Here is a 72,089-nt window from a genome sequence, read left to right on the forward strand (position 1 = left end):
CCTACTGTGTAAGACAACAAATCCCATACTTACCCGGCTCTCTGTATAGGACAAATACTTAGGTTTTCACTCTCTGCACAGGACAAACACCTAGGTTCACACTGCAAAAAAAAAAACAATAGTCCCCTCTGATACACATTACAAATTTATATTGATATTGATATTTTATTTATATCGCGCTCGTACACAAGTGTTTCGGAGCGCGACCAGACAAGGGAGGGCAAACAAGAGAAAAACAAAACAACAATCTTACTAGGCCTAGCAACATTGAGAACGTGCAAGTGCATGGGAGAGGAAGAGGGGGAAAAGTGCATGGGAGGGGGGATAATGTCATGAGATCTGAGGTCCACGTGGATTAGTATACCTCCGTCCCCAAGCACCAGTAAGAGAAATAGTAACCACTCGCTGACCGGTTATTGAGGCCACAGGTGGTGGCTGGAACAGAGAACACCAGATCCCGGATAGCTGCAAAGGAAAGCACGAGGTTAGGTTGCAATGCACAAGATTTAGTGACAATAGTGGGATATAAGGAGACAAATGGCCGGTAACTGTGTGTTACCTAAATGTTCCCCCTGTGGCTGATGGAAAAGGCAGAAGTAGAGGGGATGGAATTCCTCAATATACACAGGATCCACCTGAAGCACCACTTGGGTCCAAACAAGAAGGGACAGAAGACTTGGTTCCTGGTATCAGAATCGTGAGGAAAGGGCAATCCGTGTTCTACTTTGTAGGTGCTGCGCGAACGGTCACGTGAGTGCCCGGAATGCCACCTCGACAATAAGTGCCATGGCTGCCCTCAGGATGCACGAGGACATCAATGCAAAGGACGCTGCCAAACGGGTGAACCCATGGAGCCCCGCAGAGGCACGGGGAGTATGGGCATGCGCTTACTGGGGGCAGACGCGGGGCCCATTGGCATTCGTGTCCTCTGTGGATGACGGGCCGAATCCCCAGTAGGACGCCGGACCACAGGAGAGGTAGGGTAATGCGTGACATGGTGTATGACACAGCCCCCCCTTAAGTGCCCATGTCCACGTGGGCTGTGAGGATTTTCCCTGTGCAACTGAGATATCAAGAGTGGAGCATGAACCCCGCTAGCTGGCTCCCAGGACCACTCTTCCGGACCGTATCCCAACCAGTCCACTAGATAGTAAAGACGTCCCCTGCAGACACGGGACCCCATTATCCCACTAACCTCGTATTCCACAGAGGAACCCTTCATCACAGGTGAGGGGGGTAGGACGATACACATGGAGGGAGGGCAAGGTTTCAAGAGGGACGTGTGGAAGACAGGATGGATGCGCCATGCATGAGGTAGGGAGACACTATAGGTCACCGGATTGATGACCTTTGTCACTCGATATGGACCAACAAAGCGAGGCAGTAGTTTTTGGCAACCTGGCATGGGTAAGTGTCTTGTAGAGAGCCATAATCTATCTCCCACAGTGTATACAGGGGGCTGCAGCACGTTTCCTGTCCGCCATCTGGTGCATGGTTTCTTGTGCCTCTCTAAGGTGCATTAACGTCTGGTTGTGGATTTCTTTCATGTTCCTGATACAAGAGATAAGGGCGGGCAGATGAGTGGGTGTGTTTTACGGAAAGGGTAGGACACGGGGATGTTGACCATATAAGGAGTAGAATAGTGAAGAACCCTTGTAGGAATGAAGAGCTTTGTTATAAGCAAACTCAGCTATGTGTGATACTTGGTGCCATGACTGCTGATGTTGCAAAGAGAGACAGCGCAGATACTGTTCCATGGTCTGATTGACCCGTTCGGTCTGCCCATCTGTTTCAGGATGATATGATGAGGAATAGCGGGAGTGTCAAGGGTATTGACCAATGTTGAATTATTAGACGGGGTAGATGTGTGGATGAGCTGTCGCCGCCCATCATTCCATCCCAGAACCAGGAAAAACGCGCGGTTGTGCGCACACCAAAATGGTTGTCTAACCTGCCACCCACCAGTGCCAGCATGATGGACCGGAAGCGCCAGGGGTGAAAGGTGGTGTCAAAGGAAAAATAACAGTGTTGTTAGATCAAAAATGCCTTAAAATCACCTTTGTTTTCCTGAATGCAAGCTCAAAGTGCCTATTTCGAACATTGCAGGATATTCAAAAATCTTACTGAACACCAGCAGACATCTGGCAGAATGAAGTGTTGTGTGCATACAAAATCTGGGAAGATGAAGAGCCCAAAACAATGTTTATAATAAAACTGGCTGAGCTGTGGATGTCAGCAGCTTAATTGAAATTGGATTTAAAACCATTAAAATCTAAATGTTTAAATTAAATGAGTGACCTACTCTTGAGTGTCACATAGTTTGCAACTGTTGAATGTCATGGTTTTGAACTTAGAATCAGCATTCTAGCTGCATGTGTAAAAATTGTAAGTTTGATTTAAAATGGGAACAAACAGGACATTTAGCTGAAGCTTGACTTAAAGAAATTGAATTCTGCCTGACAACTTCCCCCGACGGGAGTTGAACTGGCTCAACAACTCTTCCCAGGCCTGGCTGCATCCTGCTGCCCCCACCAAAAGGAGATCACACCTCTCTGATTGAATTAAGGGAGCGGTACCTGCAGACTGCAGGAGGTTGAACAAAGCCCTGTCCTGGGCTCAGGCAAATGTTATATTGGGGGGGGGGGTCGTAAAATGGCTTCCTCTTGGGAGAAACTGGGAGGGGCAGTGCCTGTGAGAGCCAGCTGAGCTTGGGGGAAGTGGATAAATCAGTTATTCCACCATTTGATGTGGGAAGCCACACCCCTTTTTGACCAGGGCATAATTTTGAAAAGATAGATAACTCATAGTGCGGACTGGTCAAAATTATATAAATAGTACCATTATTCTTGTGATTTTTCGGTGCACATTTTAAGAGGTGTTAGGACCCTGTGGTATGTTCCTGGGGATAGTAGCGGAAAAAAGGTTGTTACTCCAAATGTCTGCATGTTAAAAATCTGACACTTCATCAATTAATGTCCATACTCCTTGCGCACATTTGTGTAATTTTTGGTAAATGTCAGATATTGGTAAACCGACCAAAAAGCGCAAAATGTTGTCATTTCTGAATCCCAGCTCGCAGGAACATGGGGCTTGAACAGAGACCTGTCTTCATTCATCTGTAATATGTACATGTAATGTCAACCACTTGTGTATCTGGGAAATATGTATTTGAATCAAATATAGATTTGTGGGCAAATTGACCTCTGACCCATAAACAGACCTCATCATGATGACAATCCATTTCCTTCCCCCAATCATGGGAGAGGGGAGAATTGGGCCAATGACAAGTAGAGAGGGGCAGGCTCAGTTATGCCACGCACACACCCACTTTCTAAACACATAAAAGCAGACAGTGCAGGACAGGTAGGGAGATTCACTTTCCACTTTCTTGCGGGACGCTTTGCCGGGAGACTCCAGACTTCAAATCCATCAACCTCCAGAGACAAGAGATCCAGAGAGACCAGAGATCCAGAGAGACCAGAACTGTGCAGTGCTGAGAGCAGAACCAGAGACCAGACCGCTGTTCAGAACCACCCGCCGGGAGTCCCGTCCAACCTGACCAGACCTTGACGGCTTATTTCAAAATATAGTGTGAGTACTCCCGGTGCCAAAACCAATCTCTTAGTTTAAAATAATCTAATCCAAACTATTTTAGCCTATTAGAACTGCCTCCTAGAATCGTGTCATTCTGTCATATTTAAAACTGAAAACTGTCATCTTTCATTCTGAGCCTTAAATTTTCAAATCCGAAAAACTACTATCACAAAATCGTCCTTATCTCCGGGACCGTTTGTGCAGAATTTAACTTTTATCTTAAAGCTAAGATTCTAGGCTTTCCAACGAACCTAGAACCGACTTCCTACTCCTTATAATGCCTCCGTAATTACGCTCGACGCACGCGATTAAATTTGCCGCGATTTGACATTTTGCACAATTTCAGCCACGTGTAAAAATCAGCAGCTTCTTGCTTTCCTTTGCTAAAATTCGTTTTAACCTGCTGGTTACTCATAGAGCATTGCTAAAGTGAGCCTGAACTAATATAAACTAGATATCACCCACCCTGAACCTCTAGAGGGAATTAAAAGCATTTTTAGCACATTTCTCACTTCATTGTCATCACATTCAAAGCATTTTGGGCCTGTGTTTCAAACTTCTACCTGTTTTCCTCTAAGCTTGCTGGGGGGAACTGCATTTCGCATTGCATTTTGTGGGGATTCTTGAAGACTGTGTGCTCTCTTTCCGTCTCTTTATATTGCATAAAGTGGGGGAGTGAATTGTCAAGGAAAAGTAATTACATTGGGCCTCATTACGACCCTGGCGGAGGACCATGGTGCAATTTGCACCATGGTCCATGGCGCTAAGCTGCCAACTCCGCCAGGGTGGTTGGCGGACTTACCGCCCCATGCCGACCTTGGCGGGGCGGTAAGTCCCCAATCCCCATTTTACCCTTCCCCATTCCCATTCTTGCCCCATAGGGTATAATGGGAGTGGGGAAGGCGTTAATTACGCCACCGTAAATTACGGTGGCGTAATTAACAACAAGTCCCGTAGCGCCATGGATTTCTCCGCCTGCAAAAAGCAGGCGTAAAAATCCTCCATGGCGCTACGGGAACTCGTAGTCTGGCGGAGAGGTACGCCATGCACTATGCCGGCGTAATACCCTCTCCGCCAGGGTCCTAATGAGGGCCATTGTCTTTTGTTGAAGCCATATCAAGTTATTTTCTGTACTGCATTTCATTCATCATTGCGTTTCCTTGAACCATATAAAGCATTCTTTCCCACCTTATTCTTCTGTTCCTATTCATAAGTAACCAAGACCTGTGCTACTGTAGGATTACCTCTTGCTGATTACTGCTCATATTCACAAGTGTACTATCCATTATCAATTTATTTATAGAAGTGTGATATATATATATATATATATATATATTGTTTAATTTTTCAAATAAACCCTGTAAATTTGCAAAACTAGCCTACTTCTTGGCTCAGTGGGGTCAAGGGGGATTCTAAGAGAGGGGTGTTATACAAGGGTTCATCATCCAAATTATAACTTGCCATAAAAATACATAAATAAGGGCTTCCCTTGGGCATCCCAGACAAGGCACTGACTTAGTGAATTGCTTGATTGGAGTCACTTACAGAGTGGGGGCTCAGAGCCGGGATATTCTGGGTTAGATTTACCACTTGTGCAGCTTAATACAGTGTGCCAACTGACCAGATACACATATCCGGTTAGATCACCACGCTGTTTCACACTGTGAAAGCACCCCTCAAAGGAACGCTCTAAGGAAACGGTCTGTTTTGCAAAATAAAATACAAACTTCTGTAAGTCAGGAAGGAACTCAAATTCCAGAATGACGACACTGGTAGACATCAAAATAGCCAGAGAGCACTTCTTACATAAGCTATTTGTGAGAGGTGAATGGATTGAGCAGGGCCAGGATGCGTGGTTGCAGGCAATCATGCAACAGGTCACTGCAACTGGGTTAGATATCTGAAGAGATCAGGGTCCCTTACATGTGGCCCTGAGTGAACTATACATGGCTCCTAAAGCTAAAGATGAACACGACAAGATGGTTAGGATAGCGGCATATTTGTATCTATATATGGGAGCCATGCAGGACAAATGTGCTGAAGGCCAAAATCTGGCAAATAGGCAACAGATCGCGTTAGAGAAGGCCCAATCTGACCTGGTCTCTTCTGAGCAGAGGATGCACAGAAGCCAGGAGTCAGAAAATGAGAGCAGACAGTATCTCATTAAAATCAAAGAGGACATGTGTATCCTGCAACAGGAAAAGTCTGACCAGGATACCAGATTTCTGGCCTTGCAGAAGGAGTACCAAGAAGGTTTGGACTCCCTACTGCAGAGCCAGAAAAAGCTGGAGCAACAATTAGATTTCAATAGGGCATGTGCTGAGCAGGTAGTCACCCTGCAAAGCCACCTAGATAGGGAAAAGGCAGAGAGCAATAAACTGATCCTGAAAGACCTGGATACCCAGGCAGAGTTTGATCAGGAGCGCAAGAAAGCTGGTGCCCTTCAAAGGCAAAGGGACGACCTGGCGGCACAGATGCAGACTCTTAGTCAGGAAAGGGACACCTTAGGCCAGGAAGTCTACCATTTAAAAAGAAAAACTGAAGAAAATCACTTGGCCCTCCAGGGGCTGGGTGACCTTCAAAAAGAGCATCAGAACCTGTTAGAGCACACCAGGAGGGTGGAAGAGGCTCTGGCAAGAAAGGAGCAGGCCAGTAGGGATGGGACGCAGGAGGTAACCCTCCTGCAGCAAAGACTGGCCCAATACTCCAGGACCAATCAGGAGGCACAGAGAGAGAATGAGGCTCTCTGCCAGCACAATGATAGGGTCCAGCAACAGGTAGCCAAGCAGGAGAGATTGATAGAGTCGAGTAAGGCCTTGGTTGAGGAGCTGAAAGACCAGGCTCTTGCATTGCAAAAGGTAGCAGGGGCTGATAGAGATGAAGTTCGCTGGGAAAGGGAAACGCCTGAGCATAACCTCAGGAGCCCTAGTACCAGAGGCCTTCATCTCTACCAGTCCCTGGACTCTGCCACCCCCATGTTCCCTGGCGCGCATGAGCACGGGGCCACAGGGATGGCAGATTACTATCCAGCTAAAAGTATGGGGCTCATAGGCCAGTACCACCTAGGAATTGAGGGGCGGGCATCCAGGTATGGGCACCCAAGCACAGTGCAATTTAGTGGGGAACCCCAGGAGAGTAGGCCCACTAAGGGCATCCTGAAAACTTCTGCCCAGTTAGGTCAGTGGGGGGGATACCCATCAAATCCTGGCAGCAAGGAGGGATCTGAAGACTCCGCTGAGCGCCACAGGACTCAGGAGACCAGGTCCCCACATTCTGCCAGCCATTCCCAGGCTCGCGGAATCCGGGAAAACCTGGAAGATCAGACGGGCACCTCTGGGAGCAGTGCTTCTGAGTCGGAGGATGAATGGACCAGGGTTACCCGAACCAAAAAGGCCAATAAGGCAAAAAGGGCCTTGCTTAAGGACCCATTGAAACAAATAAAGGCAATAAGGAGTGTCATCACGCCTTATCATAAGAACGCCAAGTATTCTGTTTGGGAACACTTGGAGCTCTATGAGCAAATGATGGAGACTTTCCATTTGAAGGACAGCAGTAGCTGCATACAGTACGTCAAATGGACATTCTCCCCAGAATACTCCAGTTTCTTTGCAGGGCTGGAGGACCAAAACCATTCAAGATGGTCCGCATATAGGGCGGCCATCTTGAAACATTTTTCTGTTCATAGAAATCCTCAAGAGGCTCGCAAGGCAGCCTACAATTTGCAATGTGGGGAGGATCAGGCCCCACAAGAATTTGTGCAAGAATTGAAGCGTGCCTTTGCGCAGACCACCAGAAGGGTGCGCACAGACAGCAGAGAATTTGTCAATACTTTTTTCCATGCCTTGCCCAAATACATCATGACCCAACTAGTGAGAGATTTTCACGAGAAGAGGTCACTAGACTGGGTCATTGAACAGGCTACTATGAGGTGCAGAAGCCCATGGAAAATAAAAGTAATGTGCAGAAAAACCCCAAAACCAACAGCACCCCTGCTGCTGCCAAGGTGGCGGAGGTAAAGGTTGCCCCTATTTTAGATTTGGAGATGGGGGGGCCTAAAAACCTGCCTGCACCAAATAATTAACAGCCCAGAAGGCCTTCGGGCCAGTCACAGACAGGGAGTCGAGGAGGTAGTCCCACAAATGGGGTCCCCTGCTCCCCTGATTATGTAAGTCCCCGTTACAAGGGAAACCAACCCATCCTGGGTTATGTGTGGACTCCTCCAGCCCAAGGGGGGGGGATCCAGTCAAGCACCTGACCCAGGGAACCTCCCTCCTAACTTCCCCCAGGAGGGCAGAAATTCACCAAATCCTGGGCAAAACTTTTTTCCCAGGTATCCACCCAATTTCCAGCCCCAAAATCATCCATCCTTCTTTCCCCAATTCCCTGAGCCCAGACAACCTAATCCGGGAGAGGGGAGGCCAAGGGTGGAGGGGTACCCAAATCTTCGCAATCCGGGGTATTACCAGAGAAGGGATAGCTACCCTTCCCGGGATCAGCCCAGGGGAGAAAATAGAGCCCCGTATCAGCCTGAGTGGGTTTCACAACTTGAGCGCCAGGTCCAAAACATGGCACGGGATCTGGGTCGCATGCTGAGGGCTCAGCAGAACCCCCAGATGAGCATGCCAGCGCAGAATGCACCCTACTCTGGATCTGGTGCTCCAGAACAATGACGGGGGCGGCACCCCGACAACCCACCGGTTCCCAGGGAGGAGGCACAAGGGGAAGGGGGGTGTAAGGCCTTGGAGGAAGCTTCCTTCCCCACTTGTAAACAGCCCCTGGAAGCCCAGGAACCAGAAACAAAATCTCCTGCCCCAAAGGTCTGCCTCCAAAGGAGCAGAGGGGGGGTAGGAGAAACAAAATACCCAAACAGGCCCAGTTTGTGGAGGAGGTACAGATCTTCCAATTTGAGGGAGAGGGATCCTCAGAGGATCCTGGGAAAAGGATCTTCTCCTTTAGAGATGGGGGAACTCCTCCCAAAGAAAAATGGGTCCCAAGGGATTCCAATCCAGACTGGAGAGATATGGAGACTGAGCTACCGCTGCCCATCATCTCATCCCAGAACCCACAATACCGAAATCCACTGGTTCAAACCCATCCTGGTGACTGCCTCCAAAAAGGGGGGGGCGGCCCAGAACCGGAACCAGGGGAACCCACAATGGCTCTGATCTCCAGGTGCCAACTTTTTCTTTTAGATTCCCAAGGCTCTCCACAGAATTCTGCCCAAATCTCTTTGCAATGTCCAAAACCAGAAAATTGGCCCACCAGTTGTCCAAAAATGTGCATTATCTGTGCCCCCTTGAGGAGAAGGAGGGAAGATATTATGCCCCGGTACAAGTACAGGGGCAGGGTACAATTTCAGCACTGGTGGACACTGGATCTCAAGCTACCCTTTTGTCCAGAAGGGCCTTTGATGAACTGAATTTAGGAAGGAGAGCGAATTATCGTATTCCTCTCACCTCTCTTCCTGGACAACTCCAGAACTTTGACGGGAAGGAAATTCCCGTCGAGGGGACGGCAGATTTGGACATTAAAATTGGGCGTCACAGGTTGAAACACCCGGTCATAGTAGTGACTCCAGAGGGCACCCCTTGTTTACTAGGGAACGACCTCCTGAGAAGGTTGTCACCCCTAATAGATTGTGTAAACAAGGTCCTCTGGACCCAGTCTAGCTGACCAATAAAATTAAAACAGAGTGTCAACCATGTTAGTTGAAATGGCACCTGCCACATGGTTGAACAAAAATCTGACCAAGTAGAATTTCACCTCCAGAACAACCAAATTCCAGACGTGACAGTAATAGCAGTAGGACAACAGACTGGTGATGGGGGGTCCTCTCTATTTCTGAAAATCAACCTTCCTTCCAGTTTAAGGTGGTATTCCACACTGGAAGGAAACACTCTGAAATTCTTTACCAATCCACAATCGGACACTCCCACTCCTATAGTCCAGACAGATGTGAAATCAGCTCAGAGCCTGGCTGATATTCAGCAAATTGGAGAGCAGTTGTTCATCCCTGTTCAGTTAAATGATGGGAAGGACTCTGTTCTCGCTCGAGTGTGTGTGAACAACGGTAAGAGCTTCATCAGCGAAGCCATGTTCCGCCAACTCCCAAAAGATCCAGCCATTCCCACATTCAAACTGATAGACAAATGGGAAATGGATCTGGAAACACCCAATTCCAAACATCTCCTGCCAGGCAGGTGTATGCTCAAAATCTCCATTGGCAACAACAGCATAGTCTATAATTGTTGGGTCGTGCGAGACGTCACTGCCGCCTTTTACTTAGGCAGTGACATTCTCTATCGCTTCGCCATTAGTTTGGACCTAATAAACTTCAAAGCTTGGTCCCGATTAGCGGATAATCCCATGGGCTTTGATGATTAAGAAAAAACATTTAGGTCAGCTGAATTGCTACCTATGCAGTTGAAATTCAGCTTAAAGAGGAAGTCACCATCACAGAAAGGACCCGACAATTGTCCCTGGAAGTGAAAGTTAAAAGAGGACAAAAATTGAAAAACCCTGATGCTTATACTCATCTAAATGCTTCTCTCCAACAGCAAGTGTTGGGGGTAAACCCAAAACCATTAGTCAACATAGAACATGACACCATTCAAATAGAGGTGGATAACAGCGACTTAAAGAGTATTACTCTAACCGCAGGCACCATTATTGGAATGGCGGTTGATGACCGACATTTCTCCATTGATTTAGGAAATGAACTGTTAGGACCAATCCCCAAGGACTGTTTTGACAGTGACAGTGATGACAATACAACATCAGACAGGATCTTTACCCGGCATGGGGGGAACTTCCTGGTGTACACTTCCTGCCCTTATGGTAAGGAAGATGTGACTTGTGACTTCAGGAGGGATGAGGTGATTTTCCAGGTCCATGAGGGCTGCCTTTCCCATCTGAAGCCTCCAGTCCAAATCAGCACTCTGACCAGGGACTTCTCCACCCAGCTCAAGGAGGCCGCTGAGATAGCCAAACCAGAAGTCTTTCCAGGCTTCAGGCAGATGGTGGAAGAGAGAGTCAACCCAGCTGATGCCTGTGTGACTCTGGAACAGAAGCAAAAGTTAAAACAAGTTTTCTTGGATTTCCAAGATCTCTTTGCGGTAGACTCATATGACTGTGGTCGCACCGACATCCACACAACAACAATTCCCACGGACCCTGGCATCACTCCAGTGTTTGTGAAGCAATATCGCTTGCCTCTCGCATCCATGGAGTCCCTTACTGAAATAATTAAGAACCTTGAGTCCCGGGGAATAATCCGTCCAGTACACAGCACCTTCAATAATCCGGTGCTGGGAATATTGAAGCCAAACGGCCAGTGGAGACTCTGCGCCGACCTTAGAGAGCTCAACAAACGGGTCCATACTTCCCGATGGCCTCTGCCCTACATTGACCAAGGGCTGGCCCAGATCCAGGGGTCACAGGTATTCACAGCAAAAGACCTGACCAATGGATACTGGACCATGCCTGTCAGTAGGGAGGACCAATACAAACTGGCTTTTACCTTTGGGGGCCAGCAGTACACATGAACCCGGACTCCCTTCGGATACCTCAACTCCGGCAATGAATTCAACATTTTCCTACATAAGGCCATGCCCGACCTGGGTGCGAGGGGTAACCTGGCTTATGTAGATGATGTCCTCATCAAAAGTTCATCTGTGGAAGAACACATAGCGGAGATCCGTCATGTTCTGACACAGTTGAGGGCCGCCAGAGCAAAACTTTCCTTTCAGAAAGCACAGTGGTGTAGAACCCGTGTTAATTTCTTGGGGCATGAGATTACTCGTCAGGGTCTCTGTCCCCAAGAAAAGAAAGTGGAAGTTTGATTTAAACTGGGAACAAACAGGACATTTAGCTGAAGCTTGACTTAAAGAAATTGAATTCTGCCTGACAACTACCCCCGACGGGAGTTGAACTGGCTCAACAACTCTTCCCAGGCCTGGCTGCATCCTGCTGCCCCCACCAAAAGGAGATCACACATCTCTGATTGAATTAAGGGAGGGGTACCTGCAGACTGCAGGAGGTTGAACAAAGCCCTGTCCTGGGCTCAGGCAAATGTTATATTGGGGGGGGGCCATAAAATGGCTTCCTCTTGGGAGAAACAGGGAGGGGAAGTGCCTGTGAGAGCCAGCTGAGCTTGGGGGAAGTGGATATATCAGTTATTCCACCATGTGATGTGGGAAGCCACACCCCTTTTTGACCAGGGCATAATTTTGAAAAGATAGATAACTCATAGTGCGGACTGGTCAAAATTATATAAATAATACCATTATTCTTGATTTTTCGGTGCACATTTTAAGAGGTGTTAGGACCCTGTGGTATGTTCCTGGGGATAGTAGCGGAAAAAAGGTTGTTACTCCAAATGTCTGCATGTTAAAAATCTGACATTTCATCAATTAATGTCCTTACTCCTTGCGCACATTTGTGTAATTTTTGGTAAATGTCCGATATTGGTAAACCGACCAAAAAGCGCAAAATGTTGTCATTTCTGAATCCCAGCTCGCAGGAACATGGGGCTTGAACAGAGACCTGTCTTAATTCATCTGTAATATGTACATGTAATGTCAACCACTTGTGTATCTGGGAAATATGTATTTGAATCAAATATAGATTTGTGGGCAAATTGACCAGGGGAGGATCCTCTGACCCATAAACAGACCTCATCATGATGACAATCCATTTCCTTTCCCCAATCATGGTAGAGGGGAAAATTGGGCCAATGACAAGTAGAGAGGGGCAGGCTCAGTTATGCCACGCACACACCCACTTTCTAAACACATAAAAGCAGACAGTGCAGGACAGGTAGGGAGATTCACTTTCCACTTTCTTGCGGGATGCTTTGCCGGGAGACTCCAGACTTCAAATCCATCAACCTCCAGAGACCAGAGATCCAGAGAGACCAGAGATCCAGAGAGACCAGAACTGTGCAGTGCTGAGAGCAGAACCAGAGACCAGACCGCTGTTCAGAACCACCCGCCGGGAGTCCCGTCCAACCTGACCAGACCTTGACGGCTTATTTCAAAATATAGTGGGAGTACTCACTGTGCCAAAACCAATCTCTTAGTTTAAAATAATCTAATTCAAACTAGTTTAGCCTATTAGAACTGCATCCTAGAATTGTGTCATTCTGTCATCTTTAAAACTGAAAACTATCATCTGTCATTCTGAGCTTTAAATTTTCAAATCCGAAAAACTACTTTCACAAAATCGTCCATATCTCTGGGACCGTTTGTGCTAGGAGTGAAATCTTAAAGCTAAGATTCTAGGCTTTCCAACGAACCTAGAACCGACTTCCTACTCCTTATAGTGCCTCCGTAATTACGCTAGACGCACGCGATTAAATTTGCCGCGATTTGACATTTTGCATAATTTCAGCCACGTGTAAAAATCAGCAGCTTCTTGCTTTCCTTTGCTAAAATTCGTTTTAACCTGCTAGTTACTCATAGAGCATTGCTAAAGTGAGCCTGAACTAATATAAACTAGATATCACCCACCCTGAACCTCTAGAGGGAATTAAAAGCATTTTTAGCACATTTCTCACTTCATTGGCCCTCATTACAAGTCAGGCGGTGGACCATGGTGCTATTAGCACCATGGTCCATGCCGGATTCCGCCATGGTGGATGGCGGAATTACCGCCCCATTCCAAGGTGAGTGGGGCGGTAATTCCCCATTCACCATTTGCCCATCCCCATAGGGCATAATGGGGAAGGCGCTAATTACGGCACCGCAAATTACGGTGCCGTAATTAGCACCAAGGTCGCTTAGCGCCTTGGACTTTAACGCCTGCAAAAAGCAGGCGTTAAAGTGTGAATCAGGCGTTAAGGGTTAAGGGCGCCGACGGCGCCGTTAAACCCTTAACGCCTGACTTGTAATGAGGGCCATTGTCATCACATTCAAAGCATTTTGGGCCTGTGTTTCAAACTTCTACCTGTTTTCCTCTAAGCTTGCTGGGGGGAACTGCATTTCGTATTGCATTTTGTGGGGATTCTTGAAGACTGTGTGCTCTCTTTCCATCTCCTTATATTGCATAAAGGGGGGGGGGTGAATTGTCAAGGAAAAGTGATTACATTGGCCCTCATTAGGACCCTGGCGGAGGACCATGGTGCAATTTGCACCATGGTCCATGGCGCTAAGCTGCCAACTCCGCCAAGGTGGTTGGCGGACTTACCGCCCCATGCCGACCTTGGCGGGGCGGTAAGTCCCCAATCCCCATTTTACCCTTCCCCATTCCCATTCTTGCCCCATAGGGTATAATGGGAGTGGGGAAGACGTTAATTACGCCACCGTAAATTACGGTGGCGTAATTAACAACAAGTCCCGTAGCGCCATGGATTTTTCCGCCTGCAAAAAGCAGGCGTAAAAATCATCCATGGCGCTACGGGAACTCGTAGTCTGGCGGAGAGGTACGCCATGCACTACGCCGGCGTAAAACCCTCTCCGCCAGGGTCCTAATGACGGCCATTGTCTTTTGTTGAAGCCATATCAAGTTATTTTCTGTACTGCATTTCATTCATCATTGCGTTTCCTTGAACCATATAAAGCATTCTTTCCCACCTTATTCTTCTGTTCCTATTCATAAGTAACCAAGAACTGTGCTACTGTAGGATTACCTCTTGCTGATTACTGCTCATATTCACAAGTGTACTATCCATTATCAATTTATTTATAGAAGTGTGATATATATATATATATATTGTTTAATTTTTCAAATAAACCTTGTAAATTTGCAAAACAAGCCTACTTCTTGGATCAGTGGGGTCAAGGGGGATTCTAAGAGAGGGGTGTTATACAAGGGTTCATCATCCAGATTATAACTTGCCATAAAAATACATAAATAAGGGCTTCCCTTGGGCATCCCAGACAAGGCACTGACTTAGTGGGATTGCTTGATTGGAGTCACTTACAGAGGTCAATGCCTAACACCTTAGTGAGTGATCGCCGGAAACGAGATGTAAACTGCGACCCCCGATCGGAAATCACAATAGATGGCAATCCGAAAAGACAAAACACATGGCGTAAAAACAGATCCGCCAAAACAGGTGCGGTGGGGATATGATATGATATGATATGGCATTTGTAACGCGCCTATACACAAGTGTTTCAAGGCACGACGAGGCGGGGGGGGACAAGGGGAGAACAGACACAACGATCCTACTAGGCCAGGTGTCATTCAGATCGCGCAAGTGCAAGGGTAGGGCGACTGGGAAAAGTGCAAGGGGAAGGGGAGAGGGGAAGTGCAGTACATGGTTAGTAGAATCTACCCCCAGCTCGTTGCTTGGAGAAGCGGCTGACCCTGAGGTAGTTGGAGGTGGATGAGCGAAGAGCTCGAGAAGGAAGATATTTAGGAAGAGAGAGTTGAAGGTATTTTGGCCCAAGGCCCCAGAAGGCCTTGTGGACAATACAGAGGGTTTTGAACTTACTCCTCGCGGCCACTGGGAGCCAGTGTAGCGATTTCAGTCCTGGAGAGATACGGTCCCTGGGCTTGAGGCCAAGGACAAGTCTCGCAGTCCTGTTCTGGATGAGTTGCAAAGGGCGGAGAGTAGAGGCAGGAAGATTTAGATAGAGGCTGTTACAGTAGTCCAGCTTCGAGAGAACCAGGGCTCTGGAGACAGTGAGCTTCTGCGGGAAGGAGAGGAAAGGAAGGATACCTCTGAGGAGGTGTAGCTGGTAGTGTGACTTCTTAGAGACGTCAGATTTGTGAGGAGAGAAAGAGAGTGTGGAGTCGAAGATGACCGCAAGGTTTTTTGCCTTGCAGGTAGGAGCAGGAAGAGGGCCAAGGGAGGCCGGCCAGAGAGCTGCAGGGAAGGAGGGAGTGGGTGTGCCGATAAGTAGAATCTCAGTCTTACTGGCATTAAGGCAGAGGTCGTTGGCGGCACACCATTCCTGGATAGCAGAAAGACAGTCTGAGATGAGGGAAGGGGAAGAGGAGGCCGAGGGTAGCCTGAAAATGAGCTGGGTATCATCCCCATAGCACTGGAAGTTGGGACAGAGAGTGGCGGTGCGGTGAGCAAGAAGTGCCAGGTACTGGTTGAACAGCCAGGGGTACCGGTACAAGGGACAAAACGTGCCATCTTAGTGAATGAGTCCACCACTACCCAGATAGTATCAAACCCTTTTACCCTGGGCATATCTGTTACAAAGTCCATGGATATGGTGTGCCATGGTCTGGTTGGGAGTGGTAGGGGTTGCAGTAAACCAAGGGGTCGGCCTTTCCTGTTCTTGCACTGTGCACACACGGAACAAGAGGCAACATAAGATGTTGTGTCCTTATACATGGAAGGCCACCAACACCAGCGACGAAGTAGAGCTATGGTCTGAGCCTGACCGGGATGCACATTGACAACTGCATCATGGGACCAATCTAGAGCTATGGCACGTGTATCGGGCGTGGGCAGATAGAGCTTGTTATGTATGAACGGTAAACCATCGTGTATATATATGTCCCAATCCCTTAATTGTTCAGGATGAGTGGTGACCCATTGGCGTAACAGGGACAGGAGGTCAAGAGATGGCGTACATAAACAGATCACGTGTTTGTACCCCAGTATAGTTTCAGGATAGACAGGAAGGGATAACCCTACGGGCTTATAGGAAAGGGCGTCCGCTTTTCCGTGTGTGGCGCCCGAAAGATGTTTTATGACAAAGTCGTAGGCTGAAAAAAACAGGTGCCATTGAACCTGTCGGCTGTTGGTACATTTGAACGTAGCCAAATCTTGAAGGTTACAATGGTCTGCATACACTACCAATTGATGTTTAGCCCCGAATAAATGATGCCTCCACACCTGAAAGGCATCCTTCACCGCCATGAGATCCTTTTCAGTGACAGTGTAATGTATCTCTGTTGAAGTGAATTTACGTGAATGGAAAGCCACCGGATGCAACAAACCCGTATATGGACATGACTGTGACAAAACGGCCCCGAGAGCGTACAACGACGCATCGGCCTCTACCACATAGGGAAGATCAGGATTTGGGTGTTGCAAGATTGGGGCAGTGGTGAATGCCGTCTTGAGAGCCACAAAGGCTTCTTGTTGTGATGTTGTCCAGACAAACGGAACATGGGGACTCGTTAGTTGTGTCAAGGGTGCTGTTATGGCAGAAAATCCTGCAATAAATCACCTGTAATAATTGGCGAATCCTAAAAAGGATTGTAGTTCCTTGATGGTTTTGGGAACAGGCCAATCTAAAACGGCACGTACCTTGGTGGTATTCATCGTGCGACCCCCAGGAGTGATGTTGAACCCTAGGAAGTCTACTTCCTGGGCATGGAATAGGCACTTCTCGGGCTTAGCAAAACGATGATGAGCATGAAGCCGAGTAAGGGCCTTCCGTACATGCGTGATATGTTCCTGTAGCGTTTGCGAGAATACCAAGATGTCATCCAAGTATACCAAAACAAAGGTATTTATGATATCATGGAAAATGTCATTCATGAACCTTTGGAAAGTAGGAGGGGCGTTGCATAAGCCGAATGGCATGACAGTATATTTATAGGGGCCATAATGGGTACAAAAGGCCGTTTTCCACTCATCACCCTTTCGAATGCGAATCAAATTATACGCATCTCTTAGATCAAGTTTGGTGAATATCGTGGCATGAGTTAGGCGATCCAGTAAAGGCGTGATGAGTGGAATAGGGTAGCGGTTCTTGATAGTAACCTGATTGAGCCAACGGTAATCTATGCAAGGACGGAGATCCCCTTCCCTCTTTGGCACAAAAAATATTGGACTGGCAGCGGGTGATTGAGATGATCTTATGTGACCCAACTGGAGAGAATGTTTCAGATATTCTTTTAATATCAAGTCTTCAGATGGGGATAAAGGGTATTTGCGCCCGCATGGTATTTCAGCCCCTGGGATTAAATCAATGGGGCAATCGTAGGGGTGGTGTAGGGGTAAGTGCTCTGCAGACCCCTTGTCAAAGACTTCCGCAAAAACGTGATATTCGGACGGTAACTCAGTAGTAATGAGACCCACCACATGTCCTTGGAGGTCTATGTCCATGGGTGGTGGTTCATGTATTGATAACCGAGCCAAGGACCCCATAGCTTGAGCCCGAGTACTAGCTATTTCAGGGGCTAACAGACAATGTTCCTGACAAAACAGCGAGTCAAGGAAGATGGACCCCTTAACCCAAACTACCACTGGATTGTGGGATCGTAACCATGGGATGCGGAGTATAAGGCCATATTGAGGGGTAGTGATCAAATCGAAGGAGATGGACTCATGATGCACGTCCTGGAGAATCATGGTTAAAGGGGTGGTTTGTTGTCTAATAGGACCAGAGACCAAAGGGGAACAATCAACGACCTGTACCGGTTCGGGATATCTCTTATTTTGTAATGGTAAGATCAGAGAGGCGGACAAGGATATGTCTACGTAATTTCCTGTTGCGCCGGAGTCAATAACAAGTTGTATCTGGTGTTTAATATTGTCGGTGGAAAACAAGAGTGCTTGTAAGTACAAAGGCCGGGTCATCTCAGGTAATGTAGCGAGATCGTGGGATTGTGCAGATTGGCTCATCCGTCCCCCCTGTTCTAGGGACGAGCCTTCTGAAAACCTGGGGACTTCAACTTGGGTCTTCTAGTAAATTCCTTAACAAAGTGACCTGATATCCCGCAGTAAAAACAAGCGTTTTCTTGTCTACAGCGTTCTCGTTCTGTGGGTGAGATGGGACTGCGGATGACCCCAATCTGCATGGGCTCGCTGGATGCAGTGGATGAGGAACCCATTGAAAACAATGGAGTTGCTTTCTTGTTTTCAGTCTTTCGTTCAGCGTGTCTGGCATCGACCTGGAGTGCTAAATCCACTAATTCAGGATACTGATTAGGTAGAGATGGGATAACGGCAAGGGCATCTTTCATTCGGTCATTGAGACCTCTGTAGAAAACTACGGATTTCTTTTCTTCAGGCCAAGAGGTTTCAACTGACAACTGATTAAAGCGTGTTATATATCGATTAACGTGGTTTTCCCTTGTGTTAACTCGAGGAGTTCTAAATCACGGCTTTGGGCCTTATGACGTGTGTCAAAAATCTTGGTCATCTCGTCTACCAGCCGATCAAAGTCGTAAAGAATGGGACTGTCTCCCTCTAACAATGGATTGGCCCAGGTAGCTGCGATACCACTTAGATGAGATAAGGTGAAGGCAGCCTTGGTGGTGGAATCAGGGAATGCCTGTGGACGGCACAAGAAATGTAACTTACATTGATTTAGATATGTACTAAATTTACGTGGGCCACCTTGGAACTTCTCTGGTGCCTCTAAAGGGAACTGAGTGGGTACATAAACAGGGGCAGGAGCTGCCGTCACAGCAGGAGGATCTGGTTGGCCAGGGACATTCCCAAATTCCTCATCAGGGGGCAAAGCATGCCTTTCACTTTGTATGGTATCTAGGCGTTGGTGAATGGCCGCTGTGGCGGCGGCCATGTCATCCCTAAGAACGGTTATTGCTTGTACCAGTGCAGCCACTGGGTCCCTGGCGGAGGTATCCCTAATCCCGTGGGAAGGCTTCTCAGTCTGTCACGAGATCTGAGGTCCACGTGGATTAGTATACCTCCATCCCCAAGCACCAGTCAGAGAAATATTAACCACTCGCTGACCGGTTATTGAGGCCAGAGGTGGTGGCTGGAACAGAGAACACCAGATCCCGAATAGCTGCAAAGGAAAGCACGAGGTTAGGTTGCAATGCACAAAATTTAGTGACAATAGTGGAATATATGGAGACAAAAGCACCTACCCGTAGGATGGCAGATGACTGTGTGTTACATAACTGTTCCCCCTGTGGCTGATGGAAAAGGCAGAAGTAGAGGGGATGGAATTCCTCAATATACACAGGGTCCACCTGAAGCACCACTTGGGTCCAAACAAGAAGGGACAGAAGACTTGGTTCCTGGTATCAAAATCGCGAGGAAAGGGCAATCCGTGTACACAAAGTCCAAAAGGTAGAATAGTTCCAAAAAGCAGTCCGATATCAACAAGTCCAAAAGGGTATCCAAAGACAATCCAAGGTCAGAAACAAGGTCTGAAAATCCAATGGTCAAAAACCGGAAAAATCAGGATGCAGGAGTAGCTTAGCACCGTCAGAACAGCTGAGAAGCAGTGAGTAAAGGATTCGGGCTTCTTTTATGTGTGACTTCCTGGTCATGTTATTGTTGTTTCGGGTCACGTGATCAGCCTGCTTGCAGCACGTGACCGATGCGCGAGCGCCTTCTACTTTGTAGGATTATGCGCGATCGGTCACGTGAGCGCCCGGAATGCCACCACGACAATAAGCGCCATGGCTCCCCCCAGGATGCACGAGGACAGCAATGCCACGGATGCTGCCAAACGGGTGAACCCATGAAGCGCCGCAGAGGCGCGGTGTGTATGGGCAAGCGCGTACTGCGGGCAGGGGTGTGGCCCATTGGCAGTCATGTCGAATCCCCAGTAGGACGTCGGACCACAGGAGAGGTAGGGGAATGCGTCACATGGTGTAGGACAGATAAGTGGAAAGTGTGGAACAAAGGAGAAAACAGATAAATAATAATAAATCAAATAAATAAAAGACAACAAACAGTGGAAGTGCAACCAGCAAGCGGCAAGTGCTAGGTTTAAGGCAGCAGACAGGGTATGTCTGATAAGTGCAGGAAGACAAAAGGGGGGTGTATGGGTACAGATACAGACCCCAGTGCAAGGGGGGGCCAGAGGCAGTGCGTGTGGGTGGTAGGGTGAGCAGGTACCTGGGCCCGGAAGAAGAGAGTGGCCAGGTGCACGGTGCTAAAGAGATAACAGATCAACAGGGGTGGGGGGGCCAAGGCAGAAGTAAAGAGGAAGGTGTTGAGGTGCTTCTGGAACTGGAGATAGTTCTCCGCAAGTTTCAGAGTGGCAGGGAGGCTGTTACAGAGGGAGGCCCCAGCTGAAGACAGAGATCTACCCCAACTCGTTTCTTTGAAAAATAACTGACCCCGAGGGAGTTAGAGGTAGAGGAGCAAAGAGCTTGAGAGGGAAGGTATTTGCAGAGGGAAAGCTGAAGGTAATTTGGACCCAGGCCCCAGAAAGCCTATGGACAATGCAGAGGGTTTTGAATGTAATCCTTGCATCCACTGGGAGCCAATGGAGAGATTTCAGAGCTGGAGAGATACGATCCCAGGGCTTGAGGCCAAGGACATGTCTCTCAGTCCTGTTCTGGATTAGTTGCAGAGGGCAGAGAGTAGAGGCAGGTAGATTTAGAAAGAGGCTGTTACAATAGTCCATCCTAGAGAGAACCAAAGCATGAGAGACAGTGAGCTTCTGGGGGAAGGAGAGGAAAGGTAGAATACCACTAAGGAGGTGCAGTAGGAAGTTTGACTTTTTAGAGAATGGCCAAATACACCCTCTGCATGGGTCAAATTGATCCTTCATAGTAGAGCAAAAGCAGCCCGATCTTCTTCACTACCCAAATGTATCCCTCAGCACACTATAAATGCTCAAGTACACCTGTGTTCATCAGCTCTCGACCACGACGCTGTCTGAAGCTCCTGCCTTCCCGCTTGTGCAATGCGGACATGGTGCTAATCTGAAGGCACTGCAATGCACAAGTATACACCACTACACAAAACACATCTCCCCCCTCTACTGCACATAGATCCTCAAAATAGCCCTCTTGGTTGACCCCCATCGTGAGAGTTTTAAAAGAAAATGAAATACTGTGTCCTGGTTTTAGGGAAAGGGAAGTTTACCATTGACAGTTCTAGCTTGAAAAGATTATTGGCCTGATTCACAGAAGAATTCTTTAATGGAGCAATCCCATAGGAAAACGTTCTGTGAATCAGGGCCTTAATATTGATAATTGCCAACACTTATAAATCAGACTAGCATCAGAATACTTTGGGTGCATCATATTACCCAAATCTTGACAACGCAGGGTGGGCTCAAACGCCTAACCTTACAAGTACCAATCTCAAGCATTACGTAATTGTGCCACAAAGCCTGGTTTCAAAATAAATACGTAGGAAGGCCTATAATATTAATTGGGGAAATCTCAGCAAAAGCTTGTTTATATATATAAAAGTGGAAAAAATGTTGTTTGTGGGTTTGTATGTTCCTCATACAATTGATATGATATGATGTGGCATTTGTAACGTGCCTATACACAAGTGTTTCAAGGCGCGACGAGGTTAGGAAGGGGGAACAGAGGGAGGACAGAGACAACGATCTTACTAGGCCAACTGACATTGAGATCACGCAAGTGCAGGGATGGGGAGGGGAAAAGTGCCAGGGGAAAGGGGAGGGGGCTGTGCTGTACATGGGAACAAAACAATAACAAGAAGTGCGGCCAGCAGGTGGCAGGTGCAAGGGAAAGTGAAGACAGCAGGTGCCAAAAGATACAGACCAAAGTGCAAGGGTTGTCGGGAGGCAGTGCAGGTGTGCAACTGGGCAGGAAGGGATCTGGGCCCGAAATCAAAGGGTAGCCACGTGACCAGTGTAGCATCAGACAGGAAATCAGCAGGGAGAGGAAGAGAGAAGGCAGAAGCAAAGAGGAAAGTCTTGAGGTGCTTCCGGAACTGGAGATGGTTCTCCTCAAGTTTCAGAGTGGCAGGGAGGCTGTTCCAGAGGGAGGCCCCAGCCGAAGAAAGAGATCTACCACCAACTTGTGGCTTGGAGAAGCGACTGACCCTGAGGGAGTTGGAGGTAGAGGAGCAAAGAGCTCGAATAGGAAGGTATTTATGAACAGAGAGTTGGAGGTATTGAGGCTACTGGCCCCAGACAAACTTGTGGACAATGCAGAGGGTCTTGAACTTAATCTTTGCAGCCACTGGGAGCCAATGCAGAGATTTCAGTGCTGGAGAGGTACGATCCCTGGACTTGTGGCCAAAGACAAGTCTTGCAGTACTGTTATGGATGAGTTGCAGAGGGCAGAGAGTAGAAACAGGCAGATTTAGAAAGAGGCTGTTGCAGTAGTCCAGCCTAGAGGGAACCAAAGCACCAGAGATAGTGAGCTTCTGGGGGAATGAGAGCAAAGGAAGAATACCTATGAGGAGGTGCAGTTGGTAGTTTGACTTCTTAGAGACGTCAGAGATGTGAGGAGAAAAGAAGAGTGTGGAGTCGAAGATGACCCCGAGGTTCTTAGATTCACAGGTGGGAGAAGGAAGAGTGCCAAGGGATGCCGGCCAGAGAGTGACAGGAAAGGAGGGTGCAGGTGTGCCGATGAGGAGAATCTCTGTCTTACTGGCATTAAGCCAGAGATCGTTGGCGGCACACCACTCCTGGCTAGCTGACAGACAATCAGAGATGAGAGAAGGAGAAGAGGTGGCAGAGGGGAGTCTGAAAATGAGCTGAGTGTCATCCACATAGCACTGAAAGTTGGAGCAGAGAGTGGCAATGCGGTAGGCGAGAGGTGCCAGGTACTGGTTGAACAGCCAGGGAGAGCGGTTAGACCCCTGGGGAACAACACAGGCAGAGAGTGAGATAGAGGAAAGGTAGGACCCAAGTTGGACTTGGCAGGGTCAATCAGAGAGGAACAAGGTCAGCCAGCCCAGGGCCTGAACGGTGATACCCAGGTTATCGCAGAGATGATGGAGCAGGATGGCACGGTTGACCATGTCAAAGGCAGAAGAGAGATTGAGTAAGATGAGGACAGAAGGGAGATTACAATCAAGGTTAGAGAGCAGGTCTTCACAGATGTTCAGGAAAGCAGTTTCTGCGCTTCTGGCTGCTCTGAAGCCAGACTGATGGTCATGGAGACAACCAACAGATTCAGTGTGAAGATTACGCTGGGAGATGGCCAGCTTTTCCAGGAGTTTGCCCAGGAAAGGAGTGATGGAGATCGGGAGAGAGTTAGCCAGGCAGATGGGGTCGGCTGAGGTTTTCTTGAGAAGAGGGTGCCCAAGAGAGTGCTTCAGGGAGGAAGGGAAGTGTCCAGTCACGAAGGAGTGGTTGCAGAAGTCAGCCAGGGCAGGAGCGAGGGTGTCAATGTGGTCCTTGATGGTTTTGGAAGAACAGGGAAGAACCTGTTTTGACGACACTTTCCTAGATCAGACGTGTCTAGAAACCTTGTAAGGGGAGAACAGAGGAAAGGAAGAGAAAGAGGGAGGAGAGGTGGCCACAGGGGGGCCGGAGGTAGAGGAAAGAGTAGAGGGATGAGGAGGAGAGGACAAGAGGGTGGACAGGATATCCTGTGTTTTAGAGATGAAATGAGAAGCCAGGGCCTGGGAAGGAACAGGAGAGGTAGAGACTGGAGCAGGATTGGCCAGCTCCTTGCAGATTTTAAAGAGTTCGGCCAAGTTGTTAGATGCCGCAGAGACGCAGGCTTGGTTGTGGGCTCTCTTCTTCTTTGGAATAGGCAGCAGGCCAGTTTGTCAAGAGGATACGCTAGCCATTTCCTCTCAGTCACCCTGCACTTGCGTTTAAGCGTGATGAGGTCAGAGTCATACCAGAAGTTGCACTTGGCTTTGGGCTTCAAGCAGATCCTCATGACAGGGGAAAGAACATCAAGAGTATCAGAGATAGAAGAGTGGAACATGGAAAGAGCTGTGTCAGGATGTGAGTCAGCCAGAGGAGGAGGAGGGGGAGAGAAAGTGGTGGCAAAGCCTCAACTGACACACGCTTCAGGGGTTGGATGACCGAGAAGGTAGATGGCAGTGCTGGAGTTGGCTTGGCCTGAGGGGTAGAAATTGAGGGATTGGAGAAAAGGAGAAAGTGATCACTCCAGGAGAACGGAGTGGTGAGGGAGATAGAAAAGGGAGGTTGAGGAGATCAGAACATCCAGAGTGTGCCCTGCAGAGTGAGTCGGGCCAGAGGGGAGAATAGAAAGAGAGAGAGTCGCAGAGGTTGCAAAAGAGTCCAGAGGAGGGACATGAAGCATCCAGGTGGATGTTAAAGTCTCTAAGAAGGAGGAGTTGAGTGGTCGAGGCCAGGAGGGAAGAGCAGAGGTCCGCCCACTCAGAGAGGAAGGAGGTGATCTGACCAGGTGGCCAATAGATAGTAGCCACGTTAAGAGAGTGGCCAGGAGAGAGAGTGAGCCTGCAGACAAGGCATTAGAAAGAGGAGTAGGCCTGCAAAGAAATGACAGAGGCAGGAATCTACTCAGGGAAGATCAAGGCTACATCCCCTTTGGAACGGGTGGATCATGGCGTGGAGAGGATTTTGTAGCCGTCAGGGAGGAGAGTGTCAAAGCTTGTGACAGAGCGGGCCGTGAACCATGTCTCAGTGAGACCGAGGACATCGAGATCAAGTTCTTCTAGGAGGCGGCTGATGTCAGAGGAGTGTTTGACAGATGAGCGAGAGTTGAGAGTGGCAATATGGACGTTGCCAACCTTGACAGACTTCCGAGGAGGGGTACAAATCAGAGGTACGCTCTGCGGAGATGTAGAAGGATCCCGAGGGAGGGGCAGAAGAGGAAGGAGGAGAGGGCAAGGTAGCCAAGGAGGAGGCAGAGGAGTGAGGCAAGGAAGCCGAGGAAGGCAGAGAAGGGGCAGAAGGAGAAGAAAGGAAATTGATACGGCGTGGGAAGCGTCTATCAAAGAGGAGAAGGTTGGCCTGAGGGCCTTGGACCAAGATGGTGCCATTCAGGTAAACATTAATGATGACCATAGAGGAGTGGAAGGGGGCCTGGAGGGCCTCCCACTGGGTGCCAGGTGCGTTGCTAGGTATGGAAAAAATCTGGGGCTACGCTAATTGTGGGACTGTCAGGACTGGGGACTAGCTAGTCTTTTGGGTTGTAACCCCTGAGCTTCTATCCGGGACTACAACCAAAAGACCTGAGGCTATAACCCCCTCAGGTCCACCCTAGCAATGCCTCTGCCGGGTGTCAACATTAATGGGAGAAGAAGAGAAAGGAGAGAGCATGGAGACAATATGAAGAGTCCATAGGTCTGGCGTGGGAGCGACAAAGAGGATGTCAGTGAGGGTTTGTCTGCACACTGTTCCAGAAACCTGCACCAGATTTTGCCTAGTGACCTGTTAGGACCCTCCGACCATTACTAGCTACATGACATTTGGACAACCCACCCATTTGTCTGGGTTTCAGACATTTCACCCATGTGACGGTTGCCTGAAATTGACACAACATCAATGTAGTCATAGAAGGACCGGTCTCGACACGAGAAATACAATTTGAAGTCTGAAAACCATGTTTCAAGACCCTTGGATGCACAGTTTCTGAGATATTTGCACTGCAACAAACTGCACCATGCCAGGATGAGGCGACAGGTGAAGAGAGAGCACATAAAGTCCCAACATTCAGAAGCACACCAACTCGTGCCTCCCTCAACGTCTGCCTGTGGTATGTAAGCCAGCCACACACACCCTTTCTCAGTGCATAGTACTTCAGAGTGCAAAGCACATCAAGTGACAATTGAATTGGAACAAGAATCATAGATTTTCAACTATTGATGAGAGTGTGATGTCTGTCTACAGAACCCGTTCACAGAACAGGTACTTTTTGCCAGTTAATTATTAATCAAAACTGCACAATAATTTAGCATTTATATAGCACTACGAACCCTCAGGTATTTGAGCGCTGCTTATTATTACCCATGGTGTGTGGTGCGATGTATATGCAGGATTAGCAGTCCATAGCTAGTAATCCTAGAGATACTATGTAATGGGCGTTTTGAGTGTCTGCCTTGGTAGTTCTTTTCTGTTTGCGGACATTCCTGTTTCTTTGTGTTATCCTACCCTCTGAACGACAAAACTATCCGAAAAATAACTCTGCCTCTCTGTAAACTGTTTATACTGGAAATGTGTACGCCTGCACAAGATCAATAGTCCAGTATGTCACACAGCACAAAACCCATCTTCTCACTCTGTTGCACATAACACATTCCCAAAAGACCTATTTCCGTCGAGGGGGATTATGGGGCAGCACGGAAAATGCTCTCTGCAGAAAACAAACTAAAAATAATTTCTGCATTAATGCAAACTGGTGTACCGGTGAATTCGGCTGCAAATACCTCAGTCACACCCAGTGCTTTAAGTGGGGTAAGAAATTGAGGGGGGGCCCTCATTTGGGGGCGTGGCATCCGCTGTGGGCGTGGCCTAAAAGTGCACAAAACATAGTAGGGTGCGCAAACAAATATATAAATGTAGTAGAGCATTTATATATTTGTATGCGTACTAGTATGGTTTGTGTATTTTTCAAGCCTTCTTTTATAAACATTGCAATGTTACATATTTCTATGTTTATAAAAGGTGGCTTGAAAGTGTACAAACCATAGTAAGTTGCGCACACTTGTGTGCTTACCTTACTACGGTTTGTGTACTTTTCAAGCCACCTTTTATAAACATAGACATTTGTAACATATTTCTGTGTTCATAAAAGATGGCTTGAAACGTACAAGCCATCTTTTATAAAGCTTTGAGGACGGACAAAACCCAAGGTGGTTTTGTCCGTCGACAAAGCTTTATAAAAGATGCAAGGCATCTTTTATAAAGATGTGCCAAAGGAGACAGGCACCTCGGGCTCAGTGATCGCTGCTCTGAGCAGAGATCACAGAGCCCAAGGCGTCTTTCACCCTCTGGGAACCCGCGGGCTCCGTGATTTAATCTACATATTAAATCATGGAGCCTGCGGGTTCACAGAGGGTCAGTGACCTGGCGATGGCCAACAAAGGAACTGTAACTTCCCTGATGACCCCTCAGATGGGGGGGGTCATCAGGGAAGTTACAGTGACTGACAGAAGTGCCAGCCAGCCTCAGCGACGCTGTGGCTGGCTGGCACTTCTGTCCACTTGCCTAACGTTACACTGGCGGGCGCATCTCCCGTTGCGGCTGCGGCCGTGGCGGGATAATGCGTCCTGCCATGGCGTGGTGCGATTGGGGGGCCCCGGCAGGGCCCTGGCTCAGCCCCACTTTTTGGAGACTGGCGGGGCCCGGCCCCGGCAGGCCCCGGCCCACTTAAAGCACTGGTCACACCGTATTAAAAAAAAAACTCCATGCACATAAATACACTCAGTATTGGAGGAACGGCGGTGGCTCTCAGCTGCCGGCCACGAGGTTGCACGAGTAACTTCCTGCGGTGATGGGAGTGCGCACGTGACTTCCCAGACGCGTCCCAACGTACACCTCACGTGATGAAGAGGAGGCGGGGCGTTCCTAAGGTGCCTTTCTCAGACGGGACCCAGACGAGCCCGCGGGCATAGCCCTCGTGACGCGCAGGAGGCGGGGCGCGGGTGGCTCCCTCGTGACGCGCAGGAGGCGGGGCGTTGCTAAGGTCCCTCTCTCTGACGGCACCCAGACTCACCCCTCGCCCCGCGGGTGCCGCCCACGTGACGCGCCGGAGGCGGGGCGTCGATAAGGTCCCTTTCTCGGACAGGATTCCAGGAAGCAGACACTGCTGGACGCACAGGGTCAGTGCACATCTTCGTCCTCTGGCTCTCCCGGTCACCGCTGTCACCGGGGCTGCCTCTGCCGGCACACAGGTGAGGGGGCCCGGGGAAGCGCGGCACAGACACGTTATAATGGGGGGCAGAGCTGCATGGCAGCTTCACTGGCAGGGGTGACATGCCAACAGCTGGGGCTTCCTGGGAGGGGGAGATCTGGGGAGATCTGGCACAGGTGGGGCTTCCTGGGAGGGGGAGATCTGGGTAGATCTGGCACAGCTGGGGCTTCCTGGGAGGGGGAGATCTGGTACAGGTGGGGCTTCCTGGGAGGGGGAGATCTGGTACAGGTGGGGCTTCCTGGGAGGGGGTGACATGCCAACAGCTGGGGCTTCCTGGGAGGGGGAGATCTGGCACAGCTGGGGATTCCTGGGAGGGGGAGATCTGGCACAGCTGGGGTTTCCTGGGAGGGGGAGATCTGGCACAGCTGGGGCTTCCTGGGAGGGGGAGATCTGGCACAGCTGGGGCTTCCTGGGAGGGGGAGATCTGCCACAGCTGGGGCTTCCTGGGAGGGGGAGATCTGGCACAGCTGGGGATTCCTGGGAGGGGGAGATCTGGCACAGCTGGGGCTTCCTGGGAGGGGGAGATCTGGCACAGCTGGGGCTTCCTGGGAGGGGGAGATCTGGCACAGGTGGGGATTCTTGGGAGGGGGAGATCTGGCACAGCTGGGGATTCTTGGGAGGGGGAGATCTGGCACAGCTGGGGCTTCCTGGGAGGGGGAGATCTGCCACAGCTGGGGCTTCCTGGGAGGGGGAGATCTGCCACAGCTGGGGCTTCCTGGGAGGGGGAGATCTGGCCCAGGTGGGGCTCGGACACACAGGTTTCTGGGGGTGATGAGGTACCAGGCTGGAACAGGCTCAGGTGGAGGTGCCAGGCTGGAGATCTCTCAGGTGGGGGTTCCTTGGAGGTGAGATCTGGCACAGTTGGAGGTGACAGGGGACATCAGGCACACAGAGATGTTTCTGGAGGAGATGAGGCGGAGGTGCTGGTGCCGGGCTGGAGCAGGCTCAGGTGATGATGTCAGGCTGGAGCAGGTTCTGGTGGAGGTTCCGTGGAAGGGGGGTCCAGCATAGTTGGAGGTGATGGGGAAATCGGGCACACAGAGGTTTCTAGAGATGCTGGTGCCAGGCGTGCTCAGGTGGAGGTTCTGTGGAGGGGAAATCTGGCACTAGTGGAGGTGACAGGGGGAAATCGGACACATACAGATGTTTCTGGAGGAGATGAGGTGCTGGAGATCTCTCAGGTGGCTGTGCCAGGCTGGAGCTGGCTCAGGTGGCCGTGCCAGGCTGGAGATCTCTCAGGTGGGGCTTTCTTAGGGAGGGGGGGAGATCTGGCACAGGGGACATCGGGAACAGAGGTTTCTGGAGGAGATGAGGTGTGGGTGATGGTGCCAGTCTGGAGCTGGTTCAGGTGGAGGTGCCAGGCTGGAGATCTCTCAGTTGGGGCTTTCTTGGGAGTGGGGGGAGATCTGGCACAGGTGGAGGTGACGGTGGACATAGGGCACACAGGTTTCTGGAGGAGGTGGGGTGATGGTGCCAGGCTGGAGCTGGCTCAGGTGGAGGTGCCAGGCTGCAGCAGGCTCAAGTGGGGGTTCCTTGGAGGGGAGATCTGGCACAGGAGGAAATCGGGCACAGAGAGGTGTCTAGAGATGCTGCTGCCAGGCTGGAGCTGGCTCAGGTGGCCGTGCCAGGCTGGAGATCTCTCAGGTGGTGCTTTCTTGGGGGGCAGATCTGGCACAGGTGGAGGCGATAGGGGCCATCAGGCACACAGAGAAGTTTCTGGAGGAGATGAGGTGGGGTGAGGGTGCCAGGCTGGAGCTGGCATGGGTGTAGGTGCCAGGCTGGAGATCTCTCAGGTGGGGTTCCTTGGAGGGGAGATCTGGCACAGGTGGAGGTGACAGGGGGAAATTGGGCACAAAGGTTTCTGGAGGTGATGAGTTGGAGGTGCTGGTGCCAGGCTGGCGATCTCTCAGGTGGGGGTTCATTGGATGGGAGACCTGGCACAGGTGGGGGTGCCAGGCTGGAGCAGGTTCAGGTGGGGGTTCCTTGGAGGGTAGATCTGGCACAGGCGGGGGGCAATTGGGCACACAGAGAGTTTCTGGAGGAGATGAAGTGGAGCTGCTCGTGCCAGGCTGGAGCAGGCTCGAGTGGGGGTTCCTTGAAGGGGAGATCTGGTACAGGTGTAGATTAAGCCCTCTTCCGCCCCAACCTTCCCTCCATCGCCTTCCTCTGTGTCAAATTCCAAAATGAATGTGCCTCGCGGTGACATCTGGAACAGGTAGAGGTGTCTGGTGGGGTGGTGCCAGGGAAAATGTGGCACGGGTAAAGGTGTCTGGTGTTGCATCTGGTACAGGTGGAAGCGCATGGTGGGGAGAAGATTGGTTCTTGCACAGGTGTCAGTACCCGGGGGGCGTTTTGGTAAAGTTCGAGTTGTCTGGTGAGGGACCCTGGCACAGGTGATGTTGTCTGGGGATGGGCTGCGGCACATGTGCAGGGACTTCATTACTCGAGGGGGTGGGTTGGCAAAGGGAGATGGGCATGAATGTGGGGTACGCTGACATAAGTGGAGAAGACTAGGTGAGATTTCACTGGATGGGGGATTAAGGGGTAGAGTGGCGGGGATAGGCATCGGATCGCAGGTAGTGTGCACATTGAAGGGGAAGCTGACCCTTACTCGTTACTCATCCTCTCTCCAGAATGGAAGCCTTTGCCCGCCGCTGCCCCTTCCTGTCAAGGGTGTCTCAGTCATTCCTGCAGAAGGCCGGTCAGTCACTGATCACCTATGCCCAGAGATGTCCAGTGATGATGGAGGGAACCACTGCCCGTGCCCTGCAGACTTCTGCTGCTCACAGCCAGGAAGCCAAGGAGAGCAACCTGGCAGGAAAGGAGGTCAATAAGCGCTGCCCTGGTAGCCAAGGTGAGTTATCAGACTACAATGTAAATACCACTAATGCAGAACCTGCTTTATACCCGACAAGATTCTACCTTGTTAAATCGACCTCTTAGTCAACCATAGTCGATCACTCCACTTTGTGTCTTTTATGGGGGTGCCCCTTCACCTTTTCCAGTCTCCCCCCCCCCCCCCCTTGCAAACAGACATCCATATATATATGTGTACCCGGTCGCGACGACAAAAAAAATGGTGACCAGATTAAATGGAGCATATAGAGGTCAATAATACAACGCGGCCACTACTTGGGGTTTAACCCCATATATTTTCCAAGATCGCTGGATGAGCTCCCTATGCTGGATGAGCGCCCTATGCTGCCAGTCTTCTCGTCTTCCACACAATTTCTAGTTTTGAAATTCACTCAAGAATTTCCCCCACACTTTTGGAATTATCGGAGCGGGGTGGCTATGCCCACAAATGCCAGTTGGTACAGAATTGGCCCGTGCCAGCTCATAAAAGATAAAGAATAATCGATAACAAGGGCCCATAGGCCTGGTCAAGGTGTGGCGGTTGCCATTACTATCCAAGGCACTTTAAGCATTTGAAACACGAGATTTCATAGTGCACCATAATGTGTTGTCGGTGCGCGCCCTTTCGTTTGTTTGCGGAGAACGTGGTGAGAATTCATTTGTTACGATTCCAATTGCGCCCAGTATGATGTCTTTTCTAGAAACAACATTTTGTAAACTTCCGGTTAGGGTGGGCTTCAAATGTTCAGCTGTGTCAAATGTTAAACCTGACCCATTGTTAGTAGAGAGTGTACCACTGGCCACTGAGAACGAGCACTTTGCAGGACAGTTTGGGTGGCTGCTCAGTGGGACCTCGAGCCTCCGTCTCCACTCATGAACCTCCTTGTTTACTTCACGCTCATGGAGCCGCTTTTTGGTGACCGCTGTGGTGTCTTTTCTGATAATGGACTTTGTAATGTGGCCTCTTATCGTCTGGGAAATGTGTGTCTCTGGTGATGTGTGCCTTTCACTAGTACAATTCATTTCTAAATGAGGGGCTCCTTGAGCGCCAACAGTTGGTGCGCTGTACGTTATCCTCAGATTCCTGGACGTACAGAAAAGCCTGTTAATTTAGGGTGATGCAGCCCAAAGGCAGACAGGAATGCTCGTGCCATTCGCTGGGTGACTGGATCATTGTGTTTCCTCAGGACGCTCTGCCGAAGGAAGGAAGTGCACAGGTTCTTGGCCCTCAGATCCGGTATCTTGTGGTGAAGCTGTAAGACCGCTTTTGGGTGGGAACACGTGCATAGCCCTGGGAAGCATCGTTGCTGAGTTTGAAAATTGTACAGGTTTTATGGGGTACAACTCTTTCCATTTGAAGACTCCTGTCTACTTAGCACAGTGGCGCACAATATTAAATGTGCCCATTTCACAACGGGGTGTACAACCTTCGGCACGCTAGATAATTTGGACTAGGATTGCCTGGACCACTTGCCACTGACCTTGCCTACTGGCGCTCAATGGAATTGTAGTCTAAAATATCTACAGAGCCAACAGTCTATGGCAGTGGATCGTGAGATGGGCAGTCGGAAACATCGGTGGGCCTCGTGTTGATCTATAAAGGGGCCGGAGCCCCCACCTGCACGTTCCCCTTGCAATGGGCCCCGTACTAGTACAAGCTAAACCCTTGAATGTATAGCGTGTTTACTCTGTTTCAAGGCACGTGTGCTTTGGATGTGTAGCCTGGGGATCGTTATTTTTGTTGCCATATTGTCTAACATATTCTTGCAGGTAGTGGCTTGTTTGGATAGCGTGGGACTCGCATTTACCCTTTGACCCCTCACTGGTGGTGAGTGCATGTGCTTCTGGTTCCTTCAATAGGTATCCTCCTCCCATTTGAGGGCGTTTCTTGTGTCACCCTGAAAGGTACTATCTGAGCCAGCTTTCTATTCGTTTTGTTGGTCACTTACAACTCAGACTTTGATAAAATGTCCTTCATAAAATGATTGTCTCTCGATTAACCAGGAATATTCACATTTCTATGTCCCCTTTAGCAAACTATGTCCACCAGTATCATTTCCCTATTACGGCTAGTGAGTTGCAGGATAATACATGTTTTTTCCTGCTGAACCTCCGATGTGGTGTCAAATTGACCTATCGAGGTGCTGGTCTTAGTAATGATCTCAGTGATTAGCGAGCACATTACTGCCCAAGAATGCCACCGCCTTTGGAATACAGGTAGGTTTTCTGAGATCTAATGTGTTTAACTATCGCAGGAGTCTGAAAACCCGCTTCTTCAAATGTTGCCCCTGCATCCGCTGATGTCCCGTGCTTTATGTTCTGGTGCCCGTTCGGTTTCCGGCGTGTAGTTAATAACATCAGTGTTGTACGGTAGTCGGGTAAGCATGCACCTGGGTCAGACCGCTGATCCCGGTCTTTCGCTGAATTCCCCTGCTGTTTATTGTGGCAAAGGTTTTGGAACCATTGATGGTGGCAAGTCTGAGCTCTACAGAGCCTTACGCATGATTTCTGTTACACGCATTTAGTAGGGTGAGAGTGGGGCAATAGTTTAATTTCGCTTTTAGAGACGGGCCACTTACCATGTGCTTTTGCATCTTCAATGAATGATTGACTCTTCAAAAGTTGCTTCTCTTACTGTTTTTTATATTCATATTTTTATTAGAGTGTATACATTCCAACAAGACAGGCCAAGAAAACAAGGTACATAGCTGGTTCTCTTCCTTAAGAACTTTGCTAGAAGAATCGGTTTTACTCTTTTGAAAAGGTTGGTTAAAAGCTAATCCTGTGTCCCTCTCTTGCTATTGAAGCAAATGTGATCCAGGTGCTAGTGCGGCAGGTTAGTATATAAACGCCTTTTACTGACAAGGAATGCATAAGTCTGGGACTTCTACGAGTCTGTGCAAAGGGACTGCAAGATCTTTGAGGATGCAAAGATTGAATGCTTTGTCAGGTTGAGGTTTATTGTAAGTCCTTAGCAGACAGAGCTTCTAGTGAGTTCTAGGCCTACAACATCAGGAGAGGCAAGGCTCGGAGGGAAGAAGGGCATTGTAATGGAATATTGTGTTTTTAAGTGGTGTCTCCCCACCTGTTTGCAAAGTCACATATTATTATCTTGAGTGGGTGCTCATCCCACTTGTTTATTTCAGTTTTACTGGTAGGAACCCACCATGTCCAGCAGTTGTTTTGCTGCTAGCTTTTCCCAATAACATCCCCATGGTCTACTTGAATACTGAATTTTGATTGTTTACTATTTTAAAATGGTATAGTCCTAGTTTACTCTTCGGATTCGACTTTAATTGCATATATTTAAACACCTATATGTACTTTCAGAGTAAATGAGATGGGAGTCTGCGGAGAGAATTAGTGGGTTCATTGGAATGATTGGACATGGCTGACCTCGAAATGGGGTCCCATATAAAATCAATCCGTCTTAATCTCAAATGTTAGCATTTCAGATGATGGGAAATTACCAGTCCCTCTTATTGTAATTATGGGGATTGTGTTCACGTGGGCAGTGACTCGAGTCTGGTGGTTGTTCTTTCCTGAGATCTATAGGGTGGAAAATTACAGACGTTTGGGGATTGGGGGCGGGGTGTAGGCAGGTGGCAGGCAAACTGGTAACCAAGCTTCCCAAGTGGCATGCATGTAGGAGTAGGGCTGGCACCTTGGAGTGAGTCCAGAATTCGCCAGCTTTATTTCATGAGCCCGGATGCCCACCTGCCCGTTTGCTTACTTTATTGGAGCCTCTGAACACCCCACTCCGGCTCAACGGGTGCAAAAGGAAGAGGGGATTCTATAATCGCCCTCCCCCTGTTCTCGTCTTATCCGGCTTGAACTCCCACTCCAGCATGGTACAGGGGCAAAGCATCTGCGTGTCCATGTGTGGAACCCTAAAGCCAGCATGCAGAGCTGCCACCCCCTCTGGTGGCACTCTTTTACCTGCACCACTGCGGGCATTGAGAGCTGGCATGTTTGTCCTGTTGGCTGCCAATGCTGAGCGTCGTTCTGCACAGTCGCTCCGTGTTCGCGCCTAGAAACACTTACAGTATACAGGCGCGTTATATTTATATAACGCGTAGGAGGAGGCTTCAGCTGGCCAGATCCCGGCGGTGCCATCCCCTGTACGCCGCAGTCTTTGGTGTTTGCGCACTCCTGCTCCCACGCCCGATGAGCTGCCCGCGATGGGCTCTTTACTTCTGAAGCCTCTGGAATCCATGCCAGCTTCGGAATGGGTGGGGAATCCCCCACCCACCCCAGTGTGACCTGCCGGCTCTCGCTTCACGATTCACCACTTCGCGACGGAGCCGGACACCAGAAGGAAAAAAAAAACGCAAGCTTACGTAAATAAAATTCCACCCAAAGGTGTGGGGTTTTTTTTTGTCTGTTTCTTCTTTTTCATTTCTTAGTGGTTTATTCTCCCTAACCATTTGATCCAAATGCTTTCTTTCGATTAAGCTTGGTAACCAAATGCTTATCCTACGGGCTCAAAAACACAAATGGCAAACCTATTGTGCATGTTTCAAAATGATGGAACAAAGCAATTTTTTTTTTATGTAACGCTCCAGTTGCAACATCTTGTTGAGTGCCCCAATGAACCTCCCCCCAATTTCCCCTCTTTTATCTTTCGTGCTCCCTGTATCCATGCCAGCACCCGTGTTATTCCGCGCCCTTACCTGTACCCCCATGGGAACATCCCGTACATGCAGATCTCCGTTGGCTCCCATCAGGCGTTCTGCTTTTTAAACCATATGAGGCATACAGGGTTCAAACTAAAGTATACTTGTGGTTTTTGTTTTGTATTTTTTTGGTTGGTGTTGCTTTACATTGGGTGTGGGTGATCCTTCTTGTGCCTGCTTTGGCAGCCGGTACAGCGCTTCCATGCAGGCTGACCGATTCCTGTGTGTAGCAGTCAGAAGATGCCTCCAGGGCTCTAACAGTGACATGCTCTGGTGTCCTTCCAGATCCCAGCAGTGCCGGATCCGTGGCCCAGCCTCCTGCTGCAGCATCCCACCTGCCACCGAGTCACTCTGCAACGACTGCCACCAAATGCCCCTTCCTGGCAGCGCAGATGAACCCGGACAACAGCAACGTGTTCCGTAAGGCGAGCCTGGAGCTGCAGGAGGATGTCCAGGAAATGCAGGCTGTGAGGACAGGTATGTGGTTTTTCAGGTCTTGACCTCCCTGTTGCCCTTTTTCAACACCTTTCTACACTGCTTAGTGATTTGGTAACCAGGGCGCTAGCCCGGATCCATTCACGTGGAACTACTAATCTGCTGGTGACTGGTTTGCTAGTGATGTGCTGCTTTATAAAAATCTAAAGAGTACACATTCTGCTTAAAAAATGCATGAGATTTCTTTTAACTTTTATATTTTGTTGTGTGTAGAATTGGCCAACTCCCCGATGAAACCAGATGTTATTAAGATCCAGACGGATGGGAAGGAGCAGCCGGGCTTGTTAAAGAAATTCCAGGATGTTGTGCTGAAGCAAAGACCTGAGACCGTGTCCCATCTCCTCCAGGACAATATGCCGAAATGTAATTCTGCTTGCCTTCTTCCTTCTGCCTTTGTGTGGGATTGGCCTGCTCCATTTATCAATACTACCTACCTGATGATTCCCGAGGCCCCCCTCTGCTCTCTTACCAGAACATGTCTCTGTGTAAATTCAACCCATATGGTTCATAGATGAAGGCATAGTCCCCGGTCCTGGCATGCTTTCAGCGAGGGATGTACATGTCCAAGAAATCCAATGGAGTTCTTGACCAGGAACAATACTAGGGAAAGGTTGTGGTGGGACATCGATGCGCCAGAGTAGAGCCTTTTGACAGTACTTAATATGTTAAACTGCTTTTGACTTCAAGGCAAGTCTGTAAGTGGGGGACCGGGAAGGGGGGGATCCTGGGGTAGTGGGGGGTAGTGTTATGACCTGTGAGAGTGATGTCCTGCAAACAAACCTCTTGCAAGCTGTGCAAGTGCATCCTGTGGTCTTGGTCCCATTATCCTTTGCATTCATAAGTGACCTCTGAGTAAGAGGCACTAACTAGGTCAGCGGTCTGCAACTTGCCATTCTCCACATGCTTTAGACGGCGACTCTCGAAATCCCTCACTATTGAATATGCTGACTAGGGCTGTTGGGAGTTGTAGTCTGTAACATCTGCACACCACCGCACTAGGTAAAGTGGGAATATATAGACACACTGCAAATGAGCGTTAAAGTGCCAAAGCAATGATGCCTGAGACTAGACCCGTTGCACTTTAATAGAAGCTTAACAGTGGACTGGAAGAAGTCTTCAGGTGGTTCCTGAAACTGCATGTGTGGGTTGTTTTTAAGTGAGCATCGGTTCCATAACTAAGCACTTTGTGCCCAAGTCCTTGCCCCTGCCATCATGAGATGACATCTTGGGACCTCCATACGGTAGAAGGCAATGCTACCAAATGTTATGAAGCGTGTTTATGATGCAAAAAAGTCGTACAGGATGGGGTAGTGAGGGCTTTGTCGTTATAGATTTTCTTAAGTTTCTTAAGAAGCTCCTAAAAGACAATGTTAAAAGGGGTACACCTTATAATGGGGGAGTGGTGAACACAACAGCAGAACTGAGATGCTTCATTTTTTTTCTGGTCATGTGACTGTAAAACCACGTTATTTAGTGACAAAATGAATGACCAACGAATGGAAGTGGGGTGAGGTTTTGAAAAGCAAACCCCGCTCTTTGGTACAGGTGGCTCCCTTTTTAGGTGGTCGCCTTCAGAGCGGAATGCTTCAATCTGCAGATTGCCCACCTGCTTTCTGCATAGGGTGAGGGACCACCACGTAGGCTGCAGAAGAACATGTCTCTTTTTTGAGGGAGGTGTTTGCAATCTGTGCTATTATACAGTCGTTCTCTTGGGCCCATCAGCTGATTGCGTTCCAATGGCTCACTGCATGAACCCGAGGCTCTTTCGTGCCAGCTGTTGTTGCAGTCGCGTGCGCAGCAGTCGCGTCACAAGTTCTCCAAGCTCCAGTCACTTGCTTGCTGCCCAGTAAACCTAGGAATGGCAAATCGAGAGCTTAGTTTTCTGCCGTTTCTTGGCTATGTTGTAAACCTGGCTTGTCTTCATTGACTCTGTTCTCTAATTTCCAGCTGTGAACACTTTCATGTATGACAAGTTTTTTGAGAAGAAAATTGATGACAAAAAGAAGGATCATACGTACCGCGTGTTTAAGACTGTGAATCGCCGGACTCGCGCCTTCCCTATGGCAGACGACTATTCTGACTCGCTGATCAGCAAGAAGGAGGTATCCGTCTGGTGCAGCAATGACTACCTGGGGATGAGCCGCCACCCGCGGGTCGTTGGGGCTGTTATGTGAGTATTCTTTGTGTAATAAAACCTGCATGTAGATAGTCTATGGATGGACACCTAGGATACCTACCGAATAGCCTTTGCCCTCGAGGCAGAGTAGTTTGGATTTTTGTGTTTGATTATGTAGGATTAACCTTCCGGTTATGTATACATAAATGGTGTCAGAAGTAGGCCCAGTAAAAGTAGAATCAGTCCTTTCAAAAGTAAGGACAGGTTTGCATTTCACAGCACTACCTGGGTCAGTTGGTGCAATGGCAATTCTACCTTGCGCTGGGGAAATCTGGCTCTAAAACATACGCGATCTTTCAAAGAAATGGCTCGTATACATTTCTTGTCTGTGCAGGGAAATTGATGTCGCGAGCGCTAGATTTCAGTATAAGACGAGCCTTTCTGCTGACCTCTCACATCTCCACCAAACACCTCAGACTTCGGGCCAGACTCAAGGGCCTCCTTCTTTGTCCGTCCAGTTACGCTTCTCTACGTTGCTAGGGCACGCCCCTCCGTTTGATGGTGGGATGGATTAGGAGATCACAGGTTTTAAAATTAACTGTGTGCCCAATTCGTGAAGGCCATTATGCTGCATGCCCAACTCAAGACTATGATTATAATTTTTTTACATTTCATATCCAGCAATCTCACAGAATTGTTTTTTTTGTTGTTTTTATTAATTTTTAGTGTTTTCTCTTGTATATTTGTTATATTTTAGTTCCAGAGCAGCCCCCTTAAATTGCGCCCCATAACATGGTTTCTTTCCCCTGCTGACCTCTTTATAGTTTGCCGTTTTCAGTAACTTTTTTTATCTATTTTTTATGCCCTCTTCTACCTTACTTTTATCTAAATATTTGCATTTTATTTTTAATTTGAAGATATATACATTGTTTTCCTGTTAAATTTCAGTGCTTTACATAACCCCTGCCTGTGCATTTCCGGTAAGATGGAGTTGGTTAGAAATTACTTTCAATGAAAAGGATTAGGTCAAATAGGGCAATACAGTCGGGCTTTGTGTACTCCTTTTGAATTGTGTAAACATTATTCTTATTCTCTTGTTGTTCTTTCTGCCTTGTTCTCCTGCATGCATGTTGGCTTGTGACTTCAGGTTTTTGGGCCCTTCTTTTTGGGGCGCCCTGACGGGATGGTGGCTGGCTTGATCAGGTCCTCTGCAAGTGGCTCCGTGCGGGATATTTGAAGATCCAGAATGACTGCGTGATAGGCTTGGGTGCAGTTGGATACTGTGTCTGTGTTGTGGTGTGTGTGAAGGAAAGCGGCAACATACGAAATCTAAGAATAGCAATAGCTATATGTCCACATGTCAGAGCACAGCCACCTGCACAGTCCACTCTTGCTTCATTCATTTATCTTTACAGTTAACCTGTTGGCTTTCCTGTCTATAAGTCACGCTTCGCATCCTCTCCCTGTCATTAGTAGCCACCAAAGGGCAAGGAACCGTAAGAACCTCGTTAGGAAGTGAAATGCTTTGTTCTGCTCTCGCTTTGTTGACTCTTTTTTTTCCTTCTATTTGAGGTGTTAGTTTAATGTTATCCTTCATGTAAGACATTGATGAATTCTTATGGCCTGTTATTGGCGAGTTTAAATATGGCGTGCAACAGTGCCTGTTTGCTAGTTTACCTGGACCGGCATGTCTGCGTGCGGAGGCAGCGGCTATGTTTTTACGTTTGTGTTTCCGCCTCTTTTACAGGGAAACCTTAAAGCATCATGGGGCTGGTGCCGGAGGGACCCGGAACATCTCCGGGACCAGTAAATTTCATGTTGAGCTGGAGCGAGAATTGGCCGATCTCCATGGCAAAGACGCTGCTTTGCTGTTTTCATCCTGTTTTGTGGCAAACGACTCTACCCTTTTCACCCTGGCTAAAATGTTACCAGGTAAGAAGACATTTTGAATTGAAAACCTCGGACTGTTTTGGTTGCTTATAGTTTGGCAGGTGTTAGGCACATCTTAGACAGCGACCGTCGCAATGAATCAAGCTGCTTAGGATGCTCCACTGAACCCGGCTTCATTTTCTAAACACTCCTCTTATGTTGGTTCCGGTTGTGGAATTTGGCATTGCTTGGAAGTGCTACGCCTCTATTTTGGTGTTTGTGGGCGATGGGGCCCCTTTGATTCTGTGCATGCTTTTATTAGCTTCTGTTCAGAGCTTCTCAAGACGCCTGTTTGTTGTTTTCGGCCACAGTAAACCTTGATTTCTTGTCCGTAGGCTGTGAGATCTATTCTGACGCTGGGAACCATGCCTCCATGATACAGGGGATTCGCAACAGCGGTGTCCCCAAATATATCTTCCGCCATAATGATGTTTCCCACCTCCGTGATATCCTGAAGAATTCTGATCCGTCCGTCCCGAAGATTGTTGCTTTTGAGACTGTGCACTCCATGGATGGTAAGGCATGGCTTCAGGTTATTGGGGCAGCTTCTCGGTGGTCTTTGCAGTGGGTTGACATTTCTAAAAGGTGGCACTGGTGGCTTGTGCTCCTTTTAGATTTACTATCTAATTCATAAATTGGAGTATAGTCATGGCCTCCACCCACTCCTCTAAAGATTAGGAGCCTGTAATGTTGCTGTGTTTTGGTTGTGAAGGGAATGAAGTGTTATGACTCGACTTGAGTATTTGATGATCTAAGTGTGTGCAGAGTGAATGATGTCGGTGTCTGAGTTGTGTCATGTGTGGAATATTGGATGAGGTGGAATGTTGCCTAGTGGAAGTGTTCCACCCAAAGGCAGTTGGAAACCATGGAGCCTGGGTGGTGGGAGCCAGTGGGCTTCCTTCTGGCTCCTGTCTTGTCCTGTCATCTTATGAGCCTAACTGCTGTAACTGAATAAAGTATCAAGTACTGCCTTACCTCATCTGACTGAAGAAGGTCCTATCTTAACAGAGCTCTGTTTCACTGCTCTACTGCGTGACCAATTGTGTGGCATGCAGAAGGGGAACGGTGCCTTCGCAACCTCTTTCGTGATTATCTGCATAACATTGTGGTACTAACCAAGTGAATGGAGAGCGTGGCTTTTAGAATATGCCACCATTTCGTATGTAACATGTTCTCTTTGGTCTTCTCATGATCCACTACTTATTTTGTGTACATTTCTTGCAGGTGCAGTCTGCCCTTTAGAAGAAATGTGCGACGTGGCTCACGAGTATGGCGCAATAACCTTTGTCGATGAAGTGCATGCAGTTGGACTGTACGGCGCACGTGGGGGTGGGATTGGAGACCGAGATGGAGTTATGCCCAAAATGGACATAATTTCGGGAACTCTTGGTATGCATTCTTTTGTTTAGCACATGTATGTAGCGGGAGCCTAGCCATGGATATCTTTGCTTTACGAAAGAAAGGAAGAACCATTAAAGTAAAATGCAAAAACCTGCAGTAAAAAGTATTCTAAAGCACAATCCAACAAAAGGAATGATGGTGTTGGCTTTTAGTTGCCTGAGACTGGAAGCGGAACAAGGTTTATCGAGCGCCAGTTTCATATTGCGCTCTCGGCCTCTGTAAAGGGTAGGGGGGGGGTCTATTTATCAAAATTGGGTTTCTCCAACTGCTGCCTTCTCCAGTGACTACCAATTTCTGAAATAGGTAGGTAAGCCTACCGAGATGAATTGCCTTGTAGGCACGATACGTTGCCTCAAAAAGCAACCTGTCCCAGGGAAGCCAAGCCAGTGAAGAACACGTAGATCAAACAATGGTGGAGAAACCTATTGGCTACTATAACTAGCGTGATCAGTGTTGGGGTTGTTGGCTGGTTTTGATGGTTTGGCATGAAGTATCATCCTACAGCCCATTCCTTTCCCCATTGTTAGACATGTCCTGAGGAAGTCGGGCAAGAGAACATTGGTGTGTTTTTAGGCAATGACTGGCCCTCCGGTCATCAATGGTGTGAAGACCACAATCCAGGCGCCTGATGTTGTGTACATTACTGTTTGGTATAATCTCTTGGAAAACGCGTACACGTTAGCCTGGATGTACATGATGCCGCAGATCAACCTTGATGTGGGTTAGAATCCTGTTTAAAGCAAGCCTCGTTCTCACCAGTTTCTTTGAAGTTGGGGATTGAGGGAGAGTGGGGGTAGACGTTGATGCAGATGTCTGCAGGAGATGTTTCCTTCTACAGAATATTTTGGTAGTTTTCATTGGACATCCTGCACATGTTCAGGGAAGGATTGAGCTCAGTTGTTGAAACAGTTGGGTGGTGGGTACGACATATATATATATATATATATATATATATATATATATATAGAGAGAGAGTCTTCCTCGACCATATCAGTTTATCTCCGTTCAGTTCTTTGCTGCCTCTTCCTCAGTCCAAGTTTATCGTTTTTACACTGAAATATAACTGGGAATGTTGGCGGGTTGAATTAGTTGTAAGACGCCTCTCCTATAACCTGACTGCTCCTGCTAAAGACACATGTGACTGCATGGGAAAATATGGAAAGTTCTTTGCTTGCATTTCAATGTTCTTGCTTTGCATTGGCACAGCGTGGCATTGGGATTCTGTGTACTGGCACATGCTGCAGGGAGAGTATTGTATTTTGCAGTTAGTCCAAGAGTTCATTTGAATGTGAATGTTTGTTTTGTTTTTTTAGGGGACCTAGCGGGAAAGGTCACTCTCTCTAGCAAGCAGGGCCCCTTTGTGCGGGGCCTTTCTATAATTACTGACTCGTTTAGTCCCTATTTTGAAGCTAGTTCAGCGAAGTTATGTGTTAGTGCCTTGTTGTTGCAGGTCTGATTGTAGTGAAGTGGGAACCAGACTTGATCTCTATTTCTCTTCTTTTAACCAACTGGGTATTTGGAAGCAGCAATTGCGAGTAATTCCGAACCTCACATTGGGCCTGGGACAGTATTTTAAATAAGGACAGTGGGCAGAGTTGATCCCTGAGACCAAATACATTTGTACTGATACAAATGTAAAAACAATTTAGAACCATGATTTGGTGCTCCTTATTGAGTACCCTATTCTGGTTAGCAGGGTGGGCTCTTGTACAGTGCTGCTTTGTAAGTGATCACCTGGGCGATGAACGACTCCTTGTGTTGAAGTTGCTCCACCGCCCCAGTCACGGTTACACTGTGCTCCTATGATGTACCTTCCTTTGGTCTCCAAGCCGAGTGCAGCGATATGTTTGGAGCAGTCTAGTGCTATGTGATGTGCTTTGAGGGTGAACCATCTTTCTGTTTGTTTTCAGGCAAAGCGTTTGGTTGTGTTGGTGGATACGTCGCTAGCACCAGCTCCCTGATAGACACTGTTCGCTCCTATGCGGCTGGCTTCATTTTTACCACCTCTCTGCCGCCCATGCTTTTGGCTGGTGCCATGGAATCTGTTAAAACTCTGAAGAGTGAGGAGGGCCAGGCGCTACGGCGCCAGCACCAACGCAACGTGAAACTCCTGCGACAGATGCTGATGGACGCTGGCTTCCCCGTTGTGCACTGTCCCAGTCACATCATTCCAATTCGGGTAACTAAACATTTTAATTGATATTCTTTTTAGTTGTTAATTTTCTGTTTTTGTGTGTACACTGGGTTAAAAGTGATTTTGCAGCATTTTAAAAAAAATCTCAACCTGACCACGAAGCAGTCGCTTTTCCCATATCTCCCACAAATGGGAGTTGCTGTTTTTATAAACTGAAAATACTGCCTTTTTTCAGTGCACCTATATATCAAGCGTGGACACTAAAAATGTATCCATGAAGCCCCTGTTGTATCTGCTATTAGCCCAAATGTGTTATTGCACAGCCTGGCCTCCAGAGCAGAGCAGCACTGAAGAGACGAATGTTGAGTACAACTGTGGGGGGTTCCTTTGCCAGACTCTGCCCATGCGCCTGAATCCTTACGGTTGCTGTCCCGTTTGTCGCTATGCCCGAGTAGAACGGATACAACCCGCTCAGTTAATCATAACTCCTATGTATTACTCTTAAGAACGTGCCAGACAAAATTAGGCGTGTGATCTTTTTTCTCTTTCAGTTTCCTTGTTTTTAGTGAGTATCCTTTAACCTCTTGATTAGTTTAGTTATATATTTCATAGCCCCCCCTTGGTTGACACGTGTTTCGGCTACTTCGCCTTTTTCAAAACCAGGCACGCATGTGTTTACACAGGTGGTGGCTCTCGTCCCTGCTACAGTATCTTTTAATTGTCCTGGGTTAATCTCTTCCCACTTTCGTTCGGGTGCTCTTTCTCGTGGACTAAAGAGAATCCAGATGAAACGCCTAAGTCTGTCTGGCTCTTTCTTAAGAGTAATACATGTGGGAGTTACTGACGAGAAGAGATGAATAGTAGTGCCTGATCCTGGGAGTAGGTCTTACCAAGAAGTGGGGGGGGGGCTGGGCGTGGGGCAATGGGGTGGTTTCCAACCCAGTGTACATTGTATAACGCCTTACAACGGATCTTGTACTTGATGCCAATTGTGGGTTTATTTTGCACCCCTTCCATAGACAATAAAAAAAGTAAATGGCATGCCTATTTCAGCTCTTTTTAAAAAATGTTGTTTGTGATTCTTCAGGTTGCAGATGCTGCTAAAAACACTGAAATCTGTGATAAACTGATGAGCCATCACAATATCTACGTCCAAGCAATTAACTATCCCACTGTCCCTCGTGGTGAAGAGCTCTTGCGGATCGCGCCCACCCCTCACCACACACCACAGATGATGAACTACTTCCTGGGTAAGTGAAGAAACATATGGTCTTGTAGTCAAGTGGGGAAACGTTTCTAAAGGAGCAATTTAGTTGCACTCTAATATTAAAAAGTGGAGAAGACACAAAGCAAGAAAAAACCCACACAGGCCGCATTTGTGTGTAATGCTAGGCGAGTGTCCGGAAAGCTGCCTTTTCAGTGGGAGGCCTTGCACTTTTCCAGCTTTTAATAGAATCTTGATACTTCGTACCCTCTTGATGCTTGGCTGTTGTGATGCGACTGCTGGAACAGATTGGGGTGCTGTGGAATGGAAGTGGTGGACAGAGGTGGTCATGCAGAGGCCTAGGAGGCGACTCGTTGTATGTGAGATTATTCATCTTTGTCAAGCGTGGCTTGTATAACCTATTCTTGCAGAAATACATGCTTTGCTTAGTGGACACCCAGTCTGGTTTTTGGGGTGATATGGCATTGACTGAAGAGGTGTTGGGCGTAGATTCAAAAGTTCAGGGGTTTAAACAGTGGGGTGAATCTGACATATACCAAAGGAATTGAAAGAAATTCGCATATTTCACTTTAGGTCTTTTCCCAACTCTCGAAGTGCGCAGGACACATGAGCATTTGCAAAGCGAAGAGACGCTCCTAAAACATTGCTGGCTAAGTAGGACAGGCGTGCACCTCTTATGTCTTAGAATGTGAAGCACAACAGATCCTGTACAGCAGGATGCAAACCTGAGATTAAAAGATGCATGAGTGCTTGTGGCTGAGTTTCCGGCTTTGCAGCCGCGCCCTGCGGGTTCCAGTCTCTTGTCTAGGGGTTTGGGGTCTGTCTCTTTGGATATCCTACTGGTTGGGCAGCGTAAGCAGCGCATGTGCTAACAGTTCCCTAACACCCAATGAACGAGCAAAAATGGAGTTAACCTTTCAAAAATGAGCAGTTGGCTTTGAACCCTTTTATTGACTTGGTGATGTAACCAATACATGGAAGAACGTGACTGTTGTACCAATTTTCTAAATTCTAGTAGCCTAAATGTACCACCCATTTTCACCACTTAACGCCTCAGCTAAATGGTGTGGCAAAGTGGTATTTGTTGGCCTGGCTCTTTGTACCCGATGCGATGGTCGACGCTTAGTTCAGCGCCCCGGGGGATCCGGAACTGTTCTTCCGTATATTGACTTGCACCTCAGTTTCTAGACATGTACTGGTCAGCTGACGCGTAATACCTCTTTCATGGCCTGTCTGAGATGCGAGGACAGACACAAGCTGTCCGTCTCTGTGGTCCATAAGATGCCAACCAAATTGAACGACACAGGGAAAATGCTGCCAAAGATCTGGGGGAAGAGACCATGATACCAGTGGGGTACGTTGGGGATGTGCGCTGGCGCCTTTGCTTTTCACATTACACCGCAGCTGCTTCACTACTACTTGGCAAGACACCGATCCTCTGCACGTGTTCCGCTGCCGTGATGCAAGCTCACATGACACTCTGCGGAAGTTGTTACGGCCCATATAGAGTACATGGAGGCCTGGTGTCTTTATTTTAGCCTGGGTAAATCGTCCACTCTGCACTATGTAACTTACAATCTGGCAGCAGACAGCTAGAAAAATGAGAACACTGTGGTTTACATTGGTGTAAGATTCTCAAAGGCACTTAGTATGTCATCTTCTCTGATACTCTCTCCTGGCAAAGGAGCCGTTCTAAGATTAAGCCGGTAGCATAAACACGTCTGTAGGATCATGTGAAAAGTCTTCACTGCAAATTCATAGCTTTGGTGACACATGAATGAGCTGTGGTGTGGGGCGTAATCCCTACAACGGAACATAACTTTCTGAAATACTTGTTCGGGACTTGGATCGCAACCTCTTGTGTTATAGTTCATTCAGAGCTGAATGACCATGTCAGCATCAAAGGGATTCATTCGAACCGTGGAGCTCAATATGGACGAATCCTTCTCTTTTGTTGACGAAAGCCATTTTAAATGAACTTCTACATCTCTGCCTCTCCTACATCATGTGAAGTCTGGTGAGGGCACACGGTAGAACCTTGAACGTAAATGGTGACGTGCGACTGTCAAGGCATGCCTAGCTATTGCTCCAGTAGAAACGGGTTGGTTCCATCTCAACCATATTGCCCTCTCCAAAGACCGCCTAATACTTTAGATTGGGTCCCTTTTTTCCTTCCCAAGACGTGTAGAACGTAAAAAAAATCATTACTTTTTTCTTTTGTTTTATAATTTGATACTTGAGTCAAACCTTAATAATTAAAAAAAAAGTTTTGTATACCGTGCAAAAGCAAAATTTCTGAAAAAGGCTGGAAAAAGCACCAATTGTTTTATTTCAGTTTAAAAAAAAAGTATTTGTACTGGTTTGTGACCCTTTTACGTACTTTGATATGAATTGATGTTCACACGCTGAAGAAACCCAGGTGATATCCGTTACTTATACTATGGAAAGTATGTTAATTATATCACCATTAGTACTTAAGAAGGGTACGAACTTCTCTGTGCAATATTTAAATTTCTTTTTACATAGTTATTTACTAGTTCCTATTCTTCGGCCAATATGTAGAGTCCGACCTGATTTGGATTTTATGAAAAGTTTACATTTTTATCTAGTTTACTTGACAAAATGTTTATTTTCCGTACTGTGTGGTGACGTTTTGTTAGAACTCCCACCCCCCCCAACTCCCCGACTCCACCATTTATTTGTCTTTTCTTTATTCCAGAAAAACTGCAGGTGACCTGGGACAGCGTCGGATTGCCCCTGAAGCCGCACTCTTCTGCCCAGTGTAACTTCTGCCAGAGGCCTCTACACTTCGAGGTGATGAGTGAGCGGGAGAAAGCCTACTTCAGCGGCATGAGCAAACTGGTCTCCGTCCGCAGCTGAAGGCGTGCAGCGTGCTCTGTGTTTGCACAATGAGCCTTTGTTAAAAAATATATTTTCGCTGTTTTATCGCAAAACCTTGAGCCAAATAAGAAACGCAGGAATAAATTCTCAGTCTGCCTGATATCGCGTTGTTTTCTGTTGGAAGCCTAATCAATAGCCTGCCTTTCAGGGCAGCTTGCTGGTGGCCTCTGGTCTGAGGAGAAATACATGTAGCGCTGGAACTAACTCTGGCCCTAGGTTCACTTTGTCCACTAACTCCAGCGACTGGCTTCACTGATACCGGGATGGTTCTCTGACGTGCTCCTGTTCACATCCTTCCTCATGGTCCTGTGCTCCAATTTCTGTTTGGAAAACTGCACAGCTCTGAAGCCTGTGGCTCTTCAGATGTTTTGCACTACAACTCCCTTGCTCCTTGACTATGGTGGCTAACGCTGATTGAGAGTTGCAGTCCAAAAAATCGTGAGATTTGGTGTTTGCAGGCCCCTGATGTATTGGTCAACACCTTTTAGACCAGATCTATAAAAGCCATCCACTGCTACTTGTAGTAACCTCCTAAATATTCGGAAAAGGTTGCATTTTCTTATCAACCACTCTACGAAAACTGTAATCTCAACTCTCATGCTCAGCAAACTGGATTCCTTGGCAGTCCTCTCTATTCCCTCCTCCACACAAAGACCACATTTGTGCTATACACCCTCTAAAACATATTCTGATCCTCCCTCCCCCACCTACAGAAAACATGTCTTGGGAGGATAGCTCAGCGGCAACGTGCTCGCCTTGAAAGCAAGACGACATGGAGGAACACAGGTTTGATCCCCAGGTCCACTCTTAGAAACCTCTAGGTATTAAGCACGTTATAAATAACCTATCATATATCGTGCTGGTTGGCACTTCATGCACAACTCTTCATTTTTTTTGCCCTTTCATTCTCAAATTTCTTCTACGCTACAGAGCGATCTGTCAAGACTGTGGGTTGGCCTCGCAGAGGTAATGTCCCACCTCCATTAAAACACGGACGTGGAGCATTCAAGTCAACATCTACTTTATTCAAACTTCCAGAAAACTCTGCCCTTGTCCCGCCCCCTCCCAGCCCGTCACTTCCCTTTCTCCTCATTATTTCCCTTATCCCAACTACCCCCCTCCCCGTGTCCATGGAGACATCAACATGACATCTCCCCCATTTTAAACAGTTACCAGACCTTCACAGCAGGTGGTCGTCTGGTAGGTTGGGCTAGCCCATTTCCTCGATCCAGCGGCGAGGCTTATGGGCCCAAAGAAATCGGCGGCCACCGCTTCCCATATACCCTGCAGGAGTTCAGACATATTTAGTGGTTCCGGGTGTCTGTTGGGAGTGATGAGGCTGCACATAGGACAGGCCTTCAGGGCTTCCTCGACCATAAAGTCCATGTGGGGGAACCAGATTTTCTGTGATTTTGTGGGCTGGCTCAATGATCTTCGCCCTCAGGGACAGTGGAATCACCAACTTGCAGTCCTTCAGGAGGAGGTGATCATCTGACCGCGCTAGTTCATCTTTCACCTGTATGAGGCGCTCTACCTCCTTGTGTATCAAGTCTCCTGCCGCTTTTCCTCTCTCCTTGGCCCTCCTCTGCATGCCAGAGTCGAGTCCCTTGCAGATGATTTGACAGGCCGGATCATTTTCTGTTTCCCGAGCTATTACTTCGGTGTCAATTCGTTCAGCGGTGGTTTGATGTATAAGGTATCGAAGGTACCTGTCCGCTACTGAGGTTTCTGGTGCACACCCCTCCCGGGGTTTTCTGGACAAAAAGTCTGCTAGGTTTTCCCCTTTTCCTGGCCAATGAATGATCTCAAAGGTGTAGTCCTGTAGCCATAGCCCCCATCTGGTACGCTCATACCACAGCGAGACCCTCCTTCTCGGCTTGTGAGTAAGCCTGTTCGGTGGCAGCGAGGCTCTGCTGGCATATGCAATTATGTACTTTTGGGAGGGGTGTCTCAGGTCTACCTGAGCCAGTTTGGCCCCCAACCCCACGGGACATGTGTCCACTGTCAGTTCGGCCTGGCACCCTGGGTCATATTAAGACATGTTTTCTGCCCTGGCGACTCTCTCTGATAGCTTCGAAGGCCTTTTGGCAGTCATCCGGCCAGTTAAATGTGGCATCATGTCGAGTAAGAAGCCTTAGCGGTTCACTCACAGAGGGAAAATCCTTGATGTATCGGTTGCAGTAGCTTGCAAACCCTAAGAAAGAGCGCAGCTCTGACACGTCTGCCGGGGGTGAAGTTTCTTTCAGTGCAGACACTTTTTCTGGATCTGGTGTCATGCCCGTCTCTGAAAAGATGTGTCCAAAAAATCTCAATGTGCTTTTTCGGAACTCGCACTTGTCGCGGTTTAAGGTGAGATTGGCGTCTTCCAGAGCTTTGCAAACCTTCATCAGTGCCTCGTCATGCTTGTTGACGTTTGTGCCGAAAATAAATATCGTTGCTGTATTTGAGGTAGTTTGGTATGTGTTTGATAACATTGTGCACCTCGAATTGAAATCTTTCCGCTGCCGAGGACACACCAAAACTCAACCTCTTGTAACAGAATAGGCCCAAGTGCGTGACGAAGCTGGCGATAATTCTGCTTTTCGGGCTCAGTACGAGTTGGTGGTATCCCTTTTGCAGGTCTAGTTTGGAGAACACTGGCTCCATTTATCAGGCGAATCATGACAGTGATGCGAGAAGCCAGGTGTCTCACCGTATGGCTTGATTGGGGCGCCTCATGTCCACACATAGCCGGATGACTTCTGACCCTTTCTTAGGAACGGGCACTATGGGGGATAGCCAGGTGATGGGGCCAGTGGCGGGTTCAATGATGTCCTGTTCGAGTAACTTGTGCAACTCGTCTTCTACCTTCTTCTCGATGTTGGCAGGGATCCCCCTGTAGTGTTGCGCTATGGGGCGTACAGATTCATTTATGTGAAGTTTTATCTGGCTGTTTTTTTAGTTTGCCAATGCCTCTAAATATGCGAGGACACAAGTTGATCATCTCAACCGGGTCGATATATTTGTGGACCATAATGGTATACAGAATGTGGATAAGCCCCATGTCAGCTGCTGCCTTGAAGCTTAGGACACAAATGCTGTCTCTGGCTCGGTCCATCCCTTTGTCTCGGAAGAGTTTACAGACCGATTTGAAGTGACCCTCCTTGCCACATGTTGCGCAGCATTGGCCATTTGCCGGGCAGGTGCCGTTGTGGGGGTATTCAAATCTGCATTTGTAGCAGAAAAGTTAATCCGATTTTTCTCTCTAGCTGGAGTCTGTGAATGCTTTCACCAGGTGTGGGGACACTGAAACTCTCCGCTTGCGAGTCAATGGCCCTCTCAACTCGGGCCAGTGCTAGTATCTCTTCCACCGTGCAGATTTTTGTAGTAGTTTCCTCCTAAATGTCTGTGACTCGCACCCTGCTATGATCTGAGATCGTAGGGCCTCGGTGTTGGAGTAGTTGGAAAAATCACAGTGCTTCATCTTTGTGCGTAGGCACATTACGTAGGCGTCCATGGTTTCACCCTTGATTTGCTTGGTGCTATGAAAGAGATGTCTCTCATAATCTACGTTGGTGTGTGGGGTGACGTATGCTATCAAAGCATCTTTCAGGTCCTGAATGGAGTTGGTGGAGTCGGGGGGCATCTCACCGACTATGTCGCAGGTGGCGGAGCCCAGTGAGGGCTTCAATAGGCATATTTGCCGTGCAACTGCGATAGGCCCGGTGGCCCCCCATGTATAAGTCGAACCTAGGTCCACGTAGGACCCATATTGCTAGTGTCTGTAACGCCAAATGCGCATGGCATTTGGGCTGCCAGCGTGTCCGGCAGTAGATATGGCACTTTGTCTGGCGCTTTTGGACCTGCTCCTGGTGGTCCATTGCCCTGGACCTGTGCCCCTTGATTGTTAGGATGCTGTGCGCGGCTGTCCGCAGTCACCGCCGCGGCCCAGGTGTACTCGGGACGGGGGGGTCCCCACCTCCTTAGGTTTGCTGTGTGCGGCTGCCTGCAATCACCGCCGCGGCCTAGGATGGAGGTGCAGCCACCCGCTACCTATGTCGTCTCCGTTGCGCAGCTTCACAGCAGCCTGCACTGCTCCTCATGCACTGCTGCGGCCCGGGGTTGACGATGCAGCCACCCGCGGTGACTGGGGCCGGCTCCACCCCCTCCCGAGGCTGATTACACAGCCTCCTTGGTGCTCCAGCACCGCTGCTGCTTATTCGCTTCGCCTGTGCGCGTCCCCTCCTGGCGACCGCCTTTGATTCTTTTTTTTCTTTGTCAGCCTCCAGGCTATCCGCCTCGTTGCCAGTGTCAAGACCGTGGGTTGGCCTGGCAGAGGTAATGTCGCACCTCCATTAAAACCCGGGCGCAGAGTATTCAAGTCAACATCTACTGTATTCAAACTTCCAGAAAACTCTGGCCTTGTCCCGCCCCCTCCTAGCCCGTCACTTCCCTTTCTCCCCGTCATTTCCCTTATCCCATCTACCCGCCTCCCTGTGTCCATGGAGACATCAACGTGACACTATCCATGTCTTTCTCCTCAGTATTTGTCTGATGGTATATGTTTACTCACTCAATCAACACTGTCCCATGCCCAGCCTGTTGTTCCTCGCGCTTCCTTGCCAGCTCCAGTGGAACCCACCGCGTACAACGATGAAAGACAACCCAACTGTGGGTCTCTTCAAAGCTTGGTTTAAACTTCACCTACTTGCTAAAGAGGGAGCTCTCATGCACTTTCTCCCGTCCCCCATCCTCCCTACTTGACCCCGCCACTGCATCCAGTGATGCTTATTAATGTAATGTTATATATATTTAAATAGTACTCCTTTTAATTTGCAGCGCTTGCCCTCTTAGGTTAAGTTTACTTTTTTGTAAGTCACCTGTTGTATGTGTTTTCTGTTTGTTTTGTCACTGGTATAAGATCCGCTTTTGTTTAACGCCTTCCTACGCTGCCTCACAACCTCTTGTCGTGTTCATGCTATTGAACAGGCACCCTTCATGGGAATGCCTTCACCATCTGCCAATGTGTCATTTCTGACCGAAATTCACATCACAGTTCTTCAAATAAATACAAATGCCGGCCGAGCGTGTAGGAGTCCTGCACATTTGCGAAAAAACAAACCTCGATGCGTATCAGAAATTAGTGTATTCATGTAGGGTGCATTCTCTAGAAGCCAGATGGTGTCACCATTACGTTCTGCATGTAGGGTGCATTCTCTAGAAGCCAGATGGTGTCACCATTACGTTCTGCAACTTGCTCCTCGGGTTTGACACCGGCCATGTGTACACTTAAGATGCAGCAACCAAACAGTATTGCTCGAGTTGCACAGGTGGTGAAGGGTGCACCCACCATTGGTGACCTTTTTATTCTAGTCCCATTTTTAAATAAATAAATAATAACATTAACAACACATGCAACAGTCACACTTAGTTCTGTATACAGCAGCAATTCGGTTATCTGGCATTTAAAGCAAAATAATCCAGATTACAGAATGTTCTCTTAATGAAGGCATTCCGGATGGTAGAGTGACTGGTAAAGCAACATTTATGACGGTCATGTCAATGCCTCCAGTAATGTGTGACCACTTCAAATGTCCTGAATCTCTGCGAGTATATCACTCCAGTGCTAGGCAGGTTGCTGCCCCGTAGTGTTGCGTGAGGTGTGCAACACTATCAATGGTTGAAAATTGTTTACGTTCTTGCTTAAAAAATGAATAAATCAATGGAAGCCACAAACCGTGACTGACTAATCGCTGGTGTGTGTTTTATTTTTCTGGGGAGGGGGGTGGTTTTTTATTTTACTTATTTTTTAAATTTATTTATTTTTTCTTCCTCTTCATCGGGCTTCATAAATAATTTCCTGAACGACCAACTGACAAAGATGTCTATCATGTTACAGATGAATTCATGCAAAAGCAATGATTTCTTGGGATAGAATTGCAAAAGGTGTATGCACTGGGACTCCTGAGATGACTTGAACTATAAAAGACTTCATCGGCAATGGTTCTAGTTTCCCATTGTTTGTCTCATCGCAAGGTATACAATAAGCAGTGTTGCACAGAAACTTACTATTTAATTTTGTCAATTTGCTTATTAAATCTACACTGGTGTAGCACAGCTGGTCCTTTTAAATGAATCATTTTGATAAAAACATGTCTCGCTCTGCATTGCTGCCCCCCCCCCACCTCCCTCCCTCAGGGCTCTCCCCAACTTCATTTATATATTCAGTGCAAGTTCAAAGGGTCTAATGGGGGTTTGGGGGGAGGGTAGAGAGTGCAGCAGTAATAATCTCTGCTCTTAAAATTGCCAAACACCTGTGTGGGAGTGCTAGCCAAGAAAACTGTTCTTTTTCAAAGAATTGTAATTCGGCTAATACTTTATTAAGCGAACTATAAACTGCTTCGCAAATACCAGTATGTTTTAACTTATTTTTAAGACGGTCCTGAAATTCCAGTCCTAAAAATGTAAGTTTCTACATGATGCATAATTACAGTATTGCTACTGTAAAACCCTGCATTGTCTCCGTGTTAGTCAAGTTTAGGAGGCTAGTGTGTCCAAATCCTACTGTGTCAACTATATTTATTTTGTAGGGGAAGATGCATCATATTGATGAGTGAAACTTTTGAAAATGTACACAACACGCTGAAATGCTTTTGATGGAAAACTAGTTCTGTGACCTGCTGGTTGCATGCATCTGAGCAATTGGTGATCCACCCATGAGCTGATCCCAAACTCCTTGACATTCTATCTGATCACCCTTTTGCTATACCACTTAGTCTGAAAGTGAAATGTCTGCACGCTACTATATTCCACTTAATTTGCCCAGTTCTGTGCCTGCTACGCAATCCACTCTGCTTAGTCTTACCTTCCTCTTACATAATGAATACACAAAGCTAATTAGATCTTCACGCAAAGTAGCAATAGTTCCATCCAGTCTGAACATCTACTGACCTATTGCAATATCCTCCTCACTGTTGTTGGTCTCCAGAGCTTGCTGTTCTCTGATTTTGATTGCATTTTGCACATTGGCACCTGGGGAAAGAGCTGGCCAATCAGGAGACGGAGAATGCAAGTGGAATCCACAAATAGCAACTTGCATGTCATGTCCGCCAGCTGCGACTATGCCCAGCCTTCACCTTGTTCTTGGAGGCGGCCCTCCATGCAGAGTTTCTGCTGGAGTGCCTCACATCGACTTACCTGCACACCACCGCCAAATCCTGGAAATAGTTAATGCCAATCTTGGAATAAATGTGTAATTTCTTAAGAGAAGCGTGAAATTGACGAAGCCTGGTTCCCTTAAAAACAAAGAAGAGTATCCGCACCCAGATGGCGGCTCAGAGTGTTAAAAGCAATACCGCCTGCTTTCGTGGGTATGCAGTGGTGGTATGCTGCTCTTGGGCCTACCTGGCTTGTGCTTGATGGCGTTTACTGGCCCTACCCTTCCCCCAAATAGAGGTATTTAAAGCTATATTGAAAACGGTTGATATCAATGACTTGCAAGGGCCATCTTGTCCGCCTGAAGTTGACAATTATTCTGCCACAGCAAAGTACTATGTGCTTACTATCCAGCCATGACTTTCCTTTAACATTTTGAACGTTTTGATTTATGAAACGTCTCCTTACATAGCAAATGATGGGGGAAAGCATACAGTATACGGTGCACTGCCCTGTGCAACACAAACTGCACACATCTGCACACTCTTGTACTAAAATTCTGCTTGAGTTTAGCACCAATGTGCAGCCCCCCCTACCTGGCAGCAAGAATAGTGAGAAAAACATCAATCCGCCCCACTAGAACCATCAATTCCTACTGCCTACAGGTACCCAAATTTAGACCAAAAAAACGGGCGGCAGCAGCTTCCCAGTCAAGGCAGCCCAATACTGGAATGCTCTCCCACTTAACATTAGGACAGACCAATCCTACTATAGCTTTAGGCGGAATACTCTCACATGGCTACGCTCTAACGACCCCCAAGATTAACCATGCCTCTATTCACACCAACAGATCCCGCTCAGTCTGACTGCATATATGTATATTCCTTAACTGATTTGCTGTAATGTTTTATATTTATATTGTGCCTGACCCTGTAACTTAGTTTTTAAGTACCCAGTTGCCCTTGGGTTTGGCGCACCATACAAAATCAATAAACAAACAAACCTCAAATGGTTTAATTGATGCCGCTCATGTTCAGAATGGCCATTGTCTACAAGTTACTAATGGAACGCACTACTAAGACTGAATTTGATTTAGATTTTTAAAATGTTTTATGCGCATTAAACAGACTTAACTGCATTCAGGCGCAGATGATAACTATCCATCGGAAGTAGAGAATATAAGTACTGCATGTGATCTGTGACTGATTAGTTTATTTGAACAGGAAGGTTTTTAGCATCCTTCTGAACAGTTCCATGGTCTGACGGGCTTGGAGATCCAGCGGTAACTGGTTCCACAACCCAAACTGAATGCACTGGTCGGAGCTGTAAATTTGTTCTCGCTCACCAAATCCCCTTTATCTCCCTTGAAGCTTCCAGAACATCTGCATCCTCACAAGAGATTTTCAAAAAAGTGATACATAGTCAAATAATTGAATCTGCATCCCTGTGTTTATGATCCTAGTCCTTGTATTGATATTGAAGCATTTTGGTCAGGATGACACAACACAGTCTATACATTCACCTCCAGTAGTACAGACACACAACCCCTTACATGGGAAACTCAAGCTCGTGAGGGGTTCTCCAACTCTTCCTGGCATCAGTGTGGGAGAAGCTTAAAAGCCCCAAAGGCTGTGTGGGGAGACAAAGCCTGTATGTCTACCTGATCACCGTGTCCACATGCGGAGGGCTGTGCCGTCTTCTTCCTTTAGTAAGATGAGCGGTCCAGCAGTCTCCTGGAGTTGAGCGCTAACTAAGGGGTGCCTCAAATGATCACGCATTTGCATAACCTAACGATTGAGGGGTGAAGGGCAGGTGGTAGATCTTCTACTTGTTGCAGTGATGCGCAGAAAGGCCTGCACCAGAAGCTGCACACGCGTGGAGGGCGTCTCTTCCACTGGTCCAGCCATGGATGCCATTGATACGTCCGCTGGCTACGCATGGCATCCTTGATATCCAGCGCTCCCTATGGAAAAAAGCCTAAAGGTAATACGCTTGTGGCCAGATTTATATTCAACGCCATAGTGCCGATATATAACCGTGTGAATATCTTTTATTCATTAATGTAAAAAAAACAAAGTAACCGTGCTTGGTCAGTTTTCGACACATTGTGACGAGCCAGGTAAGACTGTCGCTGTGTTTCCAGAACTAAGACCAGGCACGTTGAGTATGTTTTCAGGGTTTTATTAATTAATCAATAAATGGGGTGTTGGAATGATGGCAAAACTGAAGTGAAAATAAGATGTCGGGATGATAGCTCCGTCAGGGTCGAGCCTGAGGGGACAGACAGGGAGTCTTTACGAGAGATTAACTGAAATAGCGACTTCCCTTCTTGCTCCGAAGGAGTTCGTCAATGAACTGGCTAGTGTCCCAAAATTCAAAATGTAATGCCATGCATGTGGGCAGTGTAAAACTGCAAAATCTTTCCAAACTTGAAGAGTGCTAAACAAGCCCCCTGATCTTCCACCTTCAGGGAATATATCGTCTCTACTTAGTTTATTTGCATTTGTAAAGCGCCCAGCTGCCCTCGGGCATCGCAGTACTGTTAAGAAGGCTTACTTTAGTTACATAAGTGCAAGTGAGGAAACGGACATACATACATGTTGCCCAACCCCATGTTGAGGGCGGCAGCACAAACAATGAATAATACCAAATCCGGTGACATGGGCATGATGGCCAGCCCTATCTTGAGGGGCGGCGGCAGCAAGTAATGCAAAGAGTTACTGTAGGTGGGACAGACGCGCAGCATCACACAACATAAGAGCGACTATGGGGGTGGGGGAGACATCACGCAACATACGGGTTACTATGGGGTGGGGGAGACACCACGTAACATACGGGTGACTATGGGGGTGGGAGAGACATCACGCAACATACGGGTGACTATGGGGGTGGGGGTAGACAACGCAACATTGCGGCGACTGGGGTGACCTAACGTAAAATAGGGGTGACTATGGGGTGGGGTAGACATCACACACCATACAGGCAACTATGGGGGTGGGGGTAGACATAACGCAACATAGGGGCTACTGAGGGTGGGGGGAGACAACGCAACATAGGTGCGACTATGTAATGGGGGAGTGTAAAGACTGCTAGGGGTTGTCTGCACTTTCGCTCTCTATATGGTAGAGGAGAGGCATAGAGGACCCCAGCCAAGATTCTCTATTTGGTAGCAATGGATGAGCAATCAAGGCCTAGCTTCTCGGGAGGTGATGCGGGCTGGTTCAGTGTAGTCCCCGAACCCCCACAAAGGAATGGCCACACACTGTATTACTGAAAACACAGTCTTTATATAATTAATATTCAGAGGTATGTACACGATCACAATAACGCACTTTTTACTCGGATGTCAACAATGATAAATATATACAATTCTAAAGTGGTACCACCAATGTTATCGAATCTCATTTAAGTGCATCAACTGTACGGTTAAAATGTAACACAGATCAATAACGAGGAAACCAGCAATAGAGATAGGCAGGAACGTAAGATGGTTGAAACGGTAGTCTTATTTCCTCCTATTAAGGTTTTACCCCCCCCAATGTACCTGGTGGAGTAGAGTTCTCTGAAGATGCGTTGACCGATCCTTCTTGAGTGACTCCCTTTAAAGCAGGAGCCACGGATCGTCGAGAGGCATCGAGGAACTCGGCGTTCGGTGTCGGAGAATCGACGGCCCTTGTTGAGTGCCCTCCCTTTAAGGCAGGAGTCACGGGTTGTCAAACGTCCGACGGAGAACAGGTTGAACTACACCGGTGAAGTTGCAGCTTTGTTCCTAGCGGTGCTCGTCGACGACAGAGCTTTGGCGTCCTGCAAGGAAGAGGCATGCGGGGCACCTCGGTGACGATAGTTCTGGACTGCAAAGAGATGATGAAGAACTGTGGCCCAGCAAGGGCGTCGAGTCGTCGGCGTCTCTGTGGTCCTTAGGTGGCGGGAAACCCACCGGCGGATTATTCTCGGCGCGTCGACGGTCGGGCCTTCTCCAGCGATATAAAGCGGGCGACGATGAAGACGAGAGCATCCGATGATCAAATGAAGTTCTTAGGCAAACGGGAGAACGGCAGCTCCAGTCGGCGACGACAGACGTCGACAGTGGCGGACAACAGTCTGAGTGCTTCTCTTTGAGATTCTGCGGCAGTCCCCGTCTCGGGTCGGCAGCCAGTCGAAGGTCTGTCTACCAGGGAGCTTTGGCAAAGATCAGCTGTGCACAATGGTCCCTCGTGGCTCAGGAAGAGGGGCCTTGCCAGGTCCTCTCTGGGTCAGTCCTTGGAGGCACAGCAGCTTTCAGATTGTGAAGGAGAGCAACAGCAATTCTTCTCGTCCAGCAGGGCTTCAAGGTCAAGCTTCAGTTACTACAGTTACTTGTCGTAGTGGACCTCAGCTTCTGAACACGACTCCTAGCAGTGAGAGGTCCCCAGATATAGTGTTGATCTCCCATTCATTCCGCTGGGTCACACTCAAGCATCCAATCACGACTAAGGGCATTCATGCAGGCAGGCAGCCAATCAGGCCCACGAAGTATTCAGGCCATTCACTTCTCTCCAGACACTCACAACAAGTTATGTGTATTGGGACAAGTACCGAGCCTTTCAACACTCCAAGTTGCATTCATACCGGTTTCGGGCAGGGCTGTCTCAGTCATTGGGCCTCATTACGACCCAGGCGGTAAGTTACCGCCTGGGCCGTGACTTTACCACCATGGCGTAAACTACGTTTACGCCATGGTGGTAGGCGGACTTACCGCCCCATTCCGAGGTCGGCGGGGCGGTAAGTCCCCAATCCCCATTTACCCTTCCCCATTCCCATTTTTGCCCCATAGGGCATAATGGGAGTGGGGAAGGCGTTAATTACGCCACCGTAAATTACGGTGGCGTAATTAACAACATGGTCCCTTAGCGCCATGGATTTTAACACCTGCTAAAAGCAGGTGTTAAATCCGCCATGGCGCTAAGGGACCTCGTACTCAGGCGGTAAGGGTCGGCGCTGTTTACGGCGCCGTAAACCCCTTACCGCCTGAGTTGTAATGAGGCCCCTTGTGTCAACCACCAGATACTAGACATCCACATCACAGAAAGCATATTCGTCACACACTCCATTCACCCAGGGCCCACCCACATGAGGTACCCACATCATACATCACCGGGAAGGCTCCAGCTAGTCTGGCTGGGCCTTCACAACAACAGCATATATGGCACTTCCATCCAACAGCCAGTCAGGGGGAAGGGACAGAGTCAGGGCTTCCCAGGACTTTGGGAAAACAAGGTAATGGGTAATAGAAAGCAAGAGGCCGCAGGGGCCATTTTGTTTTCCATCCGTAATCAACTGATCCCAATGGCTGGGCCGGGGTATCCCAAAATGGAGGATACTCTGCGCACCTGTCAAATTTAGCATGGAGCTGCCACCAGCCCATTCCCTGCTCTGCGGGCCACCCACAGGTGCCCAAAAACATACACTAGGGGCACAGGGTTGTACCCCCACCCATGGATGCTATAAGGGTATCCCACGGGTCCGTTCACCAAACCAAAAGAGAGAGAGCTGCACCGCCAGGAGTCTCACATGAACTCCTGTGCGGAAAACACGACAGTACACATGATAAACAGCAGTAAAGGACAAGGATACGGAGGCCCTGTCCCTCCGATGCATTTCCAGCATCACAGTCGCCCCCCCCAGACTGAGGTGGAGGGTGCCTAATCTCCGACGGGATAGGCACCCTCATCCTGACGGTCCACATACCTTCTGGAAAGGTGTTACTCATCACTCCGAAATAGGCCGAAGATGCAGAGAAGTGACCTTGGAGATGATGGTGGTACAAGAATCGATATTCAGCCTTCCATCCCAGCTCCCCTGAGTACAAGACTCAGGCTTCCTCAAAGAGGGGCTCTTTTCCACAATGTACCTCTCTGCTGTTTCAGTTGGGACAGACACAGGTGTCAATTGAATAAAAGAGCGGGGAGAACACACACCGCCAATACCAATGCTGCAAAGAAATACAAAGATATTAGACAGGGTTGAGGTTAATGCAAGTGTTTAGAACAGTTGAATTAAATGGACAACTACCTAGATAGATATTGGAGTGGAGCTTCCCCGGGTGGATCTACAAGGAATAACACAAAATGAGTGGAAATGGCCTAATTCAATATCGGTCCCAAATATATATATATAGAATCGATAACAACTAACCTGAATAAGGATATAATGAGGAAAGGGATCCTGGAACAGAAGACAACGACAGGTGAAAATAACAAACAGGGATGTTAGTATAGGGAAGTAGCCCCGGACGGCACGAGGGTCGCACTAGTGCCGGGTTGGTGCAGTTTTCAGGAGAGCGTTTATATGCACTTGAGCGCAATATCACATGAAAGTCGCTCAATGTCCCAGAATCCAACAGAAGACAAATATCCAGAGAAGTTGTGAGAATTAACAGTTGCGGAAATGGGGATAGCCAATTAAGTCTGTACCTGAGCACACATGTATCCCGAGTAGCTATAGATGAGATCCGGATAGTAGACAGTAGTTTGGTTCCGAGTGCAGAGGCGGCAACCAGGAATGAAGTGCCGCAAAAGGGAGCCGGATCCAGTAACGTTCCGAGTCAAAACAACCAGGCGAGCACGACAGGAATTAGGGAAGAGACGAGGCAATCCAGTAGTCAGGAAAAAGATCAACAACAGGAGTTCAGATGAGGAATCGTGTGTAGGAAAACACGAAGAGGAAACGAACGAAACCGCGAGTAGCTGATAACGCTAATTAGCAGCAACGAGCCCCTTGGAAGACGGTGATTTTATAGTTGTAAGAGGGGCGTGTCTTGCCGTACGTCTTCCACGTACAAGAGTCAGCTGACCCGGAGTCCGTCGAAGTTTGTACAGACGCCATGGTAGCCTGTATCTGGTCCATAGAGGAGCTTGTAAAGAAGTCGTACCCTGCAAGGAGGCCCGCGAGGAAGCCTGAAGTGTAACGGCATCCTCCCTCAAAGACTCCGGCAACCCCTTGGCAGAATGGAAACTCCTCAGAAGATCCGGACAATGCAAATTGGAGAGAGGCTCCCAAGTACGGTCCTCAGGCCCATACCCCTTCCAATCCACGAGGTAGAATAACGTACCTCTAGACACCCTGCAGTCCAGGATACGCGAGACCTCATATTCCTCCTCACCATCCACCAAGATCGGCGAAGGACGAGTAGGCAGACGGGTCCCTTGGATGAAAGACTTAATCAGGGAGACGTGAAAGACCGAATGTATGCGCCATGATCGCGACAGAGAAAGCTTAACTGCCACAGGATTGATAACATCAGTAATGACATAGGGTCCCACATATTTGGGCAGAAGTGAGCGTTTGCCTGCAATTCGCAAATTACGGGACGACAACCACACCTTCATGCCACTGCGATAGACTAGAGCAGGTGATCGATGCACATCAGCATACTTCTTGGCACGATCTTGAGCTCGGAGTAAATGACAGCGTACATCCCGATGAATCTTATCGAGATCTCTCATGCAATCTCTCGCTGCAGGATTGCTGGCCGGTAACACCAGATCAAGTGGGAGTGCCCTAGGATGACCACCATACAGGGCAAAAAAGTTGTTATATGCAAATTCTGCATAAGGCAGAGAAGTAAACCATGACTGTTGGAACTGAAGGCATAAACAGCGTAGATATTGTTCGATAGTAGCGTTAGTTCTCTCAGTCTGCCCATCCGTTTGAGGATGGTAAGCAGAGGAGTACCTGTCCTCAATACCCAGAGTAGCTGTAAGAGCCTTCCAGAATCGTGACGTAAATTGTGTGCCACGATCGGAAAACAATAACCGAGGGTAATCCCCAGAAACGAAACACATTCGTCAAGAACAGTCTCGCCAATTCTGGAGCCCCGGGTAAACCAGAGCAAGGTATGAACAATGCACATTTTGTGAAATAATCAACGATTACCCAAATGGTGTCATGACCCTGAACGTCAGGAAGTTCCACAATGAAATCCATTGACAGCATCTGCCAAGGTTTGTACGGAACAGGAAGAGGTTGTAACATACCGACTGGTTTGGCTCTAGAGGTTTTACACTGGGTGCATATGGAACAAGTCAAAATGTAGTCTTTTACATCACGAACCATGGAAGGCCACCAAGCCCAACGTCGTAAGGCCGGATGTGCAGCAATCAAAGGATCGTGAGACGGCTGGAGCGCTAAAAATGCTAGCTTGACCTGAGGGTATAAAGACGCGCCCTTGAATGAATGGCATGCCTTGTACTATTTCCAGGTTGAGGTCTGTGATCTCTTTTGGATGGGTTGAGACCCAATCAAGGATGATTGAACGCAAAGAGGGCTGAAGCGAACAAGCACAAACAACTTTGTTCGGTAGAAGAGGAAGTGCTTCGATCTGTTGAGAATGGCCATCCGCATGTAAGCGAGAGAGAGTATCAGCAGAAACCTGAGCTTTAGCAGGACGGTATGTGATAACAAATTGATATTGTGAAAAGAACAAATGCCACCGCGCCTGTCTAGCTGTAAGACATTTCATAGATTTGAAGGCTAACAGACTGCGGTGATCTGAGTACACTGTTACAAGGTGTTTGGCCCCCAGAAAGTGATGTCTCCATTCCAAGAATGCGTCTCTGATAGCTAGAAGTTTGCGTTCTGTGATGGAATAATTTCTTTCGTAAGCTGTCAATTTACGCGAGAAGTAGGCAACAGGATGAATCTCTCCCGAATGAGGACAGGTTTGAGACAACACCGCCCCAAGAGCATACCCTGAAGCATCGGCTTCAACAAAAAAAGGAAGCTCGGGATCAGGATGTTTGAGGACAGGGGCAGAAGTGAAGGCTAATTTTAATTGGTCAAAAGCTTTCTGAGCTTCTGAAGACCATACAAACGGCACCTTGGCACTTGTCAGCGAAGTAAGAGGTGCAGAGATTTCAGAAAATCCATTGATGAAGCGTCTATAAAAGTTTGCAAATCCCAGGAATGATTGTAAAGATTTGACTGATTTGGGCACAGGCCATTCCATGATTGCACTAATTTTAGACTGACTCATGCGCACTCCATTGTTAGTAAGATCATATCCCAAAAATTCCACCTCTGAGACATGAAATATGCACTTTTCTGCTTTTACAAACAATCTATGTTCCTCAGGCGTTGAAGTACTGTTTTAACATGTTTTTCAAGGTCTTCCTGGTTTTGTGAGTAAATCAAAATGTCATCCAGGTAGACAACAACAAATTGATCAAGAATGTCATAAAACAGATCGTTCATGAATGCCTGAAAAGTGGCCGGGGCATTAATTAAGCCAAAGGGCATGACAAGATACTCAAATAGACCGTAACGTGTTTTGAATGTGGTCTTCCATTCGTCCCCCTCTCTCATGCGGACGAGATTGTAAGCACCTCTGAGATCAAGCTTAGTAAATATTTTGGAAGAACCCAATTGATGAAGGAGGACAGAAATCAAAGGAAGAGGGTACTGTTTTTTTATGGTTGCTGCGTTCAAAGCATGATAATCAATGCAAGGACGTAGATCCCCTTCCTTCTTAGGAACAAAGAAAAGTGGTGATGAAATTGGTGATTTAGAAGGACGAATGAATCCCATGGCCAAGGTCTTGTCTATGTAATCCTTAAAGACTTCATCTTCTTTGAGAGTGAGAGAGTACACTCTGCCGGATGGTATCTCTACCCCCGGTATTAGGTCTATTGGGCAATCATAGGCTCTATGTGGGGGTAGAGTCTCCGCCATCCCTTTGTCAAAAACATCTGTGTAATCTGCATATTGAGAAGGTATCACAGAGACAACATTTTTAGATACAGCTCCAATATGCATAGTAGGAGAAACCAACGCCCTGACCGGACTATCCTGGGTAATACCGAGTAATGTACTACATCGAGTATTGCATATATTGGAAGGAAACTGAATCTGAGATGTCGACCAGTCGATGGCAGGATTATGAAGCTTCAACCATGGAATGCCCAGAATGACTTTGTAGGCTGGTGCTTTAATGATATCGAATGATATGTCTTCAGTATGGCCTTCGTCAGTACTCGTATGCAGTGGAACCGTTTGGTGAGTTGCCATTCCTGAGACAAGAATTAAACCATCCACTGCATTCACTGTTTCAGGTATAGTTTTGCGAACCGGTGCTATTCTTGACATGGAGGCAAAGAATTGATCAACATAATTACCTGTTGCACCTGAATCGATCACGGCTGTTGTCTGGAATGATACACTGTGACCTAAGGAAAATGTAACAGGTAGGCGGACTAAATGACTCGGATTCTGTAATGTAGAGTCCAAAGGTGAATTCCCAACATAGGGACTCTGTCTACTGTCGGGATTTGGCGTTTCCCGCCTTTCTTTTGGGCTTTTTGGAACATTCAGGCAATAACTGATAAGAGGCCCCACAGTACATGCAGAGATTGTGTGATCTACGATATTCTCGTTGAGCAGGGGTAAGTGGTCCCCTAACCACACCAATCTGCATAGGTTCTGGCACAGGAAGTGAGGAAGACGAGGCCTCTGCTGAAACCGTGCTGAACAAAGCTGGTTTCTTTTCGCCACGTCTTTCAGATTTACGAGCATCAATCTGAAGGACTAAATCTAGCAGTTCCCCGAATGCCGTGGGGACTACAGGAACAGTGGAGATGATGTCCTTTAATTCCTCTGAGAGTCCTTGATAGAAGACGGCTGTCTTCTTTTCCTCAGGACAGTCAGTTTCTGCTGCCAACTGATTGAACCGGGCAAAATAGACCAATAAAGAATTGTTCCCTTGTCGATGTTTTAAGAGTTCCAGGTCAGTAGCTTCAGTAGTATAACGAGTATCAAAAACTTTACTCATCATAGCAAGAAGGGCATCACAGTTGTAAAGAACATGACTATTGGATTCCAACAATGGGTTAGCCCATGTGGCTGCTGTGCCTCCTAAATGAGACAAAACAAAATCTGCTTTAGTTGTAGAGGTGGGAAATGAAGCGGGCCGACACAAAAAATGCAGTTTGCATTGATTAATGAATGTTCGATATTGTTTAGGGTTGCCTAGGAAGCGTTCAGGAGGAGCTAGAGGGCACTTGGTTGTAAGCATGATCGGGTTTGATTCCTGCTGTGGAGGTGGAAACCCTGAACCTGATGCTGTAGCACCAGCACCGGTCATCTGTGGCGCTGGTGTGGTAACCAAAGCCTGAATGGCATCCATACGTTGGTGCAGTGCCTCTTGTGCATTGGTCAAGTCGGTACGTAAATCTGGGACCATTTGCACGATTTGATTTAAAGCATCACTGGCCTCCGTGGACATTTTCGTGGCTGCTAATTCTGTTACTCACCACTCCGAAATAGGCCGAAGATGCAGAGAAGTGACCTTGGAGATGATGGTGGTACAAGAATCGATATTCAGCCTTCCATCCCAGCTCCCCTGAGTACAAGACTCAGGCTTCCTCAAAGAGGGGCTCTTTTCCACAATGTACCTCTCTGCTGTTTCAGTTGGGACAGACAGAGGTGTCAATTGAATAAAAGAGCGGGGAGAACACACACCGCCAATACCAATGCTGCAAAGAAATACAAAGATATTAGACAAGGTTGAGGTTAATGCAAGTGTTTAGAACAGTTGAATTAAATGGACAACTACGTAGATAGATATTGGAGTGGAGCTTCCCCGGGTGGATCTACAAGGAATAACACAAAATGAGTGGAAATGGTCTAATTCAATATCGGTCCCAACTATATATATAGAATCGATAACAACTAAGCTGAATAAGGATATAATGAGGAAAGGGATCCTGGAACAGAAGACAACGACAGGAGAAAATAACAAACAGGGATGTTAGTATAGGGAAGTAGCCCCGGACGGCACAAGGGTCGCACTAGTACCGGGTTGGTGCAGTTTTCAGGAGAGCGTTTATATGCACTTGAGGGCAATATCACACGAAAGTCACTCAATGTCCCAGAATCCAACAAAAGACAAATATCCAGACAAGTTGTGGAGATAAACAGTTGCGGAAATGGGGATAGCCAATTAAGTCTGTACCTGAGCACACATGTATCCCGAGTAGCTGTAGATGAGATCTGGATAGTAGACAGTAGTTTGGTTCCAAGTGCAGAGGTGGCAACCAGGAATGAAGTGCCGCAGAAGGGAGCCAGATCCAGTAACGTTCCGAGTCAAAACAACCGGACGAGCACAACAGGAATAAGGGAAGAGACGAGGCAATCCAGTAGTCAGGCAAAAGGTCAACACCAGGAGTTCAGATGAGGAATCGTGTGTAGGAAAACACGAAGAGGAAACGGACAAAACCGCGAGTAGCTGATAACGCTAATTAGCAGCAACGAGCCCCTTGGAAGACGGTGGTTTTATAGTCGTAAGAGGGGCGTGTCTTGCCGTACGTCTTCCACGTACAAGAGTCAGCTGACGCGGGGTCCGTCGAAGTTTGTACAGACGCCATGGTAGCCTGTATCTGGTCCATAGAGGAGCTTGTAAAGAAGTCGTACCCTGCAAGGAGGCCCGCGAGGAAGCCTGAAGTGTAACAAAAGGCCATCTGCATTATCGTGACTCTTCCCTGGTCTGTGCTCTATGGTGAAGTCTAGCCCTTGCAGGCTAATGGACCACCTGAGCAGTTTCAGGTTCTCACCCTTCATCTGCATAAGCCACTTCAGGGGCTTATGATCTGTTTGGACCTTGAAGGTAGACCCCGTAAGGTAGGGCCTAAAAAGCCTAAGGCTCCAAACTATACTAAAACATTCCTTTTCAACAGTAGCCCACCTAAGTTCTCTACCCTTGAGTTGTCTACTGATGAATATGATAGGATGTTCTCTCCCTTTGTCATCTAACTGGGACAAGACAGCTCCAATTCCGGTGTCGCAGGCATCCGTCTGGACGATAAAGGGTCGGCTGTAGTCAGGCGCACACAACACGGGTGCCCTACACAGACTTACTTTCAAGCCATCAAAGGCCCTCTGACAGTCTTCAGTCCAATTAACCTTCCTAGGCTGTTTGGGTGAAGTCAGAGCTGTCAGTGGTGCAGCTATGGTTCCATAGTCCACCATGAAATTGTGATAATACCCGGTGAGGCAAAAAAAGACTCTGCCCTGGGTTTGAGTAGTGGGAGTCTCCCAGTCAGGTACATCCTGTACTTTACTGGGGAGAGGTTGGATTTGACCCCCTCCTACCACATGACCAAGATATGTGACTTTCCCCTGAGCTATCTGGCACTTGGTGGCCTTGATAGTGAGGTTAGCCCTTTTCAAGGCCTGCAACACTCTACCCAGATGTGTCAAGTACTCTTCCCAAGTGGAACTGTAGACTGCAATGTCGTCTAAATAAGCCACACAAAAGGCTTCCAGCCCACTGAGAGCATGATTGACCAATCTCTGGAAGGTGGCAGGGGCATTCTTCAACCCAAAAGGCATGACCCTAAACTGGTAGAGTCCCTCTGGTGTTGAGAACGCTGTCTTTTCCTTGGCATGGTCCGTCAGAACTATTTGCCAATAGCCTGAGGTGAGGTCAAAGGTGCTCACAAATTTGGCAGCACCTATGGTGTCCACGAGCTCATCAGCCCTGGGCAATGGGTGCGCGTCAGTTTTGGTGACGGCATTGACTCCTCAGTAGTCAACACAGAACCTCCAATCCTTGGTACCTGCCTGGGAACTTGCCTTGGGGACAAGGACCACGGGACTGGACCAGGGACTGGTTGAGGGTTCAATAACACCCAGATCCAACATCTTGGCGACCTCACCCTGGATATTGTTCTTAACCGTATCTGACATTCGGTAGCTCCTGCTCTTGACAGGCACGCTGTCACCAATGTCAATCTCGTGCTTACACCACGGTGTAAGGCCTGGCGTCAGCGAAAACAGAGAGGCACACTGCTGGAGCAAAGTCCTGCAGGTCCTCTGCTGCTTGGTTGTCAAATCTGGAGAGAGATGCACTCCCTCCACTGAGCCATCCTGAGGGTTGCTATGCAGCAAATCAGGAAGGTGCTCGCTCTCATCCTCTTCTTGCTCTGAAACCAGCAAGAGACATGAGACTTCGGCTCGCCTGTGGAAAGGCTTGAGCCTATTAACATGGAATACCTGAGGGGCTACCCCTGGGATTCCCATGTCAACCAGATAATTGACCTCCCCCATCTTGGAGATTATCCTGAAGGGTCCAGTCCATTTATCTGCCAATGCCCAAGGCTTGGTAGGCTCCATCACGAAGACCTCCTGTCCCGGAGTCCAATCCACTTGCGATGCTTTAAGGTCATGCCAGTATTTGTTCAATTCCTGGCTGGCCTTGAGATTCGCTGTTGCTTGACCCATCATCTGTGTCATCCTCTGTCTGAGGCCTAACACATAGTCCCCCACTTGCTTGACGGGACCTGGAGGGGTGGCTTCACAGCCTTCTCTGATCAAGGCGAGGGGCCCCCTCACGGGATGTCCAAAGAGTAACTCAAAGGGGCTGAAACCAACACCCTCTTGAGGTTCCTCCCTTTAAGCAAACAGCAGGCCTGGCAGGAGAAGATCCCATTTCCTCCTTAGGGGCTCTTCCAAAGCACCTAGCATGCCCTTGAGAGTTTTATTAAATCTTTCAACCATACCATTGGTCTGGGGGTGGTAAGACGTGGAGAACTTGTAGGTTACCCCGCACTCTTTCCACATGGTTTTCATGTAACTAGACATGAAGTTGGATCCTCTGTCAGAGTCAACCTCCTTGGGGAATCCAACACCGGTGAAAATGCCCAGGAGAGACCTGGCAACCACCTTGGCAGTAACGGTCCGAAGAGTTACAGCCTCAGGGTACCTGGTGGCATGATCTACCAAAACCAGGATGAACCGATGTCCACCTGACGTGGGAGGGTCAAGGGGACCGACAATGTCAATGCCCACCCTCTCAAATGGTGTGCCAACCATTGGCAATGGCTGCAGTGGGGCAATGACACTGCCTCCAGTCTTGCCAGACAAATGACAAGTTGGGCAGGTCCTGCAGTGGGACTCCACTTCTACTCCCATCCGAGGCCAGTAGAAATGGGCAGAGAGCCTTTGCTTAGTCTTCTTGGTACCAAGATGACCAGCCAAGGGCACCTCATGCGCCAACTGCAGTAGGAAGGGCCTGTAAACCTGGGGTACCACCAACCTCTTGAGGGAACCAGGTTCAGGCTCACTAACAAGGAGCTCACCCTCCCAATAAATCCGGGATGTCCTAGGCACTTCTCCTTGTGCCTGGGACAGGGCCTGGTTCCTCAGACCCTCAAGAGAGTGACACTCTCTCTGTCCTTTACAGAAGTCTGCCCGGGAGGGTCCCCCTTCAGCTAACAAGCATTGAAGGTCGGGATGATCCTCCGGGTTGAGATCCTCTCCCACAGGAAAGCCTTCTGGCTCTTCTCCACAGGATTTGAGACAGGGTTTACCACTGGACCCAGCCTGTCCGGAGCATGGATCCCAATGGGTGCTGTAGGAACAGCAGGAAGATAAGGAGCTCCCTCCAGAGAGGTGGTCTTCTTGCTCTTCCTTCGTCTTGCCTTAGGCCGCGCCTACGGCTCGGGTACCTGACTCACAGCCAGACCCGGTGTCACCTGTGATCTAGTGACCGCAGCAGCAGTCATGGGAAGACCATCCGCGATCAATCCCAACTCCACTAGATCATTACCTAACAGAATGTTAGCAGGGACATTATCCTGAACCAGGACAGGAAGCTTTGCTGTCTTGTCTCCAATTACGAGTGTGACTCGGGCTACAGCTGATAATTTGGGAGGCCCACCAGCTAACCTGGTGGTTCTCAGAGGAGCACCTACATAGTCCTCTGGCTTGAGCAGGGTCCTGTCCACCACTGTCATGCTTGCCCCAGTGTCTCTCAAACCAGTAGAGGGCTGGCCAATCAGGAGGACACTTCTCAAAAACCTACGGGTGTTCTGTGGGATAGTCGCCAGTACTTCTGCCTACTGGTCCCAGGCCCCAAGGGACACTAAGGAAATCTCTACAGGAGCACCAAATGTGATTCCTGTGGAGGAGGGGAGGACAGTGGCCTCCACCTCAGACATGGGGTAAGGGTAGGTCAGGCTGACAGCCTGGACTCCAAATGCCTTACCTCTACACTTGGAGTCACCCCTTCTGTGATCCAGAGCCCCACAATCCCAACAAGTGCTGGGAGTGCGGGATACGGTACTGGAACCACCAGGAGCCTGCTTTGCAGCAGGTGGACCACTACTCTTATTCCCACCCACAGATGACTTATCCCCACTAGATTTTTGGGTCTTCGGAGAGGAGGGTTTAGGTTTACCCGACTGTGACTGCTTTTGGGACTCCTCAGCTTTCTGAGAGGCCCCCTTTTCTTTGTCCTTGTCCTTCCCACTGGAGTCGTTAGGGGACACCCAGTGGGAGACCCACTTGTCAGCCAGCCTTGCCAGCTTAAAGGGATCCAATATGTTCTGATCAGCAACATACTGACGCAGCTCTGGTGAACAGGCTTCAGAAAAATGCTCAAAAAACAACAGGCGGGACAATTCAACAAACGTTTTCACCTTGTAACCATCAATCCAGCCCATCATATTCATGTGCGCAGCACTCACCCAGTCAACCCAAGACACATTCTCTCTTTTCTTAAAATCCCTGAACCTTTTAAGGTATTGGGTAGGTGTCTTGCCAAACTTGGCAATCAAAGCAGATTTCATACACTCATACTGACCCCTTTCTTCCACACTCAGCTTCAGACTACAGTCATACCCAGTCTGAGGCACTCTGCTTAACAAACACTTAGCCCAATCTCTTATATCAACATCATGAATTGCACAAGCCACTTCAAACGCTTCAATACATTGGAGGATATCAGAACCCTCCACAAACACACCCACCAAATCTTTCATAAATTTAGTTGCTGGGGACCTGACACTCTCACTGGGTTTTCGCTGAAGTCTGCACTCTAGCTTTCTCTAGCTGGGTTCTCTGACATTCAGTGTCCTTGTCTTTGAGTTCAAGATCCCTATTCTTGAGTTCAACTTGTTGAGCCAGCTCCTCCTTCTTAAGCTCAGCATCTATTTCCAACTTGCGATGTTCAAAGGCCAATTTCATCCTTAATAACTCAAGCTCCAAGGAATTGCTGAGGTTCGGAATAGAGGCAGCAGGAATGGTGGCATTCCCAGAAACAGATTCAGTAGAAACCCCAGGGGCAGAGTCCTCATTGGTTGCATTCCCCCCTCCTCATCAAGAGTTTCACCATTGGTCTGGTAGTCCACCAGGGCAGCTATCAGCTCAGTCCTAGACTTATCCACAAAGTCTACCTCCCTG

The 72,089-nt window shown here is 48.2% G+C and overlaps 1 protein-coding gene across 1 annotated transcript; it reads left to right on the forward strand.

The window, feature by feature from the left end:
- The first annotated feature begins 27,669 nt into the window (after nucleotides 1-27,669).
- ALAS1 (5'-aminolevulinate synthase 1) lies at nucleotides 27,670-47,841 on the forward strand. The gene is made up of 11 exons (XM_069643197.1): nucleotides 27,670-27,988; nucleotides 30,642-30,862; nucleotides 35,826-36,017; nucleotides 36,249-36,398; nucleotides 37,983-38,205; nucleotides 39,899-40,083; nucleotides 40,416-40,595; nucleotides 41,305-41,469; nucleotides 43,392-43,660; nucleotides 44,703-44,865; nucleotides 47,560-47,841. The coding sequence occupies exons 2-11, from the start codon at nucleotides 30,643-30,645 to the stop codon at nucleotides 47,718-47,720; spliced, it is 1,908 nt and encodes a 635-aa protein (XP_069499298.1). The 5' UTR covers nucleotides 27,670-27,988; nucleotide 30,642; the 3' UTR covers nucleotides 47,721-47,841.
- Nucleotides 47,842-72,089: the final 24,248 nt, after the last annotated feature.

Source organism: Ambystoma mexicanum, chromosome 2p (genome assembly GCF_040938575.1).
Source record: "Ambystoma mexicanum isolate Mex_15411 chromosome 2p, UKY_AmexF1_1, whole genome shotgun sequence".
Taxonomy (NCBI): Eukaryota; Metazoa; Chordata; class Amphibia; order Caudata; family Ambystomatidae; genus Ambystoma; species Ambystoma mexicanum.

Bases quoted from the DNA above. Each gene is read 5' to 3' on its own strand.
- ALAS1 (XM_069643197.1), top strand. From the start codon at position 30,643: ATGGAAGCCTTTGCCCGCCGCTGCCCCTTCCTGTCAAGGGTGTCTCAG. The intron at 38,206-39,898 runs GTGAGTATTCTT...CCTCTTTTACAG, and splicing joins CGGGTCGTTGGGGCTGTTAT to GGAAACCTTAAAGCATCATG. The intron at 44,866-47,559 runs GTAAGTGAAGAA...TCTTTATTCCAG, and splicing joins GATGATGAACTACTTCCTGG to AAAAACTGCAGGTGACCTGG.